A 72,089-nucleotide genomic window follows, 5' to 3' on the forward strand; every position below is an offset into this window, starting at 1 on the left:
TTTATTACCTTTCTGGACATGGACATTATACAGTACATACATTTTCAATGAGGGGACAGAAAGCTCTCTGACTAAATCTAAAATATCTTAAACTGTGTTCTGAAGATGAACGGAGGTCTTACGGGTTTGGAACGACATGAGGGTGAGTCATTAATGACATAATTTTTATATTTGGTTGAACTAACCCTTTAAGCATGGATTTAAATTCAGCTAATGTAGAAGCAGTTCCAACACATAATGGTGTGATTGTTCCACAGCTTATGGCCAGCCACTGTGAAAGCTCGATCCCCACTCTGTTGTAGACAAGATTGTGAGACAGACAAGATATGTTGATCTCTTGATCTAAGTGATCTAGATGGGTTATGTGTAACAATTAGGTCAGATAAGTATTTGGGGGCTTAACTGCAGCGAGCTTTAGAAACTAAAACAAAAATAAATAAATAAATGCAATCAGTATCGAACTGGCAACCAGTGTTTTGAGCACAGAATTGGAGTGATACAATCACGTTTATGGCTGCCCATGAGCAGCTGCATTTTGAACCATTTAAACATTAGAAATTGAGGAGAGAGATAGCAGAGTTACAATAGGCTAATCAAGTCATGTTATAAATGAAAGAAGGAATAACTGTTTCAAAACAAATTCTACAGCCTCCAAAGGCTAATCGGATGCAGTGTTTACGAACAGGTTGATAAGTTGAATCAGGTATGTTTGATTAGTTGGCGATTCTCCAGAACCAGGATTGGGAACCGCTTCCTCACATTATTATACCACCATGAGCAGCCTGAACTATTGACACAAGTAAGGATGGATCTATGCTTTCATGTTCTTTAGATCAAATTCTGACCCTACCATCCAAAGGTTGCAGCAGAAATCGAGACTCATCGGACCTTGCAACCATTTTTTCCAATCTTCTGTTGTTCAATTTTAGTGAGCATGTGTTAACTGTAACCTGTTTCCTGATCTTAGCTGGGAGAAGTGGTATCCAGTGTGGTCTTCTGCTGTTATAGCCTATCAGCTTCAAGTTTCGACATGTTGTGCATTCAGAAATGCTATTCATGCCACATTTCATGTCAATTGTATCATCTTTCCTCCCCATTCTGATGCTCAATTTGAACTTCAGAAGATTGCCTGTCTACATGCTTAAATGCACTGATTTCACACCACGTGCTTGGCAGATTAGATATTTGCATTAATGAGTAGTTGAACAGGTGTACCTAATAAAGTACCCAGTGTATATTTCCTGATAAAGAATTACTGAACTAAACCAAGAGGGAGAAAACTATTGATGTAACTTCATTGATTTGTGTGGAACTGTGTGGAACATGTTTAAATCATGTAAATTTAAGGCACTTTTTCATTCATAAATACAGTTTTCTCATTAAAGGTAGAGATGAGAGGAAACTCCTATTATTTAAATAAGACTGATTATTTTTAGTTTAAAGATGATATACTATAACCGTTTTTTAAATATAGCAGAAAGCAGTAATTATCAGGGCCAAGCAGAAGCAAGCCACCAAGCATCAGCTCAAATACAGTGGCTGAAAAATCACAAATACAACCACTAGTAATGTAATTTAGTGTGTTAATACTATTATCAAATCAAAATGGTGTATTCTGTGTGAGGTGATAATAGCACATGCAAAGTTTGATGTCAATATGTCAAAGCTTTGCAGAGATACAGCCTAAGAGTCATTTTTCCATCATGCCTCAAATTTGTTGTGGCACAACACAGAAACAGTTTCGTCTATTGACGCGAAATTCATAACTTTTTGTCAAGCCTCAGTTTGAAGATGATCTAACTCGTTGATCTCAAACTCAATTCCTGGAGGGCCACAGCTCTGCAGAATTTGGCTCCTACCATGTCCAACTCACCTCTGCTTGGAAGTTTCTAGTAATCCTGAAGAGCTTGATTAGCTGGATCAGGTGTGTTTGATTAAGGTTGGAACTAAGGCTATGTCCACATGAAGCCAGAGATTTCCCTATCCAATCTTTTTTTCACTTGTTTCAAGAAATATTTGCGTCTACACAAAACGATGTAGTATACATGCCAGACCAGTATGTGGCACTATAATTCTGCCACAGAGATACACTAAAAACAGATTAAAAGACTTGGACTATGCGCATAATCATTGCGCATAGTATACCAACAAGCATTGAACAATACATTTATTAATTGGTGTTAATGTTAGTTAATAAAAAGATAAGCGTTCAGTGTTTGTTAATGGTTTTGTTGCTGTTACGTGACGTAGCAGTGTGGGCTGATGACATCATTGTTTCAGAAAATATACAGATTCACTGTCCAGACAAAAACACAAAGGCGGCGTTTTCAGATTTATCCACTTTCCAAAAATATTGGTCACTCTCTCAAAACGCCGGATTCATTTGGGTGAAACGCCTACACAATACAAAATGTATGCATATACAGCAAAACACATTTCTGTGTGGACGGGGCCTAGAATATGCATAGCAGTGGCCTTCCAGGAATTAAGTTTGAGACCAATGCATTAGGGTATTGTGCTGAAGACACATATAGAGTTCTATAACAATATGCCAATGCATTTGTAAAATATCGCATTTTACAACAAAATCAAAACTGAGTATGATTTGACTCATGCTACACTGAGTGTACTGTGATTTTTAGCCAAACCTTTCAGAAGTTATAAGCAAAAATAAAAAAAAATGTATATCTAAGTGCTGGTAGCCTCAGGTCATGGTTATTATAACACATACCAAGTTTGGTTGCAATACGCTAGAGCATTGTGGATATATAGCCTGACATCTTTTTTTAAATATGCTTTGTCAAATTCGTTATTTGAGAACGGTTTGACTAATCGGCTTAAATTCCATAACATTTTGTCGGCATGGTCTGATGATGATCCGAGTCAATTTTGGTGATAATCAGACAAACTGTCTAGAACAGGTTTGAATACATATGTTTGACTTGGCATTGACCAACGAATCATGCTTCGAAACTTTACAGTTCAAAAGTAATTAGCGTAAACATATGTACAACTTTGATCTGTTGTTGGCACCAGAGGGTATGAGTTATAGACTCCAAACTTCCTATGGTTAATCTTGAGACTGTTTTTCCTGCAAGCAGCTCTTTGGGCTGCTATAGACTCAATATCGTAAGAAGAAGAAGAAGAAGAAGAAGAAGAAAAAGAAGAAACAGAAGAAAAATAATAGTAGTAGTAATACCAATGATTACAATAGGTGTCTATGCACCTATGGTTCTTGGCCCCTAGCAAGCATAAAGGATGATGCTTTATAATATTCAGTATTATATGCTAAGGTGAATACAGTACTACCTTAGTGTCAGTTAAGGGAAGCCAAGTCAAGAGCTCCACACCAAACCTCACCGGAGACTATTTGTCTGCCCTGTCCTTTATTTCACAAACAGCACACCAAATAAAAACTAACACCACTTCAGCAGTGACCAAAGCCTCATGATCTGTGATCTCCACACACACACAGTCACTCGCTCTGTTATTACATTCTGACATCCAAAACAAATCTCCAATCTGGACGTTTTTTAGTGTCGATTGAAGCCTCTTGAAGTAAACTTCAAGACCTCCAATGAGCAGATCAGAAACACAGCAGATTCATTAAAGGACATCACTGTTATTTAATATACTCCACTTCGACAGAGATTTAAGTAAAAAGCGTGTGTCTTTTCCTGCGAGGTCCTTTCAGGTATTCAAAGTGTCTTACATCAATAACAGCAACTCATCAACTACTCAGTGGTGATAGAAATATACAGCTGTCGTAAATCATTACGGTGCTTCGTCGTCAGAGATGCAAAGCTTGGTAACAGGGAGCAGGGATTAATAAACATGTTGTCCTTTGTGAAGTGAGGTGTTTGTCCCCTCATTGTAGTCTTTGTGGATGGTATTGATGACTGCTCTAAACAGCTACCATTGTGTCTCCTTTCATATGAGAATGCCTGTTAAATTGGTTTAGCACTTTGAAACATCTCATTCACGTATCTTTGACCAGTCACAGCATGAAAGCAGTTGTAAGGAACAGCAGACATTGAGTGTGATTAAAGGCAAAGCGAGAGATGTGAAGCATCTGTCTCTTTCTCTCTCGTGCTCTCTCTCTCTTTGACAGTGCGGTATGAGTTTGAACGAAGAGATGGAAAAAGCTTTCTCTTGACATGTGTCTCAACTCTGGCCAGGCTGAGGGAGAGAACAGGGCTTTCACGCGAGAGAGTCTGGCCATGTCGAGTGTATGTTAACCTGTCAGTCAAACATGACAGCTGTTTCCAGACTGACTGAGAGAGATGAAAAGACAAGAGATGGGAGAGAGAATAAAGTGAGTGCTTTATTCGGAGTCCATTGAATCCATCCAATTCTTCTCGCTGGTGCACGTACAACATGCTCAAATATCCCAATCACAAACAGTATGTCTTCCTATCAGTCTTTTACCATGCAATACGACACATCATACACCCAATATATAATCACATAAAAACATTTAGCATGATAAATTTATGTTTTACCCATTTGCAAATGTGGTAGATGGCTTATTGACGTACGAGTGTCTTAAACATGCTCTTCATATGTATTCAAGTCATCATATGATTCGTTAAAGTTATATACCAAAACACTGTTCACACAGGCTACAAATTAAGTTACCTGTGCCAAGCTGTGAAATAATTTGTTAGTATATGAGTCACTGTCCATTTCTTACACCACATTTTATGCATATTCTATTAGATGTGCATCTGTTTTTGGAGAATAGAGAATCTACACCTCCTGCATGTTCATATTTTACCCAATTGCTTGGATCGCTCTGGGTGAGAGCTCACACTGAGACCAATGGATAAGATAAGCGTAATACTTATACATTTATCACCAATAATCACACTTCTCTCTGTGTGCCAATACTTTCAGACAGGAATAATGAGATGCCTTGCCGAGACAGGTTTTGAATATAAAACCTCTGCGTGTATGCGAACATCCTGGGACTCTCGCTCTGAAGGTGAGGAAAACACTATTAGACAGCTGTAAAGCACCGTCAACAATTTACCAGATTAAAACGCCTTTCCAATTGATATATAAATAGTTACGATTTTGGTGCCTACTGTTTCTTGTAAGAACTGAAAATGATAACATCCTGTGTGAAATGAAGAAGCAGAGTTAGTTTTACTGAAACATTTTCCCTGGGGTTGAACACGTTCCTTTTTCAACCCTTTCAACCCTTTGTTCCTGACAGGTCAGGGCCTGTTTACGCCACCTACTGGCAGGGGGGTGAAATGTAAGTTGTGCCATTGTATAGTATATTTATGAAGGTTCATTTAAATCCATTGCTTTGCACCTAACAACAGGGCCATTTTAAGCACATCCCAATATTTTCGAAGGAACATGCCCATGACTTCACCCACTAAATAGGAATACAATTTCTAAAGCCCACCTTAATTAAACATTGTTTTAATGTTTGCTATTGTGGAGCTATTTGAAATCAAAATTAGATGGAGAATATGATAATGTAATACCTAGAGATCTGAGGCAATATCGACAGTAATCCCTAATATAAATTAAATCAGCACTTTATGTAATATATATATATATATATATATATATATATATATATATATATATATATATATATATATATATATATATATATGTTCCATAATCAAATGTTTCAGGAAGGAAAACACAACTTCTTAGAAGTGTAATGTAGTGCTCACATTGTTTATGATAAAAAGAGGGGCAGTATGTCACTCTCTTTATAGATCGTCTCTGTGGTGTTGTGGTCCTGTAGTATATTGCTCTGAACTCCACCAACTGGAGACTAATTTGCTGCATTTACAACCGAAAACAAATGGGTAGGGTTCTGCTGTGTGCTGTGTGACATACGGACAGCCCTTTCCCGCTGAAATGTGAATCTGAGGGACTTTATGGAAAGGTGTATATCACTTGCAACTTGATCATTAAAGATATGATTACCATGAATGGGCTCAGACGCCAGAACATTCATTAGTATGGCAACAGATGGGGACGTACATTTTCCTCGCACATACTTCGGAAATGGCTCTTTGGGTAGCCATATAAATATGATGCACTGCTTCACGTATCACTTTATAGAGGCACAAAGTCAAAGCAGCCAGGTATGCACTACAGGGGACAAATAACGCCACATATTTGGCAACCCTATCATGGATGATCTATTCCACACAATGGTGTGGTTTACTAGGTGTCTTGCATATTTGCATTTCTTGTAATTTATCGCGGGTCGCGAAGAATACTGAGTGGAAACATAGCAGGCAACCCCGATTTCTGCCTTCATGGGAAGTACATCTCCCAAGTGAGAATACATCATTTTCTATTATATGAACAATTTTCACTGTCAGTGGAATTATAGGGCTGTAAAAAAAAGTGGGGTGGGATGGGATTTGACATGCACATCAGAAGAGAGTATCACTATTGTCATATACATTGTTAAGCCAGACAAACTGAAAGCTCACCCAATATTCATTACCATATTGATTGAAATAATTCATCATTGTGCGATTTTAGTGGTTGAGAGAGAGAGTGAGAGAAAGAAGGAGGGAGAAACAGAGAGAAAGAGACAGGCAGTAAGGAATTATCTAACAAAAGAACAGCATTGTACCACGGGGACGTTTCTCTGTTCCAGTTCATTGACGGAGTTGATGAAGTTTAAATGAAGCAGACACAGGATAAAAGTGAGGGTATTGACCAGCGGGCGCTTGAAAAACCTGATACATGCGCAAAAGCAAGATTTGCTAAATGCTCTAATCTTCAATCAAATCTAACATCAATACAGACAAAGTTTGGTAATGAGAGATTCAATGAAGCATGAAGGAGAGAGAATTAATTCCCTTCGCCTAAACTGGGTTCAACTTTGAAGCTTTGCTCTTTGGGACAGACAGTTATCTAAATGCTAAATAAGAAACGTATTGTACTTTTCACAGTATGCTAATCATTTGTTCATTTCATCTCCATTATTTGTTCTCCCGTAGATTTGAGTTGTTGATCTAGTGATTAGAACAACATTGGACAGCATCTGGAAGTGGGCAGAATACTTAACAGTCAATTCAACAAGGCCTATGCGCAAATATAACACAGGCCTCTAATTTAAAATCTCAATATCGTGCAAGCCTGACTGACTCCAATTATAGACGTGACAAACTGCAGATTTTATGTCCATCAACCCCATAAAATAGTTCAATGCCACAGCAAAAAGTAATTTTCATTTGAAACATATAACACAACCTATATTAAATGACATTTGAAAAAGCAAACACTAAAAGCTGTTAATTACATCTGATGTATCACTCAGTTATTACACTTGTAATTACAATGTAATAAGAATACTAATCCAAATGAAGCAGATTTTGGTTTTGAACTAACACATTTTTCATATGCTTATGTATTAAATGTTGCTTTAACCATTTATAATTCTTGTCATACAAATTGGCAGAAAAAAAAAAAAAAAAAAAAAAAAAAAATATATATATATATATATATATATATATATATATATATATATATATATATATATATACATTAATTTATTACAAACTACATGTTTTGGCATGAGTTTTGGCATGTTTTTCCAATCCTAGAAATGTTTCTGAACTTTGGCAGGATTGAGCAATGATCACAGCTCAGGATGTAACTAGGAAGCCTGGAGGTGACAGACGTATAACAGGTGACAACTCCCTGGACGAGCTGTGATATCTAAACGCACTGTGTCAACTCTATGACCCTTAACAGTCTTTTTCTTTTAAAAAGAGAAAAAAGAACACCAAGAGAGGGCAAATCGTAAAAAAATAAAAAATAATAATAAACAAAATTTTGATCATGTCAGATTAGAGCAGTTTAACATGTCTGTCAGAGATTGCACACCACCTGCGATGTTAGCCTCTCTGCCAGCAGGTGAAATATGGCAACACTTTTTAGGCACACATATGCACCACCATATTTTCAGATGAACAAACATTACCAAGACATATGTTTGTGTCATGGATCAGAGTTCCTCCATAATTATACAGATAATCTGTTGCCTAATTTATTTATTTATGTATTTTGACCAGTAAATTCAATACAATTAGGATAATATAAAATTTGTAAATATTAAATATTGAAATTAAATTAAATTACATGAAACTGACGTTTGCCCAAAACGTAAGTATTAAATTACACTGTGACATGAATAGTAGCCCAAATGTAAAATGTGACCATATTTATTTATTTTGCCACGTTATTTTGCATTTATTGCTGAAAGGCAAAACTACATTTAGCCAAGCGGGTTCCGCTGTTCTATTTGTGTTGGTATAAGCGCAATGGGACCTGGAATCTGCAAAGTAAAGAGTGTCTGTCAAACCCCTATCTAATCTGCATGTTTGTTTCTTAAACAGGGCGTGTTAGTTTCTTTCTTCAGCCCGGGAGATGTGCGCTAAAACAAACTGCGCTCTCAAAGCTCTGCGCGCCTTTGTACTGCTGCGTGTGTCTTTCTACTGTCACTTATTCCCCTTCTGTTTCTGTCATTTGCTCTATATATTCACGTGTCGCCTGACATTTCTCAACAGTAGTATACAGTTGGGTCGCAATTATATATATATATCAACAAAGCAAAAAGCAAAAGAAAGCATTGCTTACGGTGAAGATATTCCACGTTTAAATGGTAAAGGAATAAACACGCGGCAGGATGACGCGCGCAAGCAAGTTTGTGTTTGTTTGTTTGTTTGTTTTTGCACTGAAACAACAGACATGTCAGTGCAGTAAATGCAAAATTATTTCGTTTTTCTGTCTGAGGCGAGGCTTTCTAAAATTAGACAGCATTAATCCAAGGTGGGGGAGAATTATGAATATTATAAGAAAGTACAAAATATTTGGAGTTCTTTCTTCATTCACCCACTTCATATGGTTCATCCAGTAAATAAGAATGTGTGTGTGTGTGTGTGTGTGTGTGTGTGTGTGTGTGTGTGTGTGTGTGTGTGCGTGTGTGTGTGTATATATATATATATATATATATGCTTCATACTTGTACCCATTATGTACCAAAGGAAAATTGTCTAAACTGAAAATATATGGGAAATATAAATATATCACATATAATGTTTCATCATTCTTAAGATCACAATTAATGAGATTTAGCCACAATTTTCTACATTATGTTTTTTTTTTTTCCTACATTTTTTCAGGTGAGTGCATAAACAGGGTAAACTGCAGTTGTTAGGCAGACTCATCTGAAACGTTTAATGTTGGCTCAACAAAGCATAGATCTGCAGCCAAATGAATCTTAATTGCAGTGCAGTGACTCCTTGTGGCCTACCTCTGAACTGCATGCAGTTTACATTTCAAAAGAAAAAAAATGTATAGCAAACAGAGGCTTCAAGCCAAATACAGCATACGCGATCTTATTTGATTGGCCCAATACTCTCTACATTTTCATTGGTCTGAAACGATCAATTAACACTCGCAAACCGAGCTGGGAATACCAAATTGGCGCCGCATTTTATTACAGAAGAGAGAGAAATCTTGCAATTTGATTTGGTTGTTATTTCCCCCAATGTGTGAGAAAAGCATAACATGTTTTTTTTTTTTTTTTTTTTTTCATCATGAGTTAACCCATTACAACCAATACATAAAGAGACATATTTAATGAGATACAGCAAGTATGAATTAAGTTGCCTAGTATTTGATTTATTGTAACAGAAGATAAGCAACACACTCATTAATCTTAGATAATTGATAAACGCATGTATGATGCTTTACATAACGCAGGGGAAGGATATAGACTAGGCTATTTAATTCAAGATTTGAACCGGCTACACGGGGAATAAAGAGAGGCCGTATGTTTTACGCGTCATGTCTCATGCCTGGGATACCCGTCGGACTCGTCACTTTTGGCTCATATTCTGCATTTCTTCCCGAATCCAACTCAAATCACTTTCATTTTGTGGTTTGTCAAGCCTCCAATTTAGTGTGGAAAGAAAAGCAGGTCATGGTGCGCCCGGAGGGATGAGCGCCAGCTGCTCAGTGACCAGTCACACCTACAGTTCTGCTACACATTCATTCATTCTTTAGAGAGTTCAGGAACATTTCCAAACGTTATTATGAGTATATTATTATTAGCTTATTATTGTGGTTGTTGTTGGGATTTATTATGACACTCAATGAATTTATATTATAGGATATATATATATATAAAATATGTGTGTGCGTGTGTGTGTGTGCGCGCGAACGATAAATAGTCTAGCTAACTATAAAAATAGGCTATGTCGCTATATTCTAACATATGTTGTTGCTATTATGGTTATGTAGGCCCTATATTGCCTATTACCTTTAACTGTACTTATTCACATATGAAACTCCAATCCAATCATAAGATGCCATGTTTATGCCGTACATATTTAGACCTCGGCAGAGCATACATCCTATATTAAAACGTTTTAATCAAACCACATAATAAATAATAATATAATTATTAATAATAAGTGGGTGCATTAAAAATCATGCAGGAGACACATTTTGTTTGTCTTTCCATTGTAGGCTACGTAATTAATTCTACGTAATTAATTGGAAACATTTTAATATAGCTAACTGTAATTATGTCGTCATAATAGTACGTAATGACGTGTCTTTAGGGCAGCTGATGATTAGGACCTGCTGTCAGCTGCTGAAATGAACCGAAGCAGTCGAGCGTGCAGAGCGACATGACTCGCTATTGTTCGAGGCTTGTCAACATATTAACCTGAATTCCCTGCAGTCATCCACTATACCGAATCAGTGCAGTAGACAAGGAAAGGGAAATCAGGGGAAAAAAGAAGGCAGACTAATTGAAAAACAATTGGTGGGAAAGCACATTAATTAATAGGCTCTATACCGCATGTCAGATGATGCCCCAGGAGCTTGAAGCCTTTTGTAAAAACCGTCCATTAGAAATAATTTAGAGCGAATGGCGAGCTAATTTCTCATTAACCTTTGTTATAAGACCTAGTTCCACATAATTAGGGACGATACAGTTGCACTTTCACCTTTATGTTTAAGAATAAACGCTGCTTAAAATCATAATATACAAAAAAAAATACAGATATAAACACAGAGACAGATAAGTGGATCTCCAGCTCCACAAAAGATGACTGTGGTGAACCTCAGACAAGCCATACAGATCTAATTGAATGTGACAAGGGCTAAAGCATATTTTTGGAGCACCAAAATGGTGCATCCCAAACAGGTTTCATCCTTGTCAAAATGTATTGATTTCTCTGGTTTTATGGAGTGGTTGATGTCTCTCTTACTCAGCGGTCAGCGGGAGAGGGTTGGTTTAAGCAGGTTCAAATGTAAGGGTGAAACTAACACCCCCCTAACGAGTCTGTAAAACTGGATTTAACTTAGGCCGTCTCTCGTACTGCAGACAGAGGCAAAGTACTCGAGATGTTTTCAAGCATCACAGTACATAAAATAGTGTACATAGATACACTGTCTACATTTGTGAGATACTTAGTCTACTGATTTACATTAAGTGACAGAGAATACACCTACAAGCATATTCAATACTATATATTGTTTTTCTTTAGTAATTTGGGGGACTGTGTTGGAGATGGGTAGCAAGATAGTGAGAAAGAGAAGGAATGGAACAGAGAACATGAGCTTGTGGTGACCACGAAGGTGATGAATTTCTCTTTGCCACAATCAGTGCACCTGGGTTTCCTTTGGTGTATCCAGAGGTAAATAATTGATGTGAGGATAAAAGCGTTTGTGAGGGGGAGTGAAACATTCAGACAAGGGGTTGAAAACCCAGCCAGAGCCCGCTGTACCGTCCCCCCCTCTCAGCCTGAGCCTGGCCCCTCGCCGTTTGGTGGCCCCTCACACCACCCCCTCGGACGAGCGCTTGAAGTGCAAATCTGTGTTCTGACTTGTTCCTGGTTGCTGTCAGCATGTTTTCCTCTTGTCAGTGGCGATTGACTGGGGGCTTGTCTCACCCTTGTGCTGGGACTGTAGCGGGATCATTGACAGGCCAGTGACACTGCCCAACCAGATAATGGAAACCTATTGATTTTTTTTGTTCTCACACTCTCTCTTTCCTCTCTCTCTCTTTTCCTGTCTTTTTTCATAGAGGAAGTGAAGGCTCTTACACTTTAGGAATGACCGAAAGCAAATACAAGGGCATGGTCGACAGCGTCCAGGGCTTGGTCACTGGTCCCGATCTCCAGGTCGCTCCTGCCACTTCATAGGAGGGAAAAAAGTCAAGACAAGTAGCAGCCTTTGGAGATGAGGAAAACACTAAGAAAGAGGAAAAAGTGGCCATCAATCAATCAATCAACGGTGTATCTCCTGGTGTTTGTGTCAGGTGCACCTGGGACTACTTTCAAGAGATAAATGTAATGTGAGATAACCCCTCTCTATACTTCCTGCGGTTCTTAGTCTGCCTTTGTCATAACCGCGCCAATGAAATATTAAGAACGTGCTTATCTGCCAGAGGGCGATTTTAATTACCACCTAAGGTTACACCATTAATATGAAACAACACAGTGTGCAATCTCTTCCTCATACGTTCTAGAGGTTCGATTTAACAAATAAAATATGGTGATTAATAGAAAGCCGAGTCATTACGCCTCCTGATTCAGATAAGATGTGCTCTCTTGCACACCTAAAAGGGATGACACTTGTATACTGTTTTAATGGAGGAATCTCCAGAGAGCAGGCCTCTTTGATTCACTGCCTAATGATAAGCGTGCTCTGGTCTGTCAGCAGCACAGCCCCGTGGCAGATGGCTGGTGTGGATCTTACACATTTCTTTATGTTCCTGCCTCCCCCCTCGTCCAGCTCATTCTTAAAGCTGCCAATGAAATAATGGAAAAACTCAATCCTGGTCATGGTTAGCTCAATCTCATTATAATCCCTCGTTTTTTATTCATTCGGCCCTTTGGGACACTGTCTGCCCACCATGCAGCTTCCAGCCTTGGTGGAGTGTCTTTTGATTCGGCCAGGAGAGCCTAATGAAGTCACAGAGAGATACAATTATTTCCCAAAGCAGGGGCATTAATGTACTCCAGATTCCCTCTGGAGGAACGTGATGACAATTGGTTTGTACAGCTTTGATCGCCAGTCTAAGCCCTGCCCGGGACAAACTGTGAGGTCGCCCCCCGGTCCAGACGCTTACTGATGAACCTGAAAACAGACCCCGGTCAAGTCGCTTTCTCTGGTATTATCAGAGCTGTTCCTCTACACAAAGACGATGATGATATCATGGAGATCTTTGATACTTACATAATGACACTGTTGGACAAAGCCTTTGTCAACAAAGTGGCAGTGTAAAGTATTACAGCAGAAAAAAATACAAAGGTTTAAATCACAATTACATTTTAATTGGCTATTAGTGACTTAACAGAGACATAAATACAACGTGTTAACGCATTCTCTGCTCATTAACACATTGTACACCTTAATAGATCAGTATGTGCTTGCACATTATCATCACCAAATAATGGTATATAGTTACATGGTAACTATTTGAGGGGCTGACCAGGGCATGGAGAACTATACCTCCATTTGGTCTTTACCTACAGATTTATTTACAATCAAATGCTAAGAAATCATTTAACTCTGAAAGAACATGTGGTAAAGTTTCCCTTAAGTATCCTAAAGTAAAACATAATCATTAGTTGTTATTATATTTTTGTGTGATATAACTTACATTTTAGCACCATAAAATGAGCAAAAACAGTATTTGCAGGGGTTTCAGCAACATACAACAATAATATAGAACAATGACCTTTTTTGACATTATATAGATACTAAACTAATTAATATTGCATCATGACAGTATTGCCCATGATTTTACTAAACAACTAGAAACTTTTTTAAAAATATTCATTGATATAGTCAGAAAATTCACAGTTCATTTCTTTGATAATGGCATTAAAAATATTTTAATAGACTGTGTTATACGTTTGGGCTGTAATGCCCTTATACACAATATTATATTTTTAAACCTCAACGTGTTAAATGATGCATAAGAGTAGATATAAGAATTCTTAACCATAAATGAAGCACTACGTGTGTATATATATATTATTATGCTGATATACTCTCTCACAAAATAGGTTATACAATTTTTTTTACTACCTGTTCTCATGGCAAAAATATACCTGGTGGCACTTTTTCGCAAGACGCAAAATACATAACCAATAAGTACGTATCACTGCAGTTTCCAAAAGAAATGAATACTAGATGCAGTAAAACTCTGATACCTTTTATTACGTTTCACGCAAATTTTCAGAGTTTCGATTAATTAAGCATAATTTTCACACAATTACTTCAAAACATTTTTAATATGCTGGGAGATTTGAAAATTAATGCTTTGAACATTAGCATCACTCATATCCAGCTTCATATCTATGGGCTTTCATAGACGGTAGGTTTGTTTGGTAGCTATGGAGTACAGAGATGTACTAGAGAGGTGAGAAGCTCCGGATTGAATCACGTGTAACTAAGTTTTGTCAAAACAGTTCAAATCTACTTATGAGTTAGTTAAAATGGCAAATTAGCATCAACAAATGCTTTTTTATATAATTTTTGCATTTGTTTGCTATCGGGTAGGTTTAGGGTTGGATTCAGTGTATGGCATATTTCCAACACGATAGAGCATTATCTTCTCACGCCAGTTCCCGAATATTTGAATTCTGAACGGCTGCAATACGTACCTACAGCAATGTAATAAAAACACAGCAATCACACCTACAGGTGCATCTCAATAAATAAGAATGTTGTGGAAAATATGCCTCTGATGTTGTCTGTGGTTCAGGAGTGGCTTAACAAGAGGAATACGACAACTGTAGCCAAATGCCTTGCCTTGACCCCAACCTCAGTCCATTCCTTGTGAAGTTCAATCAAATTCTTGAATCAATTTTGCTTGACAATCCTCATAAGGCTGCGGTTCTCTCGGTTGGTTGTGCATCTTTTTCTTCCACACTTTTTCCTTCCACTCAACTTTCTGTTAACATGCTTGGATACAGCACTCTGTGAACAGCTAACTTCTTTGGCAATGAATGTTTGTGGCTTACCCTCCTTGTGAAGGGTGCCAATAATTGTCTTGTGGACAACCTCAGATCAGCAGTCTCCCCCATGATTGTGTAGCCTAGTGAACCAAACTGAGAGATCATTTTAATGGCTCAGGAAACCTTTGCAGGTTTTTCAAGTTGATTAGCTGATGGGCATGCCACCATATTCTAATTTGTTAAGATAGTGAATTGGTGGGTTTTTGTTAAATGTGAGCCAAAACCATCACAATTAAAAGAACCTAAGACTTAAACTACTTCAGTCTGTGTTCACTGAATTTAATACACGAGTTTCACAATTTGAGTTGAATTACTGAAGTAAATGAACTTTTCCACGACATTCAAATTTATTGAGATGCACCTGTATATCAAAGTAATAAAAACATGTTTTAGTGCTACTCAGTGGACATTTCTCTTTGTAACTGCGCAAAACGTGCAGTAAGGTATGTGTGTTGCAGAAAAGTATCCAGAGGTACATATTTTTATGAGACTAGGTTGTTATTTTTGTCAGTGTAGATAAACTTTGCAGCGCAAAATTACAGTAAATAGCAAGTCCTTGTAAATGTCTTTGAAGCTGATTAGTCGACATAGTGCTATGTTCTACAGTGACCTCTGAATTCCATGATTTGGACAGTTTCTAAAATCTAGCTGCTGAATTTTACACTTGCAAATCACAGCAGCTGAGAACTGCAGTCTGCAGAGAGAGACTGCATAATGTGCACATCCAAGACCTAAATATATCTCTACATCTATGTTGCAAATAGCATGCCCTTAAAAATAACCGAAGATTGATATAATAAAATTGGTAAATAAACCTAAGAAAAAAAGCATAATATGCAATATAAGAAAATCTTTCATTTATATTATATATTTCTATTCTGTACTCATATATAGATGTATATACAGTATTATATGTGTGTATTTGTTTATGAACATGTGCAGAACAGGTGTACAGTGAGCATAGCTGGTGTGTAAACGTGGCTTAGGAGACCCCCTCAGGCAGACTGAGAGGAGGGTGTGTATCCAGAAGCAGGCACTCGGGGGGAGATGGGGAACACAGCTCTTTACACAGCGCTGAAACCTCCACCATACCTGCACCCATGCCGGGGATACTCGTGTGCATAAGATGCCTCTGCAAATGCTTGATCCAGTCTTCCTGAATTGACTGAGGACCCTGGAAGATCAGATCGCAGAACCTGGGGGAAAGAAAGACAGATATGAGAACTCCTGGTAGTGGTAGGAGAGAGTGCAGGAGTGGTGTAAAGTACCTGCAGGTCATTCTGTAGATCACTTCAGAGGCGGCGTGTAGAGATGAAAATGCCTTTCTTTTTGGCCCAGGCCTTGATCTCGGCCTCTTCTGTTTACAATCATATGCTGTGAAAAAAAACAGAGCAATTGAAATCAACAAAAACCTGAGTGACTGGATGATTAGATTATATTAGATTGGAAGAGCAAGTATGAAATCCTACTTGTTCCTTCTAATAAGGCCATTTTCTTCCGTCGTGCATATGCTCTGAGATGATTGGACAGACTGACAGCGCTGTGGAACGTCGTGTTGCAGTGGATGCAGATCTTCTTATTTTCTGGATCACACAAATACAAGGTTTGGAGCTAATAAGCATTTAAATAGTATAAATAAACTTTTTTTCTGTAGCTGCTCTCCACTCATGACTGATCTTTAAAAAGCGATAGCATGTTATATGGCTACATCAGTTTGTAATTTAGAAAAGGAACACAGCAGCTTGAAGAAAATAAAACTGTGATTCCCTTAGTGTCATCACCCCCCACTCCATCTGTTTTCATATCATAAAGATCGGCTGTGCGCTCTGTTTTTTGAGGACATGTAGTTGTATGTTCTCAGTATTTGCACTCAGTTTGATGGGTTGTTTGTTTTTACGGGCAATGTTTGAAACTATTAATCTGCTCTCACTGTATATTTAGATGAAATGTGTTCATTTAATGCTAAGCTACAGCTGGTATATGAAGCTTGACTATATATATCATAACACATGGTAGAAATGTTTTATGATAATAAACGGATGGCAATTTCTTCCGGTGGTAACTGGGTGAAAATGAATATGTCGGCCAATATGTTTGACATTCAATTTAACATAACATAATGTTGATTGGATATAAAACACCAGTACAATAAAACACCAGTCAATAAAGTTTTTGACAACACTTTGATTGGCATATTTGACCTGTTGTTTTTATGTCAATTTTGGTGTCAATTTGATGTGTTTTCAACATCAATCTGAACTTTGTTTTGATGTTATTGAAAACCATAATGTGTCCCATATGGACAGTTTCTTACTCATTCTATACTGTAGTATCAGCTGGGCCACTGCAGAATTTCAAAAAATATGATTTATATATACATAGCGCTCCTTTGCTTAATATAGAAGTTGCATAAAGGTCAGGAGGCATGAAATGTTAATTGGGTTAATAGTTCATATAATCATAAATAATCACATTATAATCATTAGTAATTTTATTTATTGTAGCAAATCAACATTTGCCTTTTATTAATTGCCCTAATACAAACATTTGCAATTGGAATTGCAAAAATATACAAAACATGAAGTCTTTTGGTCATTCTGGGTAATATCAACAAAAGGACATACACAAAACTCCTAAGATGACAAGCTCATATTTTACTTGATTAAGAGCATATTAATTCTAGATTTACATATGTACTCATCTAGACTACTCTGAAAAGCACAAACTTCCCTTTTTTTCTAACTGGCCTAATTAAACCTCTTGCAATAGTTTTTAGTGCTCCACCACCAATCAAAGTGTTTCAGCAGGACATAAAAAACAGACCTGATTATATGAGTCTGGATGAACAGACAAATCAAATGAATGTAACCGTGTATATCCAATTAAAATAAAAGTGATTGTGAAACTTCATTAATTTGTTTTTTATTAATGAAATGGGAGTTTTATTTGGGTAGACATGAAACAAAGATGTGCAAATACAGCTGATGTGTTTCCAGTAGTACATAAAAGAACGCTATGCGTTTTACATTTGAATTTCAAAGCCACTTTTGATGACATTCATTCTTTTTGTACCTGCTACAATATTTCAATGAGTGGCAAACTTTTACCATGCACTCTCTGTATCTTGTGTTCCCTCTCTCTTTTAATGACATCAACTGGCAACTTCAAGGTTACAGGAAGAGAACTTTGTCTTAAGTATGAGGCGTCTGTCATACATATTTAATATGGAGTGCATGACTGAAATTGGATTTAAGGTGCACTGTAAATAATGAAGGCTGTAGAGGTGGAAAAATACATGAGAGCAGCTGTGAAACAAGACTGTGCAGTCATGTTACATCGTATTGATCATTTCTACCCATGCTTACTGTAAATATCTCAAATCAATGGTATGGCACTTAACAAACTACTTTATTATTTGCACTTCAAGGGCTATAACTATTAACAAAAGACTAACAACAATAAAAACCCTATGTTATGGGAATAAAGAATGTTCAACGCAGGATTGTGACCCAGATATCTGAAAGCTCACCTGTCTGTCACTCTCAGATTCTTTGATTCAACATCACTCGAAACAAGACAGATCATACGCTCAGCTGTCAGTGAACAGGCAAAAGCTTCTTGTCATGGAGGGGTTTTGTTTTCACTAAAATTGCTCAGTATCAATGGTACTTCCAAGCTCTCTTTGTCAATTTACAATGCACAAGAAAATAGAAATTAATGGCCAATTAGGAGCCTAATATTTTGTTTCAGCCTCTAAACTTGATGCTAAATGGACATATGTAATCAAATATTTAAGTAAGGTATTCTCATTGTAAATACAAATCATTTCTGAGCTTCATTATCCACTTAAATTTTGATCTTTAGTGAACCATTAAAAGCCTCAACAGCAGTTGATTAGTGGTACAGACATATAAAACCAAGCTAATCAACTCAAACATTGTTTTGGTGGAGAAAAGGGCAATTCTGTCACTGTACTTCAAATTGAATAACTGGGGGTCTTTATTAACCTGTTATTATAAACCTGTCATTAAATATGCTTAGACAAACTGAAGCTGTTGCTGAGAAAACATAATTACACATAAAATGTTTCCACATTAATGTTTAAGGGGCCAATTCTTCTTCAAGAGGTTCAATGAGACTAATGTCTTTGAATAAATGTACTTTACTGAACCTTGTTACTGAAAGAAACACAGCTGCAGTACTGGGGTTTTAAAATTTTAGTTCTGAATTTCAGAGATTGACATAACATTTTTAAAAAGTTTTGTAAATTAGTATTTAATTAATTTTCTGGGTAACAACAAATGACACATGTATGAGTGAGTGTGTGGTTCCTAACCTTGGCTCCAGGTAGGATCCAGCTTCACAGATGGTGTTCTGGGTAAACTGCCTCTAGTGGAGGAGGTGACCTCCTCGGAGTGACCTTCAACCTCCATTTCCTGCTCCACTTTCTTATTTCCCAGCAGATCCTCTAAAGTGCAAGATTGGACCTTATCGGTCCTCTTTCTCTCTCTGTCAAACTCAGGGGGTCTGATCATAGGCCATTCATCTGGTGGGCCAGTTGCATGGTGGATCTTCATGGGAATGCCAGAGGATGTAAGAAACAGTCCATCGCTGCTGGCAAACTTTTGAGAGACAAAAGGTTTCGATAAGTGCGGTCTGGAACCAAACACCCTTATAATGTTCTTGTACTCCGTCTCATCCTGAAGAAGTTCCGTCAGGATGCAGAGAGGTGACTTGCTAGCGCCCGAAATTGGCTTGCCAATCCGCTTCAGGTGACCCCGCACATGATTGGAGAGGCCGGTCTTAGTGTCAAACCAGCCCAGGCACAGCGGACAGGTATGCTCGGTTTTAGACTCTGGCTTATCTGCCATGATGAAAGCACATAATTACTTTAAATGAATCAGTTACATGTAGAAATGTTTGTACACATACATAAACATAGGTTATGCATGTGTGATTTTAGTTTGAGAGCATTATCTAAAATCACAATGACTTGAACAAGGAAAGGTGAACAATAATCACCTTTTCTGATTCTGCGATTCACTGAGGGGATTTTTCGGCGTATGCGAGGCTGGCGGTCCTGAGATGCCACTTGCTCAGGTGACACCACATGACGAGCATCATAACTTAGCCCCACCCTATGTAAGTGTCCTCTCACATGATTAGACAAGCCCACCCCAGACTCAAAGACTGCGGGGCAATAGGGACAGCACTTCCTGCCCACCAAAGGCAAAGGGTTGACAATATACTCTGCATAAGGGTCACTTTGCTGATAAACAACATGATCAGGGTTCTCCTCACTTATTATACTCTCAATACACTCCTCCTTCACTATAAATGTACAAATATCCTCACTGTCCACCTCTGTGCTGTTGTCTGGATTAGCATTATCGGCATAGTCCAGAATGTTGTTGTTGAAAGGGATGAAATAATCACTAGGGGTATTGCTATGAAACTGATCCGAAGACTCTTTGGTGCAGTCGCTGAAATCCTGAGCACCTTCATAGTCATCTCCCTCTTGTGGTGTACTAGAGTCCCATTGTGGAGACTCAGGCTCACATTTTGGAAGACGCACATGAGGAATATCGGCATGGGTGTTGCGATACGGGATTGACATTTTTCTTTTCGAGGGTACTTTGTGCCGCAGCGTTTGCAGAACTAAAGTACTGCCGGTTGAAGAATCTTTGGGACAGCTCTCAGTGCCAGGGTTCAGACAGGCTGCTTTACTCACGATCTCTGTTTTCGTTGTAAGATGTACGTCAAAGCTGGAAAGATATTTTGTCCTCTTTTCGGAGACAGCGCTTTCATATTCTTGATTGTCTTCTTCGACATATGGGAGACCTGTTGTCACGTCTATTTTCTCTGTAGGCAGAGGGGATAATTTGCTTGGCTTGTCACTTCTCAGTGAGAATGGTGACAGCTTGTTTGCTGGGCTGCCAGGGCTCCATTTGATCAGCGAGGAGCTGAAACCATCACAAGCTTTTTGTGTGTTTTTGCTTTTCACATTAAGGTCAGCTGAGCCATTGGACCTAAAGGGCAGCTGAACTCTGTCCTTAACAGACCGCTTCTCTGTGCTTTGAATCTTTGGCATAAGTAAAGATGAATCCATGTTTTTGGGTTGGTCCAGCACAGCTTTTATGTGGTCATCCACATTGCTGTGTGGTTGAGGTTCATAATTCTCAAAATTTTGCCCATGTATAAGCTCTACATGCTTTCTGAAACTATATACGTTCTTACTTCTAAATGTGCAAATTTTACATACAAATAAGTCGTTGTGGTGAACTGTGCACTCGTCTGCCTCCATTTCAGCCGAAGTCATGTTATCATATTCCTTACAGCTATAAGACATCTTCTCCATCTCATTAGTTTTGCTATGATGGGCGAAAGTTTTGGGGCACTTCGCTCCAAAGACACACTGGGGACACTGAAGACAAGCTCTTCTTCCCTCGACATCTATCTTACTGAACCCTTTAATCTCTTCCATCAGCCTCTCCCTCCGCACCTGGTGGATTATCATGTGCTTTTGCAGAGAGGTTAGGTCTCGGAACGAACGCCCACACTCTCTACATATAAAGGGTCGGGGAATGTCTTCTTGTCTCACCTTATTATTCCTATCTAAATGATACATCATATGACTATGCAAATGCCTCTTCTCCTTGAAATTATCATTGCACTTTGAACAGGGGAAGAAGGACAGCTCCTCGCCTGTTTTTGTCTCTGTCTTTAACTGTGCCGATTTTTCACCCATGTAGGTGTTTGTTTCTACGTCGCTGCCGCTTTCATCACATTTCTCTTCCTTCTCGCTTGAAATTAGCTCCTGCATGGCAGCTGACTTGTCGCAGAATTTCTCCAGGCGCAAGCCGGCATATGCTTTCAAACTTTCCGGCTCTTTCCTGAAGGCATGTTCTTTGTTAATGGACGACTCAAAATCGGAGTCTTCATCGGTTAGGGAATTCTGGGATGCATAATCAAAGCCATCATAAACCTGTCCTCCAGTGTCAGCCCTCTCCATGGCATGATTTTTACGCATCCTCCGTCTTCGCTTGGCATGTGGAGCTCCATCAATCGCTACCTTTGTTCTTACTCCATCACCTGCTACGCTGCTTTTCAACAGTATCCGCATGAACTTCTCCTGCAGGCCCCAGTTCAGACCATCACAGTCATCAGAGGAGCTCTCTGACAACTCAGAATCAAAGTCCCATAAGCACCCTGCTTTGATTCCCTTTCTAGGCAACAGTCGGCTGATTGGCCTGTTATCCAAGCCTTCCCCCACCAGCACATCTAAGGGGGCCTCACCTTCACTGTTGTTTGATTCAGATGAGGCCCGTGCGGGCCGCACTTTTAGGGCGCACCCTTCTGTTTTCTGCTGGGTGTCTGATTGAAGCTCACTGGGAGGTGGTAACACCTCAGGGCTGGTGTCTGTCCCGGGAAGAGGGGACATGTCTTTGTTGTGGACACAGGGCTCCTCTGAGGTACAGTGTGAAGCAGCTCCATTAACAAGTGCTCCTGAAGGCAATGAGTCGTTTGTGCTGGGGGCAGCAGGGACGCTACCACAGACAAATGGGTTCGGCTGGACTCCATTTAAAGGGTTTTGGTGGCTGTCCAAGGGCAGGGGCTCTGGTGGATCCAAGCTGTTATTGTTGTTGTTGTTGGGAGAAGATGTGCTTGTCAGCTCTTGAGTGTCATCAGAGGAAAATTCTACCTCTTTGTCTTCCTCTGCACTTTCTTTTACTGCCGCCATAACAGAGACAACACAGTCTGCAAAAGAGAGACAATAAAACTACTTATGAGGGTCAATGTCATGGTGCACTGTGTCCTTGACAAAAGGCGGGAAAACACATAGATGCTAAGTTCTCTTTGTATTATTATTTCATCTTTCAAGAAACTTTTTTTTTGTCTTTTCCTTTTTTTACCCAAATATCAAAACATTTATGAAGACGGTCCTTTCTCTGATATACTTTCTTGTACATTGTTTTTTTTGTTGTTGTTGTTTTTTTTCTGTATGTTGGTTGGAACAATACTTTAGAGGCAGCACCACATACCTTTCAGCACTCAAAAGTTTCTAATCAGTTAAGCAGTTTTGTTATTTAAAATATTATAATTCATTATGATATAGGCACAGTTCTTTTTACATTGATATTTTTGCATTTATGCATTAAAAAATATATCAAATTAACATTTAATTCATAAATTAAAACAGCCATCAAAAAGAGTTCAGGTCATTATAGGTATGAACTGCGTTTTAATGTATTTCTGAATAAATTAATATATCCTATGATAAAAAAGTGCATCACAAATATGCAGCAATAAAGAGTCAGGCTCTTTAAACTGCTCTAATGGTGGCCTAAAAAACACGGCCATCACTTTTGTTGCCACAATATGCATCTCAAACACCCGCTGTCACCACTTTTTTTCACAACACACCCCAACGTTAGCCCTGGAAGTCCTGGTGAGGAAGCTTAATTATGTGAACGCACCTCTGGGATCTAACCTTCCTGTTTCTTCCACCAAAGTTCTCAGCCGCCTGCTAAAATTGACCAATTTCCATGGGAACAAAGCACCACCAATAAGATCATATTATTCTGTCTTATCACTCTCCGATGGTGCCAAAGCACATCCCAGCACGAGACTGTTGTTGCTTCAAACCTGACAAATTGGCACACTGCACACACATACAGTATACACAGAGAGACACACACACACCCAGGTAGAAACACTCCCGTTCATGACTAGCCAGTAAAATATACCTCAGGTGTCATCAGCCGATCTAATTATATTTGATGGTTTTCAACAGCTCAACACCAGCAAACCTGTGGGACAACAGGACTATGTTTAAAGGGTGTGTTAAAGGGGCCCAGGCTTGCTGTTGTCCTGCTAGGCCACGGTGTATGCTCTGAGGATTTGACATTCAGCACTAGCTACTCTCAACAGGAAGCCGCGTTGCTAACGAAGTGTTAAATTCAGTGTTAATGAGTGGCTTCACTGTTACCACCTCCTAGGTAAACCTTCCGAGCTCCATATTCTCTCCATCTGTTGGGGTGTGAGGGGCTTTCGGAGGGAGAACAGACGCTCTGCATTTAAAAACGAACTTCACTGCAAACCCCTAAACAGCAGGGTGGCAAAGCCTCAGAATATGATTTCAGCTTTAAATTTACAGGCCTCATTAGCTTCCAGTTTCCACACTGATCTATTCCATACATAACAAACAGGGTTCAACTGCAATGCGTCTTTTAAAAATTAATTCGCTTCTATTTACTTCATTTAGTCAATGTTAAAAGGCTGCCTTTGCCTTGCTGGAAGCTATTTACAAGGATTATGAGCTTAAATACATCTACGCTCGGCACGGAGATCAATCTGAAGCGATTAGCTCTCTTTCTCAATCTCGCTCTAACTCTCTCCTTGAAATATGCTCGGTAATGAACATGTTTGAATTCACAAACAACAATGAATCAGAGGAGGTCCCCCTGTGATCAGTCTAAATTAACTGCACAAGTAAAAGAGCACTTAACACTTACACGACACACATATGTCATGTGCTCTCTCTCTCTCTCTCTCTCTCCCTCTTTCTCTCTCAGCCCCTATTCTTTCCATCAGCACTTGTTCTAACACTCGAGTTGCACCTCATCTTGAGGTTACTGCTGAAAAAATAAGAAGTGATAATTGCATATTATCATTACACATTATTCTGGAACCCCAGAAGATAAACTTTTCTTGGATATTTATTAATCATAGGAGAATACAAACTACTTGCTATGTTCCACTTCGGTGTCTTCAACTTTTTTTTCCACCTACTACACTTTTATGATGGTGAAAGAAGGCCAAAAGCTGGAAGTATATGTTCCAAGAATACAATTATGTGCTGCACTACATGTGCAAAGAACCATTAAGTATGTTCTATAAATATGAGACACACTCACAGGGACAAAGAACTAAAATCTCTATCTCTATTTAAAAATAGCTAACTTCCTAAAGTAGGATGAAGACATGGACCTATACTGCATTTTGCATCAAAACGGAAATCGATTGCCAAAACACTTCAGACTCATTCAACAGAATGAAGCTGTGAAACCTCTTGTAGTTTCCTCAGATGCTTCCCCTAAAAGAGAGGACTACAACAACAGGACCAAGTGGGGCAAGTCATTCAGAGCAGTTATCTGTCTATGTGAATCGGCAACATGCCCAAATTCATTTTACTTTATCTATTACTCTCTATCTATCTCTCTCTTTCTTTTACCTGTCCTTCATTTCCCCATCCTATCTTCCTCTTGCACAGAAAAAAACACATCTAAACAAAGAAGGGAGGCCGTGGCCCCTCAAGTACAGAGCAGAGAATCTTCCTCGGTTAATGGGGGTTATTGATTTGTTTGACACACTGTGAATTTATGAAGCCGCCTCTCAAGTGTGAGAGACTAACAAAGCACAGCTGTGAGCAAACAAACAGGTAGCTATTCAACCTGACACCTCACAGAGTCTGAGGAGAGCCTGTCTTTCTCTTCTTCTCTTGCCATGTTGAGGAAAAGCGTTGAGTTCAGCCAAACAGACTCATGAACACACAGAGCAGCAGTGACAGGAGGAACCTCTCACTGGGTGTCACAGCACATGCTACAGCTTTTTTTTTGGAAGGGAACACTCATATATTTGGGAATTTCATGTTATAATTTGATTTATAATGAATTAAATTAATTGGATTAGAATTTGCAAAATGAGTTCAGAGGTCTCAGCTAACAAGTCTTGGTAAAACTTTCTTTTAAGGCGTACTAAATATTATAATAACAATAAATGATGCATAATTAAACTCAATTAACCCTAATTTATTTAACTTAAAACAAAGTCTCTGAACACTAAGCAGCAGTGTCTACACCTAAAATAAATGTAAGGAATTTGCATTTTGATCCACTCTGCTGGTTGTGTTTTTCCCCTGTAGTAACCTTTCCACTTAAAAGACTTGGAAGAAGCTTTTATCCAAAGTGACTTTTTAGACTGCATTCAAGTTTTATATTCCTTCCATGGGAAAAAAAAAAAAACCTTTTCACCCCATCACCACACTGCACTGTCTGAGCTATAGGAAAGCATATATACATTAGATAGCCATCATTTGTTTAGTCTTTTGCTATTTTTGTACCATACATTACAACCCTAGAAAATTTCTGAGATTGTTTACAACCACCGCCACCTTCTCCTCCATTTGGAAAAGAAACTAAGATGCATGGAGAGTGGCAAGAATCCAATTTCTTTTGAACGCTGTGTGGAAATTGAGAGCTCAGCAATAAATCTGCTTCAATACACAATCTCCACAGAGCGCAGGGGCAGCTACCTTAGAGATCTCTCCCTCTGTGTCTAACAAACCGCTGCTTTACCAGGAGCCAAGGCTGCCAACTCTAACATCTTGGTTGCCACAGCACTGCAAAAGCTGCATTTTCCAATGGCTGGCCATTCATAGTCAAGGTGATGCAACGTTGCGGCTTTGTCAACTAACCCCGATTAAAAAACAGTCCACACAAATGTGGCTCTGGATTTCAAAACAAAAGAGCACATCCTTCCCCAACCCAAATTAAAAGAGCATCAACACGTACTCAAGGACTCAATCACGCAGCCCGCCTCAGTACTCTTTCCTAAAATAGAGCGAGTGAAATGCCTGCTCCTACTGATGGTAGATTTAGGATAGGGGAGAGGGGAAAGGGGGGTCACTGGGCATGATAAAAGGGGACAGGGAGTGAGTGACAGTTGGGTTTAGACAGAAGTCATGTTCAATAGCAGGTAAGGAACATCAAAAGGCGAGTTCACAGGAAACCTATGCAACCTTATCTAGAAGGAGGATTTTCTGTTGTGTGAAGTAGATTAGTGATGCCAGAGCTGCTGACATGGCCTCATTTGCTGCCCTGTAGTGTTAGAGGAGGATTAAACCATATAAACTTTGAAGCCTTAAACAATACCTTTCAAAATTAGACAGATTAAGGGAGGGATGTCTGATGGGGATTTCCCGTGGCTTTGTCAGTTTAAAACTTCGCTTTTTTAAAAAGGGAGCAAGAGAGCAGGAAAAAGAAAAAGCTGAGCAGGTCTGGGGTTTCAGTTTTAATGAGGGCACTCTTATAGTGAGCCGGGCAGAGTGTGCGAAGTAGCGCAGGTCGACAGGCCCTTAAACCAGTAGCCTCTCGCTCACATTAAAGAATGATGCAAAGAGTTTGTCACTTATAGAAGGGGGCGAAAGTTTTCTGGCAGTTGCATCACTGTGGTAGTTTTACACGGTGGCATATATCTTGATGGAAAATAAACAATTGATTGTTGAGCTCTATTCTGTGTAAAATATGAAAGCAGTGCGCCATGAAATATACTTCCTCTCAGGTCATGAGCTGTGTTGTACGGCGTCGATTTTTCTTTACGTGAAATGTGATGATTACTGGAGATCTGATTCGAATATGGTGGGGCTACGCGGGCACGTGTCTACCGCTGTGATCGAGGGCAGACTCACACGCGTCTGTCTTGCTTGAGTAGTGTGAAGGAAAAAAGCTAACTTTGTCACTGCCGCTTTGCTGAAGACACGTGACCAATCAGATGAAAGTGTGTCAATGTCAACGCTTGTCTACGCGCTGAGGACGAGATCGGGTCTAAGCGAGCAGACATCAATACGCTTAAATTTGGAGAAATGTCAAGCGCCGCAGGTTTCGGGATGAAACGACTTTTATTACCTTTTCTTAAAACGTAATGTGCAGCGCAAGCTAAGACATGAGCAACATAATAAAAGTGAGGAAAGCGGAAAAGGGCAAATAGTGGCGGAGGATTTATATCTAAATTAGGACCAAACATTCAAACTGACTATCTGTTTAACCAATTCTTCATCTAAAAGAACACTGCTAATCAAAAAACGACCCGTTCTTAACCACACAAAGCAATGCTTGCACTTTCTGGCCCATCTCACCCTGAACAGGCTCCCTTAGGATATTAAAAAATCATCACATTTTTATCAGTCCCTGCTGCTTGTCAATGGCATCTATTAAAGCTGAATGAGGGGGTGGAGCTGCATCCAGACTGGTCATTAACACCAGAGCCCCACTCAATCAGAGCAACTCCCAAGCAAATCAAAGAGGAGGCTGCATGCGTGCAGAAGGAGAGGTAGGGGGTGTGCTCGGTAACCTGAGAAAGGCCCCATGGAGAGATGTAAATAACCTCCCGAGAGACTCCCAGCGGGCTGTAAAGAAGATGCTAGCTGGGAGACGATGGGAAGCTAATGAGTATAACAGTAAATGTATACAAAAGACAGAAGGAGAGGCCCTTCCTCTTTATTCCAATTAAGATGCTCTTATCAATAACAGGGTGCTGAAGCCACTTTCCCTCGCTGTACCGTCTGGTTGTATGCGCCATGCAGCACTCTATGAATGTAGCTGACCCAACCAAAAGTGAACAAAATGTTGTGTTTGATAAGCAACAAATCAGGTGATATTTAAATATTTTTTGCTATATAAAGAAACATAGCATTGTGTAAATATATTCATTTCAAAAAACATATGTAAACATTTGCCAGTTCTGCCAAAGGCAACTCTACTGGAAACTGAAAATGTTAGCATCAAGTTGGAATAAACATTTTAATGCTTACTTTTTTTATACTTATACTTTATACGGGTCTCAGCAAAACAGCTAAATGTGATTTGTCTGCCACAGATGTAACCTACCTATTTACTTAAATCCAATATACTTAAGTCACTTATTATTATTATTATTATTATTATTATTATTATTATTATTATTATTATTATTATATTCACATTTAAACCGTGAGCTGACAGAATTTGTACTTCCCACTGGTCAGTACCACTGATGACCAATAGATGGCTCTGGCAACATTTGGCCATACTTTCTATAACCAGATGACATAAAATAAACATGTAAAAACAAAGAATACACACATTTAATATATATATATATATATATATAGAGAGAGAGAGAGAGAGAGAGAGAGAGAGAGAGAGAGAGAGAGAGAGAGAGAATAGGAAAGGAAAAATATAAAAAGCAAAAAAAGATAAATATATTTATTTAGGGTTATATTTAATAATAATAAATAAATAAATAAATAAAAGGAAGAAAGGTTTTGTATAGGTTTCTGAGGGCAAAAGTAAACAATTTCTTCCTTTTAATTTTTTTTTTAATATTTCAAGATTTTTCTTTTAAACAATTATGAAATGATAATAATTAATGCTTTGACTTCAATTTTTCTATTTTTAAACTTTGGTTGTACAAATGGCGCTTCAGAACCTGCTTGTGAACACATCAATAAGCAGAATATCAGTATGTGTAATGTAATGACTGCTCAGGTACACCATTAACACACTCTCATCTCTCTTAATACCACATATAATTCAGTGATCTCTTCCTGACAGAAATGCTCTATAATCATACAGCACCCTGCAACCTCTGTTCAAAGCTCTAAAATATCACATCCAACTCCAGGAATAATTGGGAAATTTAATGAGATTGGTGAACCACAACCTTGAAGGATTTCGCAAGAAAAAGGTTTTGGGGGCTTGACAGTTAATTCTCAGGCAAACTTTTGCCTTTACCCTTTCAATCAATAGAAACAGTGGATTTAATTTTGGTTAATTGGTGCTCAGTAAGAGACACCCTCCAGCGTCGATAGAACATTCTTACGGCCTTGGTCCTATTGATTCTGGAATCTCTTAGGCACTTACAAATGCATTTGTTCCGATAGATTCTGTTCCTCTGCGGTCACTTTTTTTTTTAAATGCATGAGGCCCCCCCAAAAAAGTGGTATTAAACGAGTATGTAATTTCACTCAAGCAGAATCAATGAATGCACATACTATCAGGCACTACAAAAACCAAGCAATACTCAAATTTTCCAGGTATTTCCACAAAGTTTTCTGCTGTTCATATAAGGCTAAGCAACACCGTCAAACTGTTACCGACATTTCGTGTACTGACACACCTAAGATTATTTAAAAATAGACTATGAATGGCATAGCAGTTAGGGGATCTTCAGAGAGAAGCTCTCATATCTTTTAACTGTAACAAAGTTTAGCACCCTGCAGAGTATTAGTGATCAAATCCTGGCCCCTAGTGGTGAAGTCATCAGTGTGAGATCTGGAGCCCGAGGCTGCTGCGGTCCGTCTGTAGCTTTTGGTGAGCTGAGAGATTTTACGTGTGTAACTTCCCTCATAAAGTCTTTAATAGGAAGAAGTGTTCTCATTTGCTTATCTGGGGTGCGGGTAACTGAATGGCGGGACACCCATGCCATGTCTGTTTCAAAGTTGTGAGAATTTGCGCTAAGAGAGAGGCAAGCTCTCGACTTGGAACGAGACTAACCGGCGACAATCGCATCTGTCAAATAATTTTGGCACACTTCCCAAGACAAACTTCAGAGACAAAGATACCGTTTGAATGCGGAACGCAGACAGGTTAACATTTTTCGCACTATCATCTCGATTCTGTTGGATCATTGTCCAATTACACAAAATTATTTTGGCAGTTTTGCTCACACAACATTATACCCAGATTCCCCTTTTTGGCCTTTTTCTGGAGGGCTGCTAGAGGAAGATGAAGGTTGCCAGGTTTCCAGGCTGACTTGAAGTATGCCTGTGACAAGTGTAACTGACAGCTCTGATTTAATTTGACTGGTGATCACACCCAGCTATAGTATCAGAGCAGTTCACACATCTGTGCCTCAGCTCAAGGTGTTGAGACATGCCACCAAATATCTGGAACATTACACACATCCCTGGTGCTGTGTACAGGCAGCCAGAGCGCTGTCACTCCAGCTTTCCAGCAATATTAGCGAAGACACAAATCTTACATTCACTGTTTCCATCCTAATTCTGTCAGCATTTTATCTCTTTTTAAATGACATTTCCGCACGTTTATTAACTATTTGAAATGATTAATGAGACTACTGTGATTTGCTACAATACAGGACACAAAAGACTCACATTAAATTGATATTCTTTTAAATTCATATACGGTTCTTACCAGTCTTTTCCAAAGCATTGGAACTCTGTAGTTCTCAGTAAATCCACCTGGAACATGAACATATAGATAGACAGAGAATTGTTATTAATAGACATGTCACAGCCATTACTCTTCTCTTTAGCGCAGCATGCTCAAACTAATATGATTATTTGGTGCACAATATTTCTTATTATTATCACAGTTATGCTGCTTAATATTTTTAGAGCAACCCTAGTGCATTTTTCAGGATTCTTAGCTGCATAGAAATCTATATTTTTGCTACAGTAACACATATAAATTGCTGCTATTCTATCCACCAAAACACAGCTGCTTAATCATTAGGCTCAACGTCTCATTTAAGCAAAAGAGCTCATTACATTCTAATATACTGATGAGTCTGGTGGCTGTAATGAGAGGTCATGCTAGAGGTTAAATGATATGGAATGAGCAGCTAATAGTCAGAGCACAGCACTGGATAAATAGGCCTCTCTCTCTCTTGGCCTCTTCCTCTAATAGATTTATGCAGGTCTCAATGTTCTGGCTAGATCAACAGCTTACTGAAATATCTCTCCGGCCCAGCTGCAGTAGTGCTGGCTTGCTAATTCAGGCCAGTGTACTTCCATTAAAACAGTCCCCTGTGTCTTCATTTAGAACACTGCGAGCTGGGAGCGCAGCAAAAACAGGGAAGATGGGGACCAATTTTTATCATTCTGCACATTCTAGAAATGCGCCTCAGTGCAAATATTTGACCTTGCTGAGTGACACATAATCAATTTGTTTGAAATCGGCTCTGGAGTCTGGCTATGTAATCTGTCTTTAAAGGGTTTGATTACACATTTACGGACATGCAGGTTTTAGGGTTGCATGTGCCTAAGCCCTGTTCCTGGACTCACCCCTGCCCAAATCTCTGTTAAGACTGCTGTTTAAATTATATTACAGCGAATATCAAATACATATGGATTGAGGCAAGGCTCTGTAATGACCTATGAATTTCCTGTCAGAAGAGAAAAGCTTCTTTCAGGTGGCAAGTGAAGTGTGCGTTATACAAGCTCTCTGAAATTCTTGCTTCTGATTGGTCATTTATTAGATCCAGCAGCGAAATAATTACAAATAATGATTCTTGTCCATGGCAACATTTCATAACTGGGGAATAAAACTGCTCATGTCTTTTATGTCCTTGTGTTAAACATCTCCACAGTCTCTTTAAGTAAAATAAAAATAAAACCCAAATCAATATTTATGTAACTATGAAACTAACACTGTAATTATGCACCTCAATGATAAAACTTAAAACATATGCCCTCGGCTTTCTTTGTAGACACCAATAGAAAGGGTGGATATTCCTGTGTTTTCTTGGCCTCCATTTATCCAGTGTTCATGGTAACAAAGCTAACAATATCTGTATGATCGCTGTATGCAGGATAGGGTGTAAAGAACAGCTTTATTTTAAAATTATGCTCAGATAATTAAGAATGGAAAAACAAAGATTTGCAAAGAACTAATGATCCAAACCATAATAAGGGTACTTACAGCATATGACATTAAGAAGTAGAAGAAAATTATGCAAGTCACACATTTGCAATAACATTCCACATAAACACCAACAAAGTGAAAACCTGGGTTATATTTCCGAAACAAGCCAAACTGTCCTTGCTATTTAATAATAAACAACACGTAGTTCCTGTAGAATCTGAAGCTTGGGGAGAAAAAAAGGGTCAACTTCGGCACTCAAAGTTGTCATGCAGCAAAACAAGTTTCTGCACCTGTTAAAATGACCAATGGAGATAAAGCGGGATTTATCAAAATAGGATTTAGAAGGCCCATGGTCACAGGTCACACGCAGATATGATGTGATTTCGTTTGATAAAGCTATAAAATGTGCATTTACAGCTATTTAAAGTTCTGGGAGCATGCAAGAATTGTTCATATTGGGCCTATTTTTAAGCACCATTCAAAATGATCGACTGTGGTTTACGACAGAAAGCAATAGGCTGGCGGGATGTTTGTATGCCGCGGTGAGCAAACGCGTTGCGCACAGATTCCCTCCAATCAAGGTCGCGCAGAGCGCCTTCAAGACGAGCGTCTAAACGCGTCTGCGCTCTTCAAGTGTCAAACCCGCGACTAGAGGCCGCGACACAAACTCCCCGCTGACACGGGAAAACGAATCGTCTCATCCAGTGACTGACACCGCTTTGGATCGATTCTGACACCTATCTTGTAAAAGTGTATAAAGTGTTTTTCAGGGGGAAACGAGAAACCGCGCGAGTGCGCTCAGATGGCAGAGGAGCATCCAACTTTTTTACCAAATGCGATACTATTCAGAGCAATAGCGTATATGACAACGAAGGGGTGAAATGTTAGCCTGCGCGATTCGTGAGTGGCACGGTGTTGACATACCTGATGCCCGCGTATATAAGCTCTCGTGCCCATGCAAGGACTCAAGCCACTGTACCCTTCGCGCACTCATCTCTCACCACGGTTAAACACATATCCGTCAAGGGACGGCGTTTGTAAGCTTTAAACCTACCTTCCCATAGAAGGACACTATAACATGGGACAAGTTTGTCATGGTACTTGATTACAGTCCTTTTTTTCCCGTCCTCCATCCGTTACAATGTCGCCATTTTGCCTAAAATTCTGCAGGTTGAACTAAAACTCTAGCAGGGAGGTTCGGTCTGTGCGTTCACAAATCACACCATAAACTAAGACCAAAATAAACGTTTACATCCTTTAAAAGACAAAGTGAAAAGTTAAGGTCGTGTTGTGTTTCACGTTGAAATGGTACATCGGGTGTTTAAAAAAGGAGTGAAATAGAGACATACTGTAAATCCCCCGCTCGCAATATGGATTATTCCACAGACAGAGGGTGAATTCTTCTTAGGTGAAGTTACTGCTGGCGTTGAAAAAAACAGGAAAGATGGTGGGAAGGTGGACTTGCACACCTACCAATGTGGTGGATAATGGAATGCTTTTCATTTTGTCAGTGATCATAAGCATTTCTTGCTGGAAATTGTAATTGCAGTTTTAAATTGACTGATAACACCATACACAAACAACTATATTGTTTATAAGCATACAATACTGAATTTTTAGTTTCCCTCTGTTTTTGTTTTTACTTATGTGTAAAAGAATTGAATTTTATTTTTTTTATTTTTTTTGAGCTGTTCATTTTTTGTCTGTTCTGGCATAGATAGCAAGAAACAAGGCTAAATTAATAATATATTAATAACATGCAATTAACAGTAAAATATTAGAAAGGCTAAATATATATGCTTAAGCAACTTCTAGCAGAAAATCCCTTGCCTTTTTTTTTTTTTTTTTTTTTTGCCTTGCCAACACAATAGAAAAAAAGTGTCATAAAGGTCCACCCTAAATATAACCCTCAGTTGGGCAGAAACAGATTGTATTTAAACATTGTTGTGAGATTGAATAAATTCACACCAATTAGTCAAAATGAAAAATCGCTATGAATGAAAGAAGAGTGTTTATCTTACATTCAAAAAACTCTATGATAATTTGCTCAAATCCATCTGTTGCTTGATAGAGTTGAATAAAACTATTCAAGGTAAAAGAAAGATGAAGTGGTGTGTTTCAGCAATACATTTTTTATGCTAAGGAAAGGAAAAGACGTGAGGCCAAGTATGGTGTCCCATACTTGGAATTTGTGCTCTGCATTTAACCAATCGAAGTGTACACACACACCTTGCTCAAGGGTCCCACCTCAGTCGTGCTGTTGAGGGTTCACAGCTACAATCCCTGTCAGATCTGAGACTTAAAAATGTAATGTCGTTTACAGTATGTGCATCAATATTATTTTTTATTTATGTTTAATTGCTGTTAATCATTTTTCAATGTAAAACGAAATACTCTATATATGAACATAATTATAGGTCAGGCTTATATTTCTGCTTCCTTCCTTTCATTCACAGCATTCACAGCATCTCACGGTCCTGTACAGCTTAACATGGTTGAAATCACTTTCACATTAATGAGCAGATGACGTCTCATAGATGTGTTTGACAACTGAGCTGTGGGTTCAGAGAGATATGTGATAAAACCGTGAAATCAAATTAATATTTTATAAAATAAAATCTACCTGTGAAACTAAAACCAACACTTACAGTTTAAAATCATATTCTGGAGCACCTTATTTTCTTGCAAAGTACATTCAACCCAGGCAAGTTAATTAATGTGAACAGTGTATTTTACATTTCTGACGAAATATCAAAATTAACTAGGCCTCTGTTTTCAGAGCATGAAGAAATTATTTTAATGGCCTGCCAAGCGTACACTGAAAAGTTAGATTTTGGTCTGCTGGAACAAGAGCAGAGAATAATTTATTATGCTGTTTGTGTCTCATGTTAGTAGTTATTCCCTACCTTGGGGTACAATGGGCCATTTTTATCCATTTTCACTGGCTCACATTTCTTCTTGATCCCGTACGCTGCAGACTAAGCTTGAGCCTGGAGCAATGGTTTCGAAACATCACAGGAAACTACATTATTATACTGCTGCCTGTTAACAGGCAGAAAAGAGACGGTGTACCCGTTTAAATCTGGGGGCAGAAGAATGAATACAAAGGATTAGAGAGTTCATCATTTTACCAGAGGTGGTTTGTCTTTAAAGCAGGGCAGAGCAGACAGCACACTGCGTTTCATTTGTCCTGTTCCACAGGCAGCTCTGTGACCTAAACATATTAATGAAAGGCATTCTTTCACTCAACTTTCTTTCAATCAGCTCAAGGTCACTCATCTGTGCTTACCTGTCCTTAACGAAGAAGTTCAGTGTTTGCAGGGACACACTGTTTATATATATATATATATACACACACAAACACACACACACACACACACAGCGGGTAAAATATATATACACATATATAAAATATATATACACATTCACACACATCACCATTTCTCTCAGTAAATATATTTCTAAAGGTGCTATGGATATAAAAGTTTCACCAGATGTCAGTAACAACCCCAGTAATCCATACATACAAAGAAAACAAAACAAATAAGTATTATTTACTAAAAGCATTAAACACTTTTTTCCCTGGGTCATTCCATTTTATTACACAGAAGTTTATTTCTCAACTTATTTATTTTGTTTTCTTTGTATGTATGGATAACTTGGATTATTACTGACATCTGTTGAAAATGTCATGTCCACAGCACCTTTAGAAATATTTACTGAGAAAAAGGGTGTTGTGTTCAATACTTATTTTAATCGCTTTGTGTGTATATATATATAGAGAGAGAGAGAGAGAGAGAGAGAGAGAGAGAGAGAGAGAGAGAGAGAGAGAGACACACACACACAATGGAATGGGAATGTAAGAGAATGAGAAGGAATGAAGTGGATGCAAGCTGCGAAAACATTTCCATTCCAGGATGATGTCTGCTCTTTGCAGAAGATGACAAAGCCACAAGGTGGCAGAACGTCTCAGTGTGCGGACATGCAAGGTCTTGGACAACATGAATTGAAATTCTTCTAAAGAATTCTAATAAATTATACATTTATAGCCCATTGGGGCATCAGTCTTTCCATTCTGTTCATGCAACAATTCAGCAGATGTAACATTTTGCAATAGCTTTCATGTTTTTATGGAATGCTGTTTATAAAAGGACAGGCGATTTCATTGTCTTGTGTGCAGTGTATCAAACGGTATCATTTAAATTGCAGCATTTATTATTTATAATCATTTCATTTCATGATAATAGAAACATGATCTTCCCTCACAAATCGCCAAGAAGAAGAATGATCTTGTTTGCCTTCAAATCCTTCTCTATTTAGCCAGTCTGTGTGCTGTTTTCACTGTCATTATATGTAAATGTGTTGAATTCATCTCCACTTAGCTTCCTGGAGTTTGTTGTTGTGGGAAGTGTTGACAGCATTATTTTGCTATAGGTTTATTTGATTCTTTTAGTTTTCACTCATAATCATTCACTTTCCCACTCTGTATTGCCTCTCTTCCTAGTTTGAAAGTGTTCTCTGAGTTTCCAAACTCTGAAAACTTTCCCTGCCAGAGGCTTTGTCTACCTCTTTTAACTGAGTATTGCATGCGTGTAAACTTCGCAGAGCTGTAGTTTATATTCTTTGTGCTGTGCTTTCTGAATGTTATTAGCAAAGCAATTATGGCAAAACAGAGAGTTTAGGTTATCACACCAGTTCAATTATTCATGTCAGAGAGGTAGTGATGTCTTCCCAAGAAGTTTTGTAGTTGATCTTTCTGTAAACAAGTTTTAAGAATGCTGGATTTGAAATAGATTACAAAGCCGGAGCTGTTTTGAGTGCTAGTCTTGGGCTTTGATGTTGCCTTTGTTGGGGTGCTGAACAACGTTCATCAGAAATAGTGAGACCTTGGGCAACAAGCAAAAACTGATTAGTTCTGCACACTGGAGATATGGGCAGCAATCAATGTTTCTCTAATATTTGTTTTCATTCCACTGAATTTCTGAGGAAGAAGAAGAAGAGAAAAGCTTTACATATCACCGATTCTTTTTCTCTTCAAAAGACTATAAGAAAATCTTGTGATTCTTTTGGTACGTCCTGTGTTCATGCTCATTACTGCAATAAGCCGTATTTGCGCCTCCACAGATCATTCTAGAAAGAGAATCGTCAATGACCCACTGCTGTTTTCCACTTAATGTATTATTACAATAGAATAAAAGAAAGTGGCGGCTTTGTGCCAAGGCTACAGGAACACTGTCAAAAAAAAAAAAAAAAAAAGACCTCTAGCTGGAATGTTTGTTTTGGGGCCCTGTCAAATAAATTGAGTCCTTTGGTAGATCGCTGTGTTTTAAGCAGAAATCTGGAGATTTGCGCTGTCTGTTCATCTCCATTCTTTGACAATTAGAGGCAGCTCTGTCGAGAAACAACAGTGAACAGTTTTTTTTTTTTTTCAAAGAGAAACATAATTAAAGCTAGTGTCTATGTTACACAGATGTGTGTTATTTGCTCTGAGATCTGGATATCTACACCGGGGAATCAGAGTTGAATCAACACTGCCTTAGGAATCTATGATGATGTATCTTTCACACTCTTTTGTTTATGTTTTACCATTTTTTTCTAACCCAGCTCTCTTCATACAATATCATCCAATTTTAGCTTTTCGGTTTAATTGGTAAAGTGTGAAAAAAAAAAAAAAAGATTTTTGCTATTTAACATTTCCACCATTATTACCCAGGAAAAATTATATAGTTGAATAGACTGTTAAATGCCCACGAATGACATAACAGGGTTTTCCTATAGATTTATCTAAACATAAATACTGAATATAAAAATAAACAACAACAATAATAATACAAACCTACAAAACCGCTGACTTGGTTTTATTGTTGTCTCTTTTTTTACCCTACAACAAAAATAATGATGTTGGAATTTTAGTTTTCATGAAACAATTTCCTAATGTATGAAACTTTTGCAAAAGATTGTTGAAACCACAATCACTGCTAGAGAAAGCAAGCATTTTCGCATTTCGATGTTTGACCCAAAACCCCAAGTGACAATTGCCCCGGTCTCCCCTACAACACTTTTCTTGGAAAACGTCATGATCAATAAAGATCATGCATAACCCTTTACAACAATGTTCCATTTGTTAATTTTTAGATATATTAACATTAACTACCACTGAGTAATACATTTATTAATCTATGTTAACGTTAATAAAAATTATTTTTAGTTTATGTTAGCATAAGGTCCATTAAATAATATTAACAGACACAATTTTCATATTTTAATAATAATAAATGCTAAAAATAGCATTATCTAAGATAAAGATGTTAGGCCTATTCAGAACTTTTTCATTGTCCATGTTAACTAGTTAATGATAACAAATTGAACCTAATTAAAGGGGCGTAAGTAGGCAAATCAGTATAGCAGGTTTTCACTGCTGTTTTAATTTATTGAAAACGACTGTTAAAGATTAAAACAATAATAAATAAATAAATAAATAGACGCTGAATGCTGTATTCTTGTCCTGACTCTTGAAACAGCAAGGCCAGCGCCAGTGAAGTTCTGAATTCGACAGCTTACACAGACATTTAATATTTAATATTTCTATTTGGTAAAATAGTTTTGTACTTAAATTTAAAACCGTATACAACGATCTGTATATCAGCAACTATGAAAACTGATCTTGTGCTTTCCGATAACCTTCCCAAGAGGTAGCACATTAAAGCTACAATGATGGTGTATTTAACTTAATACAGTCATGTCTGAAGCCTACAGAGATTCTTGAGTGGTTATCTCATTGTGCAGAAGAATTGCAGATTGTGTTTCAGTCATTCGCCCCCCCGTCTCCTTCCATTGGCATCCTAAACGGTACTGTCCAGCCAAGCAACTTCCCGTACAACCAGCTGCAAATGTGCACATATTCAGGAAGCATACGGCAAATGACTGGAATGCAGACTCTGGCATGATGAACACACTTTTTCTCTTTTAACAGGCAAGCGGCTGCACTGCCAAAAGCACAAAACATGGCTAGAAATTGTCTTCAAAATGACAGTTGTGAATGTGGGCTGAACAGAATTTTAAATGCTATATGACCACTAGAGGTCGCTGCCGCAAACAAAATCCGCGCTGCTCCAAACAGCTGACAAAACCAGATAACTCAGAACAAATACATTCTCTAATGCTATGTAATGGGTTGAGAAAATGCCATTTATGATTTTACTGAAAACAGTGACCCCAACCCCCGAGCCACCAACCCCCCCATTAATTAATTTATTTATTTATTTATTTATTATTTATTTATTTTAACCTAGAGACAGAGCCGGATTATCCATAAAGGCGCTTGGGCCAACCATTCACAACAACTGGGGGGCACCACATGACACAAGCTTTAAAAATATTTTTCGTAAATTGTTTTATTTTTAACTTGAAATTCTTGAACGACAATACATAACTCGTTTATGAACACTAACTTAACAACAATAATAATAAAAAATGATAAATAAATAAAGATTACATGACCACTATCAGTCCGCACCCCCTTCCGTCCCCAATCTGTCAGTCGAGTTGGTCCACAACAAGTACACGCAAATGTGTCTTTTTTTTTTACTGCTACAGAAAATGAATCAAAATGGACAGACGTCAATTGAGTGGTTTTGCAAAAAGAAAGTTAAAGAAAGACAAGGACGCTAGACGTTTAGCTACAATTCAAAATGTTTCAGGGATCGAAAGTTTTTTTTTTTTTAAACGAGTGAAGAATGAGCTCAGAACGACAATGACACAGAAGCGATCGACTGCACTCTCCCTGTTTACCATTGAAGTTAGTTAAAACATTACCGTCTACAGTCATGAGAGGGCGCTCATAGAAAACATAGAGCGCCCTCTCGCGGCTGTAGACAGTAATGTTTTCTCTTGGTTCTTGGGTCTAAATAAATGCGACTTATAGTTCAGTGCGACTTATATATGTTTTTTTCCTTGCCATGACGTATTTTTGGACTGATGCGACTTATACTTATGTGCAACTTATAGTCCGAAAAATACGGTAGTTGGACAAGTTAATAAATTACATTTGAGAAATCACCTTAATTATCTCTGATGTTGGGGGGGGGGGGTGCTTTTGAGGTACAGTGCCCAGGGGCACCACACTGTCTTTAACGGCCATGCCTAGAGAACTTCTAAGTAAACCAGTATAAATTTGTGGCATTACACCGCCATCAGGCACTTGTGAAAGACACGAGAGATGAACCTCCTGCTGGTAGGCTCAGTATAAACTGACCGCACTGTGGAAAGATGTTGCTATGTCTTATAGCATGTCCGTTGTTTCAGTGTGTGCATGAGCATGAGCTAAAGGGGGTCGCACACTGGACGAAAAGCACAGCGCCGCATCGCGCCACATCTTTTATCAATTAAAACACATTGTTTACTATGAGTATATGCCGAGCGGCAACCTCCCGCTCTCTCTCGTGAAGCCCATATGGAAGTGACCCATAGACTCCCCATGTTAAAATGCTCAACTTTACAGCATAAAAAAACGTTTACAGTCTGGTGCAAAAAAAAGATTTTGGTATATATAGTGGTGACGCGCTGCCAAGATGGCGACGGCCCACTCCGGCCACTTTTGGTTTCAAAAACTCTCTTCGGAAACCTATGGGTGACATCATGGACAATACGTCAATGTTTTTATAAAGTCTATTGTGTATACACACCGGCGGCGCCATTCGGCGTCTGTCCGCGGTGCCCAGCTACGACTCAGGACGCTCTTAAAATTCCTGACACGCTACAGAGCGCCATCTGCATCATTTTATATTAAATAATAGGGGTGCTCCGACCACGATCGGCCGATCGTTAATGCGCATCTTGTCAGTAAAGCCGGTTCTCTAATCAGCGGTTAATTCCATCAGGTGCGTGATTTCACATAGAGCAGCTGTTACTACACAGAGCCGTTGTTAATAGAGAAGATGCGCAAATCCACTTCATTTTCAGCGTTTATTGGCGCATCTTCTCAGTTAACAACGGCTATGTGTAGTAACAGCTGCTCTATTTCTTTACCGTTGATTAGAGAACCGGCTTTACTGACGAGATGCGCATTAACAATCGGCCGATCGTGATCGGAGCACCCCTATTAAATAACATCATTTTTTTCATCATACATCATACCAAGATACCACTGCTGCAAAATACTACTTACATTAGATGTACAGCTTGAATAATATGCAAACATATATAATTAAATGAATAATAAACATAGTCCTTTTAATCTTTTATTTTTCTCTTGAGACATTTTTACATACGCAAAATATTACAGTTTTTGCCTGTTGTGATTACATTCAATGTCGCCGTCAGCCACCTAGTGGATTTACCAGGTCACAACCATCACAACACACTTTATATAAAAAAAAGTAGCTTCTTTGTTTTTATTGAGCAAACAAATCAGTATTAGTAGCTTCAGCATTTTAGAAATGTTGAAATTGCTTATAATAATACGAAACACTCATTAATTAATGTTCAAAATTCAGCTAACATCAGCTAAAAGAATATATTTAAAATAATAATAATAAATGAATTAAAACTAATTCATCTTGCTGTTCAGAACTTGATTCGATATTGAGCTCCAGCATATAGAATGTGCGCGCCCGGTGTGCGACCCCCATAAGTGGTGTTGGAGGGCAGAGTGAGGCTTCATGAAACACTGAAACAATCTAAGCAAATGTGCTGAGGCTTCGAAACAATTCTACATCCATCCTTACTGTGTCTACACAGGACGAGAGTGGCACGGTGCGACAAAATACTACGGTATACTCATTATAATCAGTGATGCAATCTACACCATATATATATATATATATATATACATATATATATATATATATATATATATATATATATATATATATATATATATATATATATATATATATCACTTACCCCACTTACCCTTTAACACAATCAAATGCTTTGTTCCTCAGTGATTCATTCTTTTAAATGAATCTGTTGAATCTAAATGACTCACATATTGACAGTCACTTGCTATCGCCTATTACGGGTTTAATTACACTTTTGACTATTTTCTTGATGTTTAAAATCATTTCAAACATCAGTATTCAACTTATATGTTAAAAACAAAACATTACTTATCCATCTTTGACTTCTAAATATCACTTCAGTCGCAGGTTCCATAAATGTTTTCTTATGTTGGAATGAAAGACACTACCAGATTAAGTGTTTCTTATTCTTACCCAAAGATACAAAATGGATGAAAGAATTAAAAATGAACACAATCTTAGTACTAAAGCTGTGTATGCAAATTTGTTTATATATAGCCTATTTATTCGATTCTTGTTACACTTTGCATGTGCTTGTAGTTTTACTTTCAACACTTAACTATGTTCAAGATAAATGAAATAAAAAATAATTTAAGACTTTTACCCAAGTAATATTCTAAACTGTGATTTTGGCTTCTACTAGGGAAATTTCTGCTGTAAAAAATTAGCGGTATTTTTACTTGAGTATGGCTTTATATGGCTTCAGGTACCAAGCATTCGAATAATGTATCTCTTAAATGTAGTTGCATCTGATCAAATGTGCATTTTTATTCATTAGCTTGGGTTAAACTAATTTTAGTTTGTTGGATCAGCAGCTATGCTAATGATGTCTCTATTTTGTTTATGTTTTGCCACGGGATTTACATTTACACAAGTTCCAGTCTGGATCCAGAACACCTGAGAAGAGATGATGCTCACCCTCAGAGGACCCCAAATGATGCTGACCCTGAATCAACAAACAGAACTAACAAATATTGCTACAAGTGTGACTGTATCAAATAATAATTATTAATTAATAATATTAATAATGTTCATCGTCTAGCTGACTACGTCTTGTATTAATTTTTTTCTAAAAATCCTGTCAAACGTGCACAAACTGAGAGTCACCACCATAAGCTACTACTTAAATATTGTAGAAACACAATTTTCTGTAAAGTTGTAACGATTGTATTGTAAAAAGTGCTATACAAATAAACTTGAATTGAATTGAATGGTACTTTATACACCACTGATTATATCAAATTAATTTTCCAAGTGTAATGGAATGTAAAATATTTTTCTTGTGAATTCTGGTCTTTAAGACTTTCTTGTATCTTGATAATTGGCATTTGATTTATTTTCTGTCATTGTAAACTATGATTATTATTAGAAATCTGCATCTAATCTAAGATTCTAAATATATATATATATATATATATATATATATATATATATATATATATATATATATATATATATAAATATATATATATATATATATATATATATATCAATAAGAATCACACGACAGGTAGTAGTGAAAAGTGAAGCCCCGGAGGGTGTATTTATTGACAGACAGTTTAACCGTGAGGGTGCCAGTGGTGTCAGGTGCTCGTCCTCGGTGCCGCGTGATCCTGTTCGCCGGCCGGCTGAGTGCAATAGGACTTGGTGTCCGGTGCTCAGTTGGCGGGCTGGTCGTTCAGCAGCTCTCTGGAGGGACAAGAGACACAACATTAGTTCGCTGTCATCTGGAGATCCTCTCTCCCTGTGTCATCTTCGGGTGTCCTTAGCCCGGACCATCCATTGTAACGGGGCGTGATCGGTGACGAGGGTGAATTTCCGTCGCAGTAGATAGTATTTCAGCTCCAGGACTGCCCACTTGACAGCCAGCGCCTCCTTCTCTACTGCCACGTACCGTTGTTAATCGACACGGGGCATCGGGTATCCATCGAACTCAGAGACCTCGTTTAGGGGGGGCGGAAGTCGTTACAGAACCGGAGGGTGCCATCCGGCTTTGGGACCATGACTATGGGACTGGACCAGGGACTGTGGGAGGGCTCGATGATCCCTAGCTTCAGCATCTCCCGTACCTCCCATTCGACTGCGTGTCGCCGAGCCTCCGGGATTCGGTGGGGCCGCTGTCGCACAATGGTCCCTGGAGGTGTGCGTAACTCATGCTGAAGTATGGGGGTCCGCCCGGGACGTGGGGAGAACACATCAGAGAATTGACCGACCAGATGTTGGAGCTCCGTCTTCTGGGCGGCCGACAGGTGGGGGCTGACGTCAACAACCACGGGTGAGGAGGCGGCTAGGGCCGCAACCTGAGTCCTCATCCCCTCCCAGCGCTTCAGGAGATTGATGTGGTACAGTTGACTTTCCTTCCGGTGTCCCGGCTGGCATACTCTGTAAGTCATAGGCCCCACTTTCTCCGTGATGATGTACGGGCCTTGCCATTTGGCGAGAAATTTACATGCTGCTGTTGGGACGAGGACTAAGACATAATCACCTGGCCGGAATTCCCGTGGTTGGGCCGCCCAGTCGTATCGACGACGTTGGGCTTCTTGGGCTGCCGCCAGGTGTTCCCGGACGAGGGGCATGACGCGGTCGATCCTTTCCCTCATCTCTCTCACGTGCTCGATTGTGGTCCGATGGGCGGTCGGCTGCTGCTCCCAGGCCTCTTTGGCAACATCGAGCAGGCCACGGGGCTGCCGCCCAAACAGAAGCTTGAAAGGTGTAAATCCTGTGGAGGCCTGGGGGACTTCCCAGTGCCGAAGAGGACGTATGGCAGCATTTGGTCCCAATCCCGTCGATCGTCCGCAGCCACGCGGCGGAGCATCTGCTTTAACGTCTGATTAAATCTTTCGACCAGTCCATCGGTCGGTCGCATAATCCACGATGACTAATATGTGTTCGTGTCCCCGGGCGTACTTTGGCAGCGGCCCTACTAGATCCATTCTTATCCGCTCAAAGGGCTCCTCGATGATGGGCAGCGGGATTAGCGGAGCTGGGGGAGGAGTATGTGGCGACGTCCGTTGGCTGTCCGGACAAGCCTGACAAAACCGTTTGATCTCCGCCTCCATGCCGGGCCAATGGAACCTGTCTTGTATTCGTTGAGTAGTGTTCTGCGCCCCTAGGTGGCCAGCCATAAGATGGGAATGGGCGAGCCCGACGATCGTCTGTGTCCTCATGTGTGGGACTACCAGCAGTTTCACCTCCTCCCCTCTCCGCTGTGTGACACAGTACAGCAGGCCATTCTGGACCACGAAGTGTGGGGTTGGGTGTGGTGGTGGTTGGACCTCTTTCCCCTCAACCACTCTTACTTGCTTCCAGCAGTACTTCAGCCGATCGTCCCCGAGCTGCTCCATCACAAAATTTCCCCACTCACCATCTCGGGCGCTGTCCGATGCCAGGAGGGCAGGGCGCTGTCGGAGACCTCGGCAGAAGTTCTTCCTCTTCTGGCGGTTCCCGGCAGGGCTGGCAGGCTGGGTGACTTGGGTGAGCAGTTGTTCAAAGCCTGGCCAGTCTCTTCCCAGCAGGACGGGTACGGGCAAGTCCTTGACCATGCCCACTTCCAGTGCCCAGGTGCCTGTCCTCGTGGAGAGGGTCACCCGTCGGGTAGGTACATTCTGGGTGTCCCCGTGGACGCAGGTGATGGATAGGTGGGCTTTGGTTCCCATCCGTGGGGGAAACATGGAGGACTGGACCAGGCTTACCGCGCTACCAGAGTGCATCAGAGCTGTATACGGACGCCCGTTAATGAAAACCTCGGTCTGGGGTGCCTCTCACGGCGGCTCCAAATGGACGGCGCTGGGGTCCCTGGCGAGCAACCAGTGATGGGCGAGGCGGTTGAGTTTGGCGGCTTGGGCGCGGGCTGGCAACCGACTGTTATACTCCCATGTTCGAAATAATTGGGCTGCGGCGATGGGAGACAAACCTTTTGGCGCGCTGGCATGGAAAAGTAGGCCTGCTGGGGTTCCCCGGATATCAATGGCGCCAGTATCAGCGCCCACTCTTCGCGGGGCCAGTCCTCTCGAGTGGCGATGGACTCGAACATGCCCAAATAATGTTCCACGTTATTGTCGTCGTGGACAGTCTTTTTCAGAAGGAGCTGGGTGGCTTGAGTGCAGGGTTCCGGCAGCGGAGCCCGCTGAGCAGCCGCGAAGTGGAGAGCGGCGACTTCGCGCTCCGTTTCTCCTTGCTGAGTGGCCATATGCTTGACAATCTGACAATAATGACAATAATGCTTATTTCCGTCAGGTGTTTTAGAAGCTCTTCCATAGCTGGGGAGGGAGTCACCGCCTGACGAAAACCAGAAGGGGAGAGAGGTGAGTCAAATTGGTGAGTCAGTAGAGTTCTGTGTGTCGGTGATTCTTCAGCAAATTGCCTGCATTCTCCACCAGTGTAGCGGTGGATATATATATATATATATATATATATATATATATATATATATATATATATATATATATATATATATATATATATATATATATATATATATATATATATTATTTATTTATTTTTTTCTTATACAAGTATACACTATACATTATGATCAAAGGTATATTTTGCATACTCTTATCAAGTGTACTTCTAGATTTGTTGTTTGTTTAAATTGTATTTCACAAAATTCACTTTGAGAGTGTTGAGTTTTGAAATGTTGATTTTTTTTTCAGAATTAAAACAAATTATTGCAGTAATAAACTGACTGGCGCTGTGGAAAGATGGAATTTCTGTCGTCTCGTGTTTTTCACAATTTATTCACTGATCCACAGTGCATAACACCTGTGTATCATTTGCTGCTGGCCCAGATATCCCCTAGGTCTGAAGCTGGTAACAATTTGGGGCTCGTGCGGGATCCAGCACATCTCGTCTGGGGAGATTGTCATTGCAACAGTGGGAGCCTGTGCCCAGTGTTTCAGGGAAGACTGCCGTGTCAAGTGTCATCCAGAGAACAACTGCCACAGCTGATGCATCAAGATGACTACCTTAAACCAACGCTGGTTGCTGGTCTTCAAGATCCAAACGAAACTTTCAGGTTTGAGTCTTAGTCAGTTGCAGACTGTTACAAGTTCCATAGATGATGGCCTTGAAACTTGACATGTTGTAGATCTAATGGTGCTCTTCCACTGCATGGTACGACTTGGCTCGGAACTGCTCAGCAGGGGAACGGCTCAACTAGGCTCGGCTCAGTTTGTATTTCCACTGCAGCTTAGTACCACTTTAGAGTGGGTAGGATGATTCACATGTCATTATTGTTGCGCCACCTCTACTGCCTTATGAAACTTTTTCATTCAAGCTCTCCCTGGATCCACTGCTCTGCTATCAAAGAGGGGAACGTCTGTACTTCCCGACAGACAACGAAACAGCTATTTTTTGGTTGTTAAAAAAAGATGCGTTCTATCCTTTGCTTGCTGTGCTTATTTAAATCTAGTGATTCTGTTGTGCTTGTGTCGCAAGTTCAGTGATGCAGGTAGGGATGATTCTCTCTGGCCAATCAGTGATCAACAGAGTTTACATGTCACATTTTGGTAACAGTACGGTATGGTGCCGTTGACACACAACCATTGCATATGGACAGACACTCACACACACCCCTTAAATATGGACAGAGTTATTTCTATCAGAGTCCAACTTTTAATCAATCGTAACTGTAGCTGTCCTGTTTTAGGTAGCAATGTCATAGCCGAAGTCATAAAAGATTCTATTTTTGGATTCACCAACACACCACCATGGTCACACTCCAACCGATGACGTTGAAGAAGCTTACACATCATCATCTTATATGGACAGAAACATTCTCACATAAACATTGCATAGTTTACCGGAGACCTACTTCAGCGTGTTTCGGCAGGAGAGGATGAATGTGCATGTTGTAAATGCCACAGCTCGGATTCAGCGATCCATGTGTCGTACAGATCTATTTTGGCTAGCTTGTGTCACATGACAAATACAACGCGTCGCCACGGAAACAAGAAGGCAGTACATTCTTTATGTGGCTGTAGTATTCTGTCTCTAGATACTGTTTTTTGCTACTCTTGTCACCACATTTCGCTCCCAAATGCCCCAATGTCTATATTCAGGTCAGAATCAGGGTTCTCTAATTGGAGAATTTTTTTTTTTGCAGAAATGGTGGCTTTAGAGATCATTCCAAATTAGAACATCACAGAAGTGCTGTGTTTGCTTGGACACAGCAAAAATTAGTCATTGAAATGTGTTGTGTCCTTTATACACAGTATAAATAAATGAAAAAAAACATTAATAACTTTACTGGCTAATTTTTTTATTGGAGCATTTGAAAAAGGAATGACTGCCGAAATCTATTTGCACCGTACTGAATAAATTATTTTGTTTGCTTGAATGTACCCTGTACTTGGCCCCTGAATGTAACACGTGGCCCCTTATTGGCCCCTGTTACAGAAAAATCCTACAACCGCCACTGACTTCAGGAGAAACCCCCTGCTCTCCCCCACTCACCATCATGAACAGCACTGTGACTGCAGTGGAGTCATTCAGATTCCTGGGAACCACTATCTCTCAGGACCTGAAGTGGGACATTCACATTGACTCCACTGTGAAAAAGGCCCAACAGAGGTTGTACTTCCTTCGCCAGCTGCAGAAGTTAAACCTGCCACAGGAGCTGCTGAAACAGTTCTACTCCACCATCATTGAATCCATCTTCTGCACTTCAGTAACTGTCTGGTTCAGCTCAGCTTCTAAATCGGACCTCAGAAGACTACAGAGGGTAATCCAAACTGCTGAGTGAATCATCGGTACAACCCTCCCTTCTATTCAAGAACTCTACTTATCCAGTGTGAGCAAAAGGGCCAGTAAAATCACTCTGGACCCTCACATCCAGCACACTCCCTCTTTGAACTGTTGCCATCTGGTTGACGCTACAGAGCACTGAGCACCAGAACGACCAGACACAGGAACAGTTTCTTCCCTCAAGCAATCCATCTAATGAACAATTGATAACGACTGTGGAACAGACTGTGGAACAAAAATGTAACTGAGGTTTTTCAAAAACTGAGTAATGCTAGGTAGCAAGACAGAGAAAATCCGCAACAGTTTCTGTACAGAGTTATAAGATTAAAGCAACAAGTTATTTTAAAGTCCCAGCAACCAGGTGTAGATTTCAGCCAAAACAAAAAAACACGTTTTCAATGTAAGTTGTTGGGAAATGGGAAGAGGTGACTGGAGAGTGGCAGCAGTTCTAAGCCCCAGATAAAAATCTAAATCCCAAGACATCCAAAATCAAAACCACAATGTCAGGTTGACTCTAATTAATGAGTAGCTCAACTTATTGGCAAGCGGTGTATGACTATGATTTTGATTAATGGTGTACCTCTTAAAATATGTTGCTGGATTCCAGTGCTCAGGTGACAAGGGTAGGAAAAGCGTGGATGGAAAGAGAATTACCTACTGTCAAAATACAGCCCCTTGAATCCTTCTTCACTAGTCAGTCCTTTGAAATAACTGCAATTAATGGCGCTGAATTACCTTATGAAGGTTGGGCTGAAGTCAACCTCCAGATCTGCAGTCAGAATCATAGACACACATGTCCATCGGTCTCACTTTTAACCGGTTGAATCTATAGCTGTCCTGTTTTAGGTAGCAATATCATAGCTGAGGTCATAGAAGAAAATGCCAGTCATAACGAAAAAGTTGATGTTTCTACAATTCTGGTAGAAGCTTCAGGCTTCAGAAGCATTAGTGTTGGCCCTCCAGCAGGTAACTCTGGCTGAGACATCACACCACAATGTCCACACTGGGAAGAAAGGTGTAACAATACCCGCTGGACCGATTTGGGAAATAAAGTGTCAGATCTGGGGATGGTCAGGTGGCGGGACAATGCTGTTTCAGCCTATTGTGGAGAATTACTGCATTAATGGTTTAGAGCTGTTTCCAGCTTTAGTGGATGTTCCCAGGGGATTGTCAAAATGTGTCAAAGTTCCAGTCCAGAATTCCACTAATCATGCTGTCTACCTGCCACAGAGGACAATTCTTGGCACGCTCAAAGATGTCATTGATCTAAAACCCATCCAACAGTCCACTGCCATTTACGAGTCCAGGCACCATTATACTCCCCAAACATGCTCAGTTCAGTTAAGGAATGATGATCTTGAACTCTTCTGTGCTTCCGAATGAAGATAACTGGCACCCTCCAGTTGACTTTTCACATCTGGCTGAGGATGATCAGAAAATAGTCAGCGAGATGCTTTTTGATCAGTCTGATGTATTTGCTAGGGATAATACAGATATCGGTTGCTTCCCTGACCTGCAACTCAAAATCTGTTTAAAAGATGATACTTCAGTACAAAAGTCCTACAATGTGGTCCCAAAGCCCTTGTATAGAGAGGTAAAGGAATATGTTCAAAGCCTGTTTGATCATGCCTGGATAAAAAAAAAAAGATATGAGCCTATGTCTCTGTGTGGACTAAATAGTTAAATGATTCCAGACTGCCATCCCCTTCCACTTATTCAGGATCTGTTGAATAATCTGAGAGGTTACTCATGGTTTTCCATATTAAACCAAGCAGTGCATATCACCAGTGCTTTGTTGAGGAGAACTCTAGGCATCTGGTGGCTTACAGCACACCTTGGGGATTGCGTGAGTCGAGCCACCTTCCCTTTGGCCTGAACAATGCGCCGACACATTTCCAAAGGTGTGTTGAATGGTCTGAGGGATGAGTGCTGTTTCCCATACTTAGATGATGTTCTCTGTTTTTCCAAAACATTTCAGGACCACGTCAAAGACTTGGAAAAGAGTTCATCCACATGGCAAGACAAAGGTTTTATTGGCCTTTCATGCATCAACTATGAACTCTCATTTGTAAGTCGCTTTGGATAAAAGCGTCTGCTAAATGATTAAATGTAAATGTAAATGTAACTAGTGTTCCATTTGAGCTACTGTACCATCCGTCAGTTACCTCCATCTTGAACTAAATAAGGGAGCCTATGAGTAAATTTTAGTTCTTGTAGATCACTACACTCACTTTGCCCAGGTCTACCCAACATGGAACAAATCTGGCAAAACAGCCGCAGAAAAGATTTTCTAGGACTTTATTCCACATTTTGGGTATCCACAAAAGTTTCATCATGATCAGGGCAAGGAGTTTAAGAATAACTTGTTCCAACGACTTCAGCAACTGGCTGGCATTACTTATACTCGAACGACCTCCTATCACCCACAGGGGAACCCAGTTGAGCATCTGGATAGAACACTGCTTCAAATGTTCCAAACGCTATCAGAGGAAAAGAAATCTGAGTGGAAAGACCACTCACCACACATAATCCAAGCAAATAATTGTTCGAGGCATGAAGCCGCAGACTATTCACCAATTTCCATTTTTTCTTCTCTTTGAAAGGGCCCTACGTTTACCCATTTATTTGCTCTTTAACCTTGAACCTGAGCCACAGACTGAGACCCATCATGAATATGTTCAAAAGTAGGTTTCCTGGATGCAGGAGGCATATTAGATTGCTTCTGAAAATAGCAAGAGTTGCTACTGTATGTACTGTAAAAGGAAAAAATTACTATGATCGTGGTGTCAGAGGAATTGTGCTTCAGCCTGATGATAACGTGCTTGTCCGCATCCTATCTGAGAGAGGTGGGCCTAGTAAACTCCATCCTTACTGGGAGAGCTAAGTTCACCTTGATCTTGAGAGGATAGGAGATGGTCCTGTATATCAAATTCAAGCTGAAACTGGTGACCACACACTCTGTGTACTGCGCCATAATCTCCTTTTGCCTGTGGACGATCTGCAACTTGAACATGATGGTCAAGACAATCGGACATGGAAACAAAAAAAGACAGAAATGACACAACATGAACTACCAGCCTCAAATGTCTAATACCTTGGAGAATGAAGCCAGTAATTCTGGGGATGGGGAAGTCTATACATATAATCCAAGACCAGTACCAGTATATTTCACCCAGTACGCCACAGAACATAGCCTGATAATCTCAAGAGCAGAGCATATTTTTTAGAATTTAAAGAGAAAATATTGCAGTTATAAACTGTTTATTCATCAATCTACAGAGCATAACTCCTGTGTATCATTTGCTGCTGGCCCTGATATCCCCTAGGTCTGATGCCGGTAACAATGCATATCTTTGTTATATTATCATATATTCATCAGACTTAAAGAATAATACCATTCCAAGAACTTGTTCTATTGGGCAATAGCAGTGACCAGAAGTAGTTTGACTGGACACATACTTGTAGTCTTTATATTTGATCTTAGTGGTGTGAAGACTGCAAGTGTGTGACGTGTGTAGAACTTTAGATTAACCAATGAGACACATTTACAACACAGTTTTTTAAAAATGCACATTTTTACAGATCTTTATTTGCACATTTAATGCACTTTTAAATAAACAAAATTTGTGTTTAATAGTCACTGAGTGACACAGTTTAATTGTGTTGCTTGTAATTATGTGATAAAAACCAGTCGCAAATGTCTTACTTTATACACTTATTAATCTCAGTAGGCTGTCAATAAAATGTGCAGTAGTTTACATTTTACACTAATTATTTGTGATATCAAATTAACTCACTTCTGCAAAGTTTTCCTTGACGTTGTCATTCTGAAGCATTTAAATTCCTGAGTGTGAGGAAGGATACACTTACCCTTAAATACCGTTCCGGAGTGGTATTACAGATAAGCTGGATTTGCGTTAAGGAGACAGATCTTTGCCAGTTTCGAGACCTGGGACACGCTTTCATGTGGTCAAGACCGCAAGTGTGGGTATTGGGACAGGCCCATAAAAACAACTTGAGTGTTATACTGATCTCAATACCTCACCCTTCTCAGGGGAACAGAGTTTAACTATGTTACATTATGTGCCTCGAATATTGGCCTTGAGAGAACAACAAATGAGCTCATACTACGTGCTCCACACATACACACACGCGCCTGGACATTGTCCAGCTGTGAGGGTGTAAACAGGAACTCACCAGAGAAGGAGAATCGGACACCATAAAACATCATTAACGCTCAAACATTCCCTGTTGAACACAGTAACATCCTTCTAAGGAAGAAAGACAGTAGAAGGACACATAGAAATATAGCAAGAAATAAGACAAGTAGGGATCCTGTTGCTAGGCCTGCACAGAGTGCTTGAGTGATACAATGCAGGTCTGTCTGTCTGAGAGTGGGCTTGCTTTACCAGGGTAATATGACACTTCAATTGCTTGAATGCACCCAGGGTCATCATGCACCTAGTTTTTATTTGAAGGGGCAAAACTGAAGGGGTAACAGAACAAGGATCCTGATTCCCTAGCAATGGTCAGTTTCAATTCCTGATAAAATATTTACATATTTATAATGGAATCAGCAAAACTCCAACTGAATTTGAATATATATCTATATGTTTTTTTGTTTTTGTTTTTTGCGTTCAAGTATATCCTCTATATGACAGGAAAATTCAAGCCTGTCACTGTAGGATTGTAGAGTTTATACAAGCCAGGCTGGCCCAAATCCATCCCAAACCTTTTCTGTCATAATGAGAAACCTCAAATTCCCAGTCATGCCAGTCAATGTAGCTCAGAGTTGCTCTGCTAGCACTATCTAAACACACAAATATTGTAGATAGACAGCTGGATATACTCCTCGCTACACTCACGGGAGATGACTGGATAGTAACATAAGAACATGTATAAGAATAGAATGACTCAGTTTTTTTAGACTTGTATTTCAGGTGTCAAGCAGTTCCGGATATAAGTAATCACTGGCTTGTGTGACATATTTAGATTTTTGATAATTACTATGGGTCTGTTTTATATTGAAGTGGCAGTTGATTCCGAGACGGAAAGACACTGATCTCAAGTCAACTTTTTCTTAAACATGATACTTGACATTTAAGCAAGCAATTCTAAGTCATGGAGACTGAATGCCCTCTAGTGGTCTTTTTAGGTAGTTTCTGGGGAAACATTTATTTCTGTCAATCTTTCCGGGAAATCAGTTCCTTGGCTTGTGCATGTACACGACGCTCTCCACAAAACAATAACAAGACCAAACAAAAGACAAAAACAAATGAATGTATGAATAAGAAAATAAAAGGCACTGCTGAACACTTAAAATAACGTTTGAGGGAAAGACAGTAGCCAAGTTTGCCAAGGTCCTGTGTCATTTTTCATTTTCACAACACATTTTCCATTCTATTTTTTTTTTTTTTTAAGGAAAAATGTAGTATTTTCAGTGTAGCCTATATAGGCCTACGCGATTTCTTTTCCTAAATGTTTCATCAACCTCTACCCTTTGGACCCCAAGTTTGAAAACCTGCGCTCTGCCTGTAGTTTAGAACACTAATTCAGTGGCTTGTTTTAAATGAGAGTTTAGAACAAAATAATCTCTTTATTTTTATACTGGAGATGACTCTATCAGGGAATTAACTCTTTTGGAATTGGCTTTTTAGTTATTCTGAAGTTAGTAGTCATTTAATTAGATAAGAGTATCTAAAGCTTGACCTCAATTGTCTGCCAAACAAACAAAAATACAGAATATACTAACACCAGTTGGTTTCATTGCAAAGGTCCATAGTGGCTTGCAGACAGTGGTGTCAGAAGTCTGCTAGAAGGATGAGTTATCCCTGCTCTGCGTCCCGCCAAGGACTAAAGCCTGACTGATCCACAGCGTCCCTGGCCAGCAGATCCTCATGGGAGCCCCTTCCTCACTGCACGGAACGTTCCGTCATCTCTGTCTCTCCTCCTCTGTCTGGATGCATCTGTCTGCTGGCACTAGAGACAACGTCCTGCTACACACACGCTCACACACTTCCATTTCTCCCGCTCTTTCCCCACTCTCTCCACCCCACTCTGCTTCTCTCATCTTTACTCTTCTTTACAGACAGTTTTCTGGTTGCTGTCCTAGGACACGTGTTTCTTTGCTATCCTGCAGTGAGCAGCAGGTGGGACTTCAGCAGGTACATCTCAGATAAAAGCAAGCAAAAAAGACAACCATGTATAGCCTATATATCAAAAGATGTAATACATTACATCTCAATGTCAGTGCAAAAGAATGTACCAGCAACATATGTGCATATTTGTGCTTGAAGTTATGTTAAAATATAATTTATTTGTTGTTTTACAGTGACCTATTTTTCCTACTGAACACCTGAGGAACGCATTCACAAGCACATTTGTTTACACACCAGGAATGTGTCGCACCTGTTGAATTTATTTTGACAGTGCCAAGTTCACATTTTCCAGTCCGATCAGGTTAAAAGCACATAAAACCAAAAACAAAAATTAGTTTTCCCTCTTTAATTCACTAAACTGGAAAGAAAGTTTGTGAAATTTATTTGTATCAGCCACAACGTTTCTAATTCTCTCCCTTTCTCTGTTTTTCTTCCTCTGCTAGTGTAATTTCCTGCAGGACAAACAAATTTACAGTTTAAAGTGTGTGAAGTCTTCATTCCAGGAGAATGACCTGCTGTCTGAGCTTTTGCTCACATGTTTAGTTTGCTCTAATTTCTAAAGGGACAAACTGAAGGAGGCCGATGAAAATCTCTGTTGCAAGTTAGGAGAGCAGAAGAGGGTCGTATGGTCAGTCGAAAGCCTCTTTATATAAGCATGTTTCCATACTTTCTTGAAGTGCTAATGATATGTACATGCTCATGAGAGTGAGATATTCTTTTCCGAACTGAAATGATGTGGTTAAACATGCAAAGTTAATAGTTCACCGGTACCTGCAGACCACATCAACACATCTTTCTCGATGGATGAATATTCCAGATCTCCAACCACTCAACCAGACATAAACAGCATTGTAATTCACCCTGATTATGTGTTAACACACATGTTACATGTGCCTCGAGTCAAATGGTACTCATGGTACAACACTTTATAGTACAAAGCATGCTGTATGAAGATATTTTCGATGAAATCTGAGAGCTTTCTAACTCTACATAGAGTGCAGTATAACTGGAATGTTCCCAGACCCATGCAGAAACATACTGATGTGCTGCGCCTTGTTTACAAGCAGAGGAATGCACACATTTAAACAATGTTCCTACTACATTTCTGGGTCTGGGAATATATAGTTTACATTGCTGTCTATGGAGGCTCAGAAAACTCTCAGATATCATCAAAAATATCTTAATTTGTGTTCGGAAGATGAACGAAAGTCTTACGGGTTTGGAAAGACATGAGTAATCGATGACAGAATTTTCATTTTTGGGTGAACAATTATTTTAATTTTGTTTTTGAAGTTACAAACACTTAATTATGACCTGGAGAAAAAAAGTGATGAAATGAAAACAGGATTTAGTCATGCACCACAGGCTGTTCTTTGTATTTTATAATGGAGAAGGTCATCTTCACACAGTTTTACACAAGCTGTCCCAAATCATCACCAGTGTAGCATATCGTCCGTGGCAGACACTGAGACTTACATAAGATTGAATAACTTTTTTTCTCTCTCTCTTATGGCTACAGTGCCCAGATCCTAGATAGAAAACACAAAAGACCCCATTCTTCTGAGGTTTGGCCGTGTTTGCTTTCATTTTATTCCCAAAAGCCTATTTCTCTGGCCCGTCACTTTAATCACGCTTGTGAATAAACAAAACTGAATCAAAATCAACCTCCAGAACATTCTCTCACCCAAAACATTGATTGCAACCATCAATAGTCCTAGATCTTTGCCGTGGAGCCACATACGGATATTCTAAAAAAAAATGTGGTTCTTCCATAAACAGACGCACAGCTTTAATTATGCATTGATTATGTTATATAAAAATGCCAACGCATGTCAAATGATCACTGTGTTGAAAGAATCCATTGGGAAATAAGTTTACTTGTACATAATTTCAACATCTTGACTTGTTGCCACCCTTTCTTGTTAATTATATATCAAGCACCATTTATAGGCTGGCATATTACTGTCTGGAGAGTCAGGGAGAAGCACTGCTGAAAGTGTGGTTAGCTCACGTCTCAATGCAAGCCTGGTAATTATTACTGCCGTTGTAGTAATTGTTTCCTCTTGTTTTTCTGATTGTTTAATTAGCGTGATGGAGAACACCTGCGTTACAGATCCAGAAGGAAAAAAGGCTCAGGTAGACTGTTAAACAGTGGTGGAAATGGAGTAATGGAATGGAATTGACGTTTCAATCATATACCCATGGTACCAAACTGAACCTAACCAAAAGATAAAGACAATCAAAAAGTCATTGAACTTTTGAACAATTAGATTTTGTCCAGGTCTTCACTTGTGCAATGTTTGCCAGCTGTTACTCTTTACTTATCGCATCTCTTCCATGCTTGATTCACCACAAATGCCCTTAAAAAACATATTTTGTACTCTCATATTCTTTTTTTTTTTATTTTGAAATATATATTTAAACCTTCTCATCTTTATTTATGTCTTCTCTAGCACCTTCAGTCATATGGGTGAAGTGGAGCCGTACTGCTGAATTTCATGATTTCTCGTAATAGGCATATTCCCCTGTGTGTATGAGTCAATGTTGCGAAAATATCTCGACTAGAGCGTTGCAAAAATATGCAGATGGACAATCCAGCTGCCGAAAGCATTACTCATGAAAGTGTGTTTCTCTTTTTGTGAGGCGTTTGTGCTACAGCTTGCCACCTGTGCAGACCATAGAACACAATATCAATAAGAGCCCTTGATTTAAAGAGCCAATGAGGTGTTAGTGGACCAATAAAAACCCAGTCATTTGTGTGGGTGAAAAAAAAAAAAATGCTTGTTAATATGTGGGGGAAAATGTTTTTTTCCTACTACCTAACAGGGAAAATAGGAACGGCAAGTATTTTTATGGATCTTTGTATGAAATATTTTTATTTATATTAAATTATGTATATATTCATTATATGAAGTTTTAATCTCAAATATCTGAAATGTTGAATTTTAGCCCTTTGAGTCCTCATTCATATCCTTTACAGATAAATCACACATTTAATATGACATGTTGTTGTTGTGTTTTTTTTTTATAGCAAGTCATGGTATTTTGCACAGCTGTGCTCCACTGTAGGATAAGCTACCTCAAAAATATATAAGCATAATGGAAAACTGGTTACAGATGGTATTCATAAACTAGAAAGTCACTTTAAATAAATAGTCCTGGATTTACCCTTGTATTTCTTCTACTCATTCCTTATTTGGGGAAGAACTTTGCTTAGTTTGCACTCCAGATGAAGTCCAATAAGAGGCTGGCGGGGGATTGTTTACATTTGGAATAAGCAAAACGATATGATTTTTGTGAAAACTATTGTGGAATCGTTAAGAGATAATTTAAATCATAGCCCAACCATTTGACAGGTTCGAGAGCAGATAGATACAAACGTCTCAGTATGAAGGCCAATCCACAAATGAAAACTGGCTTTCAGGTCTGGGTTTTCTCCGAGCTGTTTATGTGATCCACACATGGTAATGTCTCTGGAACGTTATTGATCCTACAGAAGAGAGAGGTTAAAGAGATCTGCTCTTTCTGACAGCATAAACTGATAAACAGCCTCCAGCCCCACTTCTTCTTTCGTTTTTCATTAAAGTAAGAATGAACTTAACAGAACAGCTGATGTGAAACGCTCCTGTTGTAAACTACTCTCAGTGCTTTCAGTTAAATGGTCCTCTTAATCACTGGAGCACATAATGAGTAGTTATGCTGGAATTTTCTTTACCGAAAATTGCTGAGTCATGTCTATACAATTTTTGCAGCTGATTTTAACACATTTATAGCCAATATGTATGCATTGCAAGACATGATGTTAAGTGTGGAGAAACTAACAATGGTTTGGAGATGTTGGGGATTGAAGGCTAAGCAGTTTTCTGTACTCATTCATCATGCATTATATTATTGACTGTTTGTGTAGTTGCTTGGGAATTAAGCATGTGCTCTTCATCACTGAGCAACATCACTAGTGCTTTTTACTTCCGTCATAATAAGACCGCATCGGTAGACATATGATCTAATGTGAATGAGTAGTATTAAACAATTGTGATGCTGGGGATTGAACCCAAAACCCTTTATATGCAAAGAATTCACTCTACCAGGACTATTACTATTAACTGTAATTGTAACCATCTGAGGCTTATAAAAGTAATGGTAATTACAACAACAATAAAAACAAATATTAATTGTTATTATTGCTCCGAGGAACTGCAAAAATAAATACATTAATTAATAAAAGAAAAATAATAATAATATTCATTCTTATGAGTGTACCTGTAAAAGGGTTAAGAGGAGAGCGATTAAGTAAAAGAGAATGACACATGGAGAGACAAACTCTGGCCAGGACTGACCTAAGTGCAAAACAGACTGAACGTCTGCTATTCTGTTTTTGACAGGAAGCGCCTCAGGACTCCTCAGGGAAACTTTAAGGTAACAAGCCTGAAAAATCCAGCCATTATGTCGGCAAGTGCCAAAAGCACTGCCCTTCTCACAAATACCAGCTGCTGGCTAAACACATTCACATCAGAGCCAGTGTGCTACTCACAAATACCAGCGGCTGACCGCAAAGGGAAATTAGAAGCACTTTATGTAGACAAATTCTTCTTTCCCTCTCATTATTTAGTAAAAATAAACATGTGAATTAAGGGATCTGTGATAAAATATTTACATTCCACAAAATCCATCAGAGATACATATATAAATAATATTGCACGATGTGGGTTCACAGCAACAGATTCCAAATGCAAATGGCACACTTAGAATCATCTCCAGACCTTTTACCTGATTAATCGATGTAGAAATAATGAAGCAATAGCCCACATCTGTCCATGAAATGGCTTTTGAGTCAACTGTCCACTTACTTCTGGTCCCTTGAAAAAGAGGGGAGGTACAAATTAAAGAGCAGTAATACCTTAACCTTTCCTCTAAACTGTGTTGAGAATACCCCTCAAATAATTTGTTAAAGTGTCACTTTAAATCCATATTCATTATATAACTTTAACTTTAATATGTTTTTGTCAATAGTTAAAATAATAAAAACTATGTGTCCAAATACACAGTATATGTACCTACTCTAACTGTACATATATAGTCACAGTACTAAATTGCCAAATTTGATCTGAAACGTGCATTTCTCAACTAAGTTCTTGTGTGCTGGACGGTTCTATAAAAGCAGCAGCACACTCACTATCGTACTTGTGCAGAAGAAGAAGAAATATCAGAATGGTTGTGTTTATCTGTGGCCAAACGAGCACAATCTTGCTTAAATATACAAAACAGTACATGATACGCAAAAGTATCTGTAACGATATTCACATCTCCATATTCATCGGGAAGAAGGAGGCGGGAACCGGCGCACAATCAAAACATAATTTTAATATTCAAAATAAATACAAAACAGCGCGTCAGCCCCTCACGGCGACTGACGCGCACAAATAAAAAGCAAACATAAAATAATATCCCAGGCCTGGTCCTCTCTCCTCCTTCACGGTCGTCGCTCCAGTTTTATATCCTTCCATCTCCTACGTGGGACTCGATACTGCCGGTGGGGCGCAGGTGCAGCTCATCTTCAATCACTACACCTGGCCTCACTCCTCGTTCCCACGCCTCTCGGCCCCGCCCCACTCGCCACAGTATCATAGTAAACTGAAAGAACTGAGGGACAGACATATATTTCTTCTACTGGCATTAGGTTCATAAATTGTCTTCCATGTGAGTTTTAGGCATTTTGAATATCAGTTCATATAAGGAAATGGGGTGTCTTAATGTGAGAATGATCCATTTCCTGGTAACAGTAAAAACAGTAAACACCAGTGCAGTATCCGGTTGTATGTGTAGAAGGGAGGTATTGCACAGGAAAACGTGAAAACCAGAAAACAGGGCAGAGGAAAGACTCACAGGTCCCTGTGAGTCGGTTCGATGAGGCTGGGTGGTCACCAACAAAGCCGCCTCTTCTTCTCTACATGGACCATCAATCAAACACGGCGCTCTGATGACTGAGAGCTTGCTCTGAAAAACACAGCTCTTACCACACATGCACTGTGCCCTGACTGACTTCAACATTTCTCACATTTTTATCTTTGAACTGTACATGGCCTCTGCTCCCAGAGGAGTCAACGCAAATACACAAAATAACTGACCCTGCACGTCACCGATGACCCTTCTCTTCTACAGTCATGGGACACACTCCTCCACTGCTTGCAAAGGGAAACATTCCGGAAGCTTCAGGTAAATCCAAACAGAATTTAGGATAAGTCTCAAAAACTGAAGCAAGATAATTACATTAAAAAAGGGATTACATATCTGGCAGAGTTAATTTTTACATTGATGATTGGTTGTAGTCTATAACTACAATTTTTTTGTCTATAACTGAAACTCATATACATTGATGTTTCCTGTGTCCTCTGGTTCCACCCCCAATCCCAAGACATGCGGTTTGTTTTTAAAAAATTTACCAGAATTCATTTTTTTTTTTTTTTACTGTCCTTGTCCTGAAAACCTGTACTCCTGAAATAACATAAGTACACTATTATAATACAAAATTGCAAACTCTATATGATTTAGTGAACTATTCACTGCTTCCAAAATTGTGTGTTAAGAGTAGATACTGCATTTGACATTTCATGAGGAACTTACATTGTAAAATGTAAAAAGCATATTTTAAAAGAATGCATATGTGCCGTATGAATATTTTTCAATCCGCCATATTATCAACCTGCCATTGTCGTGACCGGCATCAGTCGTGTCTTTTTTAGAGCATTGCAATGAAATTCACATTCACAACGTGACTTACACATTTGTGCATTCATGTCATGTTGTGCAGAAGCAAGTTATAATATTATGTTAATCTCTGACTTGCCAAAATGTATGTAGATCAGTACGTTACAAGAAGAACCATGAAATGATGACAAAACTGGTTGCAGTCTCACTCTACATCAGCCAATTCCAAACATAAAACTATGTGCAGCATGACCAAATAACGGCCAAGGTGTATTCCAGTCATGCTGTTCGACAGGAGGTAGCAAGAAACATGTAATCATAGAGGCCCATTCTTGAACTAAATTTCCAATATTGAGACATGTCTCAACACCTGCAGCTATTGAGTGCATATCTGTTTCAGACCTGAGGCGGAGCCAGTGACTAAAAGAACTTGCAGTCATAGTACTTTTTGCATCTGCTTTAACTTTTTGTAGCTTGATCAGGAAGTTTTTCTCCACCAATCTAAATTCAGGTGCACAGTGGTGGCAGGTAGTGCATCTGGTGTTGTTTACAGTCTGTTGAAAAGGGCAGATACTGAAGCGGTGGTGTATTAAAGAGCTGGTTGATAGAAAAGTGCAAGAATTTTATATAAAGAGCAACTGGTTCTCCTAGAGAATTTATGCCATATGACTTACGAAAGACAACAGCTGGGTTCTTTATTGTAGGAACTTTTTTAAGAAGTCTTAAATGGATAATTAAATGGAGTTCTAAAGAAAGTTATGGGAGGAGCTGGTTCATCTAATCATGCCATATATTAAAATTACATTATTGACAAAGCAAAAAAAAAAAAAAGAAAAAAAGAAAAAACACATTTGTGACAATTTTGCAAATTTGCAAAAGGAAAAAAAAAACCTTATTGACTCTCAGACAGTACAAGCATCAAGCATCATGTCTGCTGGAAACCAGACAAATCTCATAACCTACACAGTACCATTTTCAGCGGCAAGGACTGGAGGGACTCATCAGAGTAGAATGAAAGCTCAACACAGCAAAATATAGACACAGCCTTAATGAAAACCTAGTCTAGAGTGTTCAGGACCTCGGACTGGGCATAAGGTTCTCCTTCCAACCGGACAATGACCCTAAGCACAAAGCTGAGACATTGCAAGAGTGGCCTGTGAAAGTGGCTTGTAGATTGTCCCTCAAATGACCCAGCTAGAGCCTTGAGGCTTGAACCCAGTCTAACATTTCTGGAGATCCCTGAAATATCTATCAGCCCCCATCCGACCTGACAGAGCTTGAAAGGTGAAGGAGTGAATAGAAGAACTGCAGATCATTTCCAAATGCAGATATGCAAATTTGTCACATCATACACTTAAAAAAGACTTGAGGCTGTAAAGGTGCTTCAGGTACTGAGTTACGGATTTGAATACTTATGCAATATTTGCAAAGTTGTCACAAATCTGTAAACAGTAAGCAATGTTAATAATATATATCATTCTGGACACCGTTATACACTTTTGACCTTTACCTCACTACGCTCCAGCTCAAGTTGAGTGTTGAATCTTGGACAGCAAACCAAAGCTGTTACCTTAATCATACTTAAGTACTTACACAGCACAGTATGAAGACAATGATCTTCTTTTTTAGTATTATCTGCAAGAAATCTCTCAGCTGGTCTTGATCAGTGATATTTAAAATGGCAAAGAAAGAAAAATAGATTCGTGTTTTTGATGAGAATTGAAAAAAAGGAGAGGAAGGGATTTGTGTATTTTGACTTTTGACTCAGTTGTGGCCCCCTCAGAAAAGCAAAACAAAAAAGAGCAGCGGATGGATAATAATCCTTCTCTCTCTCTCTCAGGGAGTGATTCACTCTATTAAAGTCAGCCACAAGTGCGGTTTCACTGGTAAAGAGCCAAACGGACATGACAGAAACCCACTAGGGTTAAACTCAATTCATCACCAGCAGGGATTTTAGGCATAGTGCAGTCGTTCTAGTTTACATGTAATGAGGACAAAATGATCCTCACACTCCTCCCATCTCAACCTCCACTAATACTGCATCTCTCAGATAAAAGTCATCTGTATCTAATTTTTCCATTATGTGTGCATAGAAATATTAAGTCATTTTCATCTCCCTCCAGATATTTCATTCGTGGGGCTTGAAGCATTTGGTTCTCATTTGGGGCTGAGACTGCAATTTGGGGCACAGTTTCGTCTCCATGCCGATACGGTTGTTGATGTTGGTGTGTGGCCCACGGGTGCCATTGCATTATTTCGCGAGTGTGGTTGCAAAGTCTGGGGTTGACTGTGTTTTGAATGATAACACGATTTATACACAGCTTTCACAGATAAGAGCAATTACACAAAAAAAGAATAAAGAAAGTCTTGTTTCATTCTTTTGTGGGGGTTTTTTTTCCCGTCATTTATTTATTTATTTATTTATTTAGCACTCATATGACCCTGTTGTTTAGTTTTTCTGGTAACTTTACAAAAAAAAAAAAAAAAGAAGTTCAAACTGGGTTGACTTTCCTCTGTGGCACAGGAGACGATATTTTGAATAATATTTCAACTGCATATTATGAAAGTTTCCTGAATTCACAAGTCACTTGAATCACATCAGCTTTAATCTGTTCAAAGTGATTGTGAATTAATTTCACAGAGCGATTGTGATTTATTTATATTAGGTTTTGGATCCCACTGACTTTCATTATATGGACAACAACAGTTAAAACGGTCTTCAAAATATCTTATTTTATGTTCTGTAGAACAAAGAAACACAACTATACAATTAGAAATTCTAGGCCTCAATAATATATTATCTACAGTATGTAGAAAATATTAACCCAGATTAACAAATGCTCTAAAGTATTATTCATGATCAGTCCCTGATACCTAAAGAATTAACTTTGTTAACACACTTAATGTTACTGTAAAATATATATATTTTTTAAGAAGACCAATACAGAGTTTCTGTACATTGGCAAACACAAATGTGTGGGTGCCAATCTGAATAAAGTCATATGTTATATGTATGCATATGTAAACATACATTCATAGACTTATGCATTACTTAAGAATACACACATGCACTATTACAGTATGCGTGGATGTGTGTATTTGAGTGGTGGTTTTTGTTGGCATGCAATCATGACAGAGCAGTTTCATTATATGTGGTATAATTTTATGGCTATGGATTTCAGCGCTGGAGACTCTCCAGTGTTTCCAGCCATAAATACTGAGCCCTCCCACCCTCTTTAGCTAAATATACAGCAACCCCAGTGCTGTCATCAAAATAGAGTTGGCGACTCAGCAAAGTTAAATGCTTTTTATTGATACTGGCAGCCATATTTAATGCTGTATATTTAATCCCTCATGTGGCTAATTGGCCAGCTGTTGGGGTGGGACTATACTGAGACCCGACCCCACAAATGTGGAGATTTCACCCTGTGGAAAAGGTTTGCCAATGAAACAGAATCTCAGGTGCAGGTGTCATATTATATTCATGTCTTTATTAGACAGCAATCTCAGAAAATACTTGTGCCTACTTAAAGGTCATCAAAACTTACCGTTTGCCTGAAAAATCAGTTAATGTAATTTTATGTAGGCTATGTAAAATGTTATGTTCCTACTATTTGTATGTCTGACATAAAAATGTTATAAGCAGTTTGGAGTGTAGAGTTTAGACAAGGGCCAATAACATAGTTAGGTGTTCAATATAAAGCATGTAGTATTTTAGGCCCTTGCTTCAGGGACTAAAACATCCCAGACGAGCCCCCAGTTTTATGTCTTTATATAGTGTATTATTTATATTCCACTTTATATATTCCACTTGACTATTTTAAGTGGTTAAACGGTGAGTATCAACAATGGGCCTCATCCTTAGTCTCAACCCTTCTCTTCACATCACCTAAACCCAATATAAACTCTACGACCTACATTGAGTCATTGTTGATTACGTCTCAAAGCCTGTTCCATGTTAAGTGAATCAAGTCTATTTTTTTCTGCAACCTATTGTGATGTGGTCATCATGATCTCAAACTGGAAAAAAATAAAGTCGATAACCAATTTGACGAATGACATTACAAGTAATATTATTCTGGAAAACTATTTTATGGAAACGTCCCATAAATTACACAGTCAGTCGATCATGCAGGCTGACAGTCTGGGCTCTTCCTGAGAAGGTGATGTCATATGTTCATTGCCCCATGCTGGACAGTGTTGGCCAGTTTGAAAATGATGTCACCACTTCATGATTCTCTAATATTGTTATTACTATATATATTATTATTACTTTATACATTCATTTTTTTATTGACTCTGATGCTGTCCAGTCAAATTTTGGCAAAGGCCAATATTGTCTATGTTAAAAGTCAGTAAATATTGTATATGTCAGTGTAAATATATATACTGTATGCATATTATGCTCATGTGGTATGGGTGCCAGATCTCCACATGGTGTACATCAAGCAATGAACTCATTGTCGAACAGCATGGTGACTAAACAGTCCTATCAGAGGATAACAGTACTTTATAGAGGCGATCTACAGTACATAGCAATCAGGCAGACAATGTTTCATGGAAATAGAAGAAAATAAAACATACATTTTTTTTTAAGTAATGTGCTGGATGACACTCTCCATTAGTGGACACAATGTGTGGCTCGGTTTATACTTTTAAATGAGCACAAGAACACACTCCCGAAAGATTACAAGAATTTATTTGGTATATACAGAGCATACATAAAGCATGCATATTTACAGCATATTGTATTTACAAACACTAGACTGTAGTTTCACATACCATCGGAGGAACTAAACAAAAAAAATGGTCACAAATAGTATATAGTTTCAGAGCAAGACGGTCTGGATAATCTGAGGTCTAATTCTGAAAGGTTCACATTTACAACTTTCAGATTTTCCCCTTTTGTCGGAAAGTCTGATGACTGACGCCGAGTGAACTGTCAAATCTGTGAAAGAAAACTTTTGATGCGATATATTTTACGTAACATCAAGCTCTACACAATATGTACAGTAAAATACTCTTGACGACAAGACAATGAAACCATTTACACACAAATGAGGTAGATAACAAACAGAAAGACAGCACAATCTATTTCACGCCACGGAGTCAAACACAGTGGTTTGAACTTCAATTTTAAAATAAAGAGTTTATCATGATACAGAGTGTTTACTGGAATGGAAAAAAACAAAAACCTTTTGATAAATAAAACCAATAAGGCCTTTGTTAACTCTACAGCCATTAAATGACCCTTGATAACACCTAGCAGAGATTCAAACTCTGTTAGACATGACAGCATTGTTTTAAACATTCCCAAAAGACACAAGACGAGGACTAGGCATATATACTCATCCATTTAAACCCACAAACATGGATATATAGAGCTTACAGTGTGACCAAACACACACCCAACAGATCTTTAAATGGCGAAGAGCTTAAAAGAGAGATAAAAACATTTGCATCATCAAAATCTATTTTATATTCCAAATATTATAGTGTTCTCATATAAAAGATAGTTGTAAAAATATATATCTATAATAAGACATCTTATTTTGTATTATTAGGTCAGGAAAATATCCGTGAATGCAGATCACTTCAGCATTATGGACTATGTTTAGATTTAGAGAAAACACGTTGACATTATATAGAAATATGCCCACAAAAATTCACAGTATGCAGATAGAATTATAGGGTGGCTCTATATATATATCTCTAGAAAAATATAACTTTATACACAAATAAATGTTTCATCTCTTTCCTCTTACAGGAGACATTTATACAAGTTTACAATGGAATTAAGGCTTAAAATAAAGTACATTCTATAGGTACAGTCTTTAGCAAGCAACACACAAACAAAAAAGCAACATTAGATAGTAAAAACAAACGACTAGATGCAGCCATTTTTACATCAGTGGCTATATACTGTGCCTAGAGCTAAGCAAACACCACTTCCCTTCTTGTCTCATTTTATCTCATAATGTATAAACTCAAAGGTAAGGCACTTATAATGTTATGACATTCATGTAAAGTTTTGACGGTGGGATTACTCTGGCTTTGCATCCATACATTTCTTGCACTTTACAAGTGTATCTGTATGCATGTTCTACACAAAATCCCAAACTGAACTTACTTCAGAAATAATGTTTTTATTTATTTATTTTATTTTTTGAGAAATGTTGATTTTGTGTTCACTTTAGTGGTAGGTTAGTACCTAAACATACACACCACTGTGACTGCTGTAACATTAAAAGACAGGAAAGTAATTGTCCATTCTTTGGCATTAGATTATGTACATCTTTTGTGTCTATGCACATCAACTCCTTCTCAACAAACGCTCATTTAGATATATCAAAACATTACAGTCTGCTGTTTGTTAATCATTACTTTTTATACTAATGTTGAATAACAATGCCCAGCATATAAAATCTATAAGTCCATTTTTAGTCATACAATGCTTATTATTATTCTTATCATCTGCAATTATCTATACATCAGAATTTGGGTGGAAAAAACTATTATACCACTATACTACTACTTCTTATCATCTTGCGACTATCTTTTAAAAGGCTGATTCTGGGAAAGCGCTTGTGCATGTATATCTGTAAATTAATTCATATTTGCCTTTATGATTTAATCTATAATTTTAAAATTATATTTTAAATGGTTTATAATCTTCTGATAAATATCTGGCTTTAGTTACAGCTTTTCATGGAGTTATTTCCACTTTAAATCTATGCATTTCATACAATATTCACAGAATATACATTATTTTACAATATACATTGAAAATGCCTCTGACAAAGGCTTTTACACCCTTCACTCATAGCGTCTGGATCCTGAAGACCAGTCAGAATTACATAGAATTAAATGATTGGCATTTGGGTATTCAAGAAATTAGATAATGAATAGTTTATAGTGATACTGACCTATTTATTAGAGATGTCTCAAATATGCATGCTTGATTAGGCAAAGCATTGATCTTTGTTTGGGTGAAGACTGAGCCTTTGCGTAACCTCGCAGAGTAATAACGGTCCGTCAAGACTGACTTCATGCAATAATGACTGGTGTAAACAGCCTTTGTTATTTTCACACTGATCTTAACCATATAAGGCAACACTCTTGGATCTTGATTATTTAGTTATTTCCCTCACCTCTTTTTTCAGCTGTTTGGATATTCAGCCTAAACAGCTCCAAATAATGAAAATAATAAGGCCTCGGGTTATGCTACGAAACACAGACTCTTCCATACAGTGCCGATGGAAGCATCATCAGCCCAGCTGCTCTATGCATTACTGCTGCTTGAACACGGTGTGCTCTGTGTGCTGCCGATGCTGTGAGCCGCGCTGCTGTTCTCAGACACCGGCTGGGACTTTGGCACCTGCTGCTTTGTTGCTGTGCCACCTGAAGAGGGAGTTGGATAAAGAAGATGTTTAAAAGAGGCTTACAGAGACACGTAGAAAAAGACAGTGTTCAGATTCATGAAGAAAACAATGACTCGCAGTAAATGTGACTTTCTTTGATTCAGATATCTCAGAAAGACAGAAACTGTTAAGCCCTGAAAGCATAGTAACCCTTTCAGACGCAGACAGCATTTATGATTGTTTTGTGCGTGTGCTTGTTCAGTTTTTTTGCATTAAGTGGTTTTGTTGGTGCACTTGGAGTATATTCATTTTGTGCACTTCACAATAGCTTCAGTAGCAGCAGACTGGAAAGTTTGTGACAGATGACAATGTTTGATATGTACAGTATCACCATATGACCATCTTTACTGTTAAAAATAAAGGTTCTTTCTGGTGTTTCTGCTGTGTTTCAGAAATGAACTCCGTTTACACTACACAACCTAAAATGCATGTCACATGACCATTCATGCAGGTACAGCCATAGATATGAATAGGTAGATTCCCTATTATTTAGATTGCGGATGTGTCTATGTGCTTGGAGCGATCGGATGGGGAATCTACCTATATATCTATGGCTACAACAATGTGCATGATGTTATTGTTTACACGGTCATCAAGGATACGCAGAGCGAATGTGGGAACCCAAACCATCATTTTCAAAAGTCTACGTTTTGGTCCGTTAACACTAAAACGCAACCCCAGAGTTTTCAAACTAAAACTGGGTCTGCAAAAAGTCTCTATTTTCGAGGGTCGAAAATGCCAGAGTAGTGTAAACAATAGGCGTAACCGTATCAAAAGTTATGCGTTTTAAAACGAAAACGCTCTAGTGTAAACGGAGCCTGAGAATTTTCTTTTTTAAGAGCTGCTCACTGAAGGATTCTTTGGGGAACCCAAAACTCTCATATTTTAAATATTTTATTTATAATATTTATATTTTAAATAATTTAACACTGATATTATTGTTTTTAGTTATATTTTTAGTATTTATTTAAATGTATTGCACCACCTGACATTACAAGGAACAACAAACATTCATCCCAATGCCTTAACACACACACACACAAAACTGCCTTTATGGATACAACAGCTAGTCACTGCGGCGGTATCCTCAAAGAAGATACATTTATACCTTCTTTACCACTAAAGGGCACATATTAGTACCTCAGAGTAGTCACACAACCCTTAAGGTAGTAATATGTACTCTTATGGTGCTATTATAAACCTTCTTGGGGTAAAGAAGGTACAAAGGTGTCCTTTGATGGTACTGCCACAGTGACAAGCTATTTTTGCACATTTTTTCTGTGTATGCAGTTTTATTATTATAATCTATATAGTAGTTTAATACTAACAAACTTACATTAACTTTCATTTACACTTATAAAAGTATAAATACAGCACTGGCTCATTTCCACATGGTCACATTTCTTTCTTTTCACATATCAAACAAAACACCGTCAACAGTTCTCTCGTCATCTTTTGTTTAAATTACCACTGGACTTGAATTGCTTTCCCTAAAGGAAACGTGCTTTGCTGTATTTGAATTTGGCCAAAAAAGGCATCTAGGGAGGGTTGTATACTCCGTTTTGGAACAAGACTTAACGTCTGTCTCATTCCTCTCTCTTTGTCTTCACTGATTATTGTTCTAGATGGATATAAACATTCCTCTATCAGAGGCCTCAACTCTGAAGCAGAGCGGCAAGGAAGAATGCATGCAATTCATCTTGTAGAGAGCTTGCGCCTGACAGAGGGTTGAACAGTTTTAATCAAATTCCAGGTTTGCTTCACATACTTGCCATTCGACTAAAACACCGATATTAATAAGCACTCCGCTCTCCTACACTACATTCATCTTAAATCTCTGTAAAAACGTCTGTAGAAGAATTCCACCAGCCCACTATTGTAAATTGGAAGTGTGTTTATATGCGTGTGTGTTTCTCTTCTCAGCTCAACTGGACGTGCGTCTGCTTCCCTGTTTAAGGCCCCTCTGCTGCTAATATGTGCCAGAGATGTGCTGCCAAGAGCTCCAGCTAAAAACAGCCTATTTCCTCATCCAGCCCTGTGTACTAAACTCAGAGGCTTATCTGCCTCAGTCCACCTCTCTTTTATGACCAATCATCTCGCAAACATACACAGTGACAGCGCGCAGACTGACAACATATGTTGGTTGTATAATTATATGAAACACTATCCCAAACAGAGATGCATTTTGGCGTATGTGTGAGAAAGAGTTTGATGGCAGCTTGTTGACCTCTTCCACTCGACCGTGTCATTTCATTGTGTAACTCCTACTCTGTGTGCACAGGGGCAACGTCCTTAACCTATCAGTGTGATCTACGACAGGGATGGTGACAGGATTACAAGGAGCTGTTTTCTAACAGACTCCTGCAACATTCCACACACTGCTTGCCCTAAAATAGAAGCACATCTAATGTATGTTTTACAAGTATGTACTCTTAATCTTTTATTCATTCCACAATAGACTTTTAGTGTAAAAGAGTGAAGGACATGCATTAAGTGTGAATTTTATGTTTTGCTATACTATACCAGTGTTGTTTCTGTTAAGTGTAATTAATATTAAATTAATAGACAAATTTAAACTTTTAAATAAAATAAAATCAGTTCTAAAAAAAAAACTACAAAAGCTAAAACTGAAACATCAATAACTATTAACAATGACAAAACCACATAACAAAATAAAAAAGACAATTGAAAATATGAAAATAAAAGCTATTTCAAAATATTAATAAATAGCATAATACAATATAGATCTTACTAGAAAAGCACTGTACTATGCTACACTAGGGGTTTGCAAACT

The 72,089-nt window shown here is 38.9% G+C and overlaps 2 protein-coding genes across 3 annotated transcripts in view; both read right to left on the reverse strand.

The window, feature by feature from the left end:
- Positions 1-13,324: 13,324 nt before the first annotated feature.
- Positions 13,325-33,645, reverse strand: LOC127960066 (zinc finger protein 644). 2 transcript variants are annotated; one of them, XM_052559613.1, is made up of 7 exons: positions 33,519-33,645; positions 31,013-31,059; positions 20,061-22,796; positions 19,375-19,902; positions 16,508-16,621; positions 16,307-16,412; positions 13,325-16,234 (listed from the first exon to the last, which is right to left on the reverse strand). In XM_052559613.1, exons 3-7 carry the CDS (start codon positions 22,777-22,779, stop codon positions 16,021-16,023), a joined length of 3,681 nt encoding a protein of 1,226 aa, XP_052415573.1. In that variant the 5' UTR covers positions 22,780-22,796; positions 31,013-31,059; positions 33,519-33,645; the 3' UTR covers positions 13,325-16,020. The 2 variants fall into 2 exon arrangements, with proteins under 2 accessions (XP_052415573.1, XP_052415574.1); XM_052559614.1 differs by lacking the exon at positions 31,013-31,059 and having other exon boundaries at positions 33,519-33,612.
- A 32,911-nt stretch (positions 33,646-66,556) lies between these two features.
- The window catches only part of LOC127959399 (transforming growth factor beta receptor type 3), a 97,549-nt gene continuing 92,016 nt past the window's right edge, over positions 66,557-72,089 (reverse strand). The window contains exon 16 of the mRNA XM_052558564.1: positions 66,557-69,275. Coding sequence (XP_052414524.1) covers positions 69,157-69,275 — 119 coding nt within the window. The 3' untranslated portion in view covers positions 66,557-69,156. The remainder of the gene's footprint in view (positions 69,276-72,089) is intronic.

The sequence above is a fragment of the Carassius gibelio genome, chromosome B6 (genome assembly GCF_023724105.1).
Source record: "Carassius gibelio isolate Cgi1373 ecotype wild population from Czech Republic chromosome B6, carGib1.2-hapl.c, whole genome shotgun sequence".
Classification (NCBI taxonomy): domain Eukaryota; kingdom Metazoa; phylum Chordata; class Actinopteri; order Cypriniformes; family Cyprinidae; genus Carassius; species Carassius gibelio.

Coding starts and splice junctions, on each gene's coding strand:
- LOC127960066 (XM_052559614.1), bottom strand. CDS start 33,597: ATGGAGGACGGGAAAAAAAGGACTGTAATCAAGTACCATGACAAACTT. Junction 16,413..16,507: donor GGCCTTATTAGAAGGAACAA/GTAGGATTTCAT, acceptor TTTTTTTCACAG/CATATGATTGTAAACAGAAG. Junction 16,235..16,306: donor ATCTACAGAATGACCTGCAG/GTACTTTACACC, acceptor TCTTTCCCCCAG/GTTCTGCGATCTGATCTTCC.